Source organism: Gadus morhua, chromosome 8, assembly GCF_902167405.1.
Source record: "Gadus morhua chromosome 8, gadMor3.0, whole genome shotgun sequence".
Taxonomy (NCBI): domain Eukaryota; kingdom Metazoa; phylum Chordata; class Actinopteri; order Gadiformes; family Gadidae; genus Gadus; species Gadus morhua.
Genome location: NC_044055.1, coordinates 29139867 through 29211955, shown reverse-complemented (window position 1 = coordinate 29211955; position 72089 = coordinate 29139867). Strand labels below are relative to the sequence as shown.

General features: G+C 44.9%; 1 protein-coding gene across 1 annotated transcript; it reads left to right on the top strand.

Moving 5' to 3' along the window:
- Positions 1 to 19480: 19480 nt before the first annotated feature.
- ephb3a (eph receptor B3a) lies at positions 19481 to 70259 on the top strand. The gene is made up of 15 exons (XM_030364111.1): positions 19481 to 20047; positions 34448 to 34512; positions 39014 to 39686; positions 43681 to 43836; positions 46255 to 46590; positions 47462 to 47586; positions 48437 to 48593; positions 51158 to 51266; positions 51577 to 51629; positions 54170 to 54292; positions 55165 to 55412; positions 59790 to 60005; positions 61012 to 61161; positions 62966 to 63159; positions 68419 to 70259. Exons 1-15 carry the CDS (start codon positions 19984 to 19986, stop codon positions 68531 to 68533), a joined length of 2784 nt encoding a protein of 927 aa, XP_030219971.1. The 5' UTR covers positions 19481 to 19983; the 3' UTR covers positions 68534 to 70259.
- Positions 70260 to 72089: the final 1830 nt, after the last annotated feature.

Genomic DNA, 72089 nt, shown 5'->3' with positions numbered 1-72089 from the left:
TAGTGATTCTGGTTTTGTTTTGGACACATGTACTCAAGGAGCCAGTAGTGATCATCTATCCATCATCAATCCCTCTTGCTCAACGGATGCTGATAGACTGTGGACATTGAGTTTGAATCCTGACCTGGACTTGGTGATAACATAAATCCTCTTGACGAGATTTGGATCAACAATAGGTTTGGACAACCAATTACTTTCTCTACAACATAGATGGAGGAGCCAGCAGGCCCAAGGTCCTATCAACCCCCTCCTTCTCCATCATGGCCCTTCGGGAGCCCGTGAAATGGGACCCTAGAGTCCCCCCTCTCTCTTTCGTGGGGGGAGAGACGGTTTCCCCCCACGCTGACAGCGGTATGATAGATGGGTGGGATGAAGCTGGCTGGTCCAGGATGAGTCCCGTTTCCCGGTCTGTCTGAGGGCATCGGGGACCAGAGGAGGGCATCCCGCTTGGTGTTTTGGGCGCACATTTCAGGCCCCCAAATCCTCATTGTGAGGGTCTTGATGCTGCAGTGTTGTCGTTTGAGGATGTCATTGATCTCAACATCCACTGGGTCCAGTTTCTTATTGATAAATCCTCCTGAGAATGAGTGATATGTCCTCTCTAGTGTTGGGGCTGTGTGGCTGAAGATTCATCAGGTATTGTATGTTTTCCTTTAGGGGGACTAAGGTGGCCAAACAAAGATGTTATGCCATGTTGCAGTACTCGCTCAAACACAGACATATGGAAGACATGAGGAGGATGAGAAGCTATCACTTAAGTGTAAAGGCGTGTGAAGTTAATTTTAGAGATAACTGTTGCATTCGCTGCCCTCAGATCAGTAGAATACCCATGTTCACACACATGCTCACTTTCACGTTCACACACACACACACACACACACACACACACACACACACACACACACACACACACACACACACACACACACACACACACACACACACACACACACAAAATCTATAAACCACTTGAAGTGTTGGGCCCTACAGAGCGGTTCTGTCTAGGGGATATAACGGTATTTGACGCTATAGGCTTACCACTGAGGCGATAATGAGTAATAAGTCATGTAGTGTATGTGAATGGAGCAGACCTAAAGTGTCATTGTATGCCTCGTCAGCAAGACTAATGTATGTGGCTGATTTCACTTGGGTTAAATAAAAGCCTAATAAAACACCATTTTCTGTGAGGAAGCAAAGATCCTAAACTGCTGTGCGCATGAAAACAAAAGAGAAAGTAGGAAATTAAACTATACCCGGAACAGCTATACAGTGGCTGTCAACATGGGCCTTCCCAACGTTTTTTGCCTCTGATTCATGTCTTTCGTATCACTCCGCAAGTAGTCCGGTAACTTGTCAACCCCAGCGTATTCGGCTGCCAAGCGACGTCAACGTCTTTGGCAAACTATTTCTCTGCTGATTAACACTACAAATGGTAAAGAATAAATTGTAAAAAGACACACCGTGTGGAGTAATTTTTTCGTTTTGGCAAGTAGCCGTGTAATAAACTGGATAATGTATTGAATGCCGGTCATTATCAAAAATAAGCCCCTTCAGTCGGAGCTAATTTTCCCGATAATGACTGGTGTTCTCCACATTATCCCCGACGAAGTGTACAGCACTGACAAACCCAAACGCTGGTTGGTTATCTCATATTCCATTGCTGCTTGTTTACTCGGCATGTCTGCACTGGATAGAAATTCAGTCTTACTCTTGATCTCCTCCCCCCCTCATGAAATCGCTTCCCGCTACAAATCAGTGTGTGGATATAAATACAAAAGATAACACAAACAACAGGTGAATAAAAACAATTCCACATTTCTTAAAAAAAATATAACGGCTGAATTTCTCCTGCTTCTTCCTGCCTGTTATTGCAAAATTGATCCAGCAATCGCGTATAGTATATTTGCATAACCGCGATCTGATTGGCTGACGGATCCGCCGCTGCCTGAAAAGGTGAACAATTCTCAACTTTTTGACCAAGCCACTGAGCCGAATTGACAGACGGACCGACAATGCAATTCACGAGCGCCCCATGCAAAGTCAATTAGATCCGTCGACGGATGGAGGCAGTGTGAACAAGCCCTGAAGGCACATTTACGACTCGTGCCCACTGCCTCCGTCCGTTGACTGATCCCCATTGACTTGAATGGGGACGGACGCGCAATGCATTGTGGATCCGTGCGCTGAAGGCTCCGTCGAAAAGTTGTCAAATTTTTCGGCAGCGACGGATCCGTCATCCAATCAGATCACGTATGCACATTTAAGCACTGTGACACTACTCGGGCTCTGACGACCCTGGAAACCTCCCCCATCCGTCAGCCACGCCTTCTGTGTCCTTTGACTGACGGTGCAGTGTGCACTAGTGGTGGATTTAATGATTCATTTCCGTGACCCAGTTCGCGTGATTCAGTTCGCCAGTTCAGTCGAGTTTCCGGTAGCAATAACTCCACTGAGTCTGACTGACTCAGCTGAGAGCCGTGCAATGGCGTCCATTCCATGATGCGATTTACCGCTACCGGAAACCAGGCTAAACGAACATATGATTCGTGAACGACTCCTTCCAACCGAGTTTCCGGTGAATCGATTCACCGGAAACTCGGTGGAGGAGTCGTTCGCGAATCAGCCTAGTATCCGGTAACGGTGAATCGCATCATGGAATGCATGTCATTGCACGGTTCTCAGCTGAGTCAGTCAGACTCAGTGCTACCGGAAACTCGACTGAACTGGGAGGAGTCGTTCGCGAATCGTTTGTTCATTCAGCCTGGTTTCCAGGAGCGGTAAATCGCATCATGGAATGCACGCCATTGCACGGTTCTCAGCTGAGTCAGTCAGACTCAGTGGAGTTAGTGCTACCGGAAACAAGTTTGTTCGTTCAGTCGGGTTTCCGGTGCATCGAGTGGTGAACAAGACGAACGAACGAACGAGAGAGACGAACCGGTTCGGTTCGTTCGTCCTAAAGACTCGTTCATTCAAACCGGTTCGTGAACGAACGAGCCAACACTAGTGGGCACACTACCTCCGTCCGTCGACGGAGAAAGTAAGAAGAAAATGACATTCAGAAATCAACTGACGGCCTTAAACCCAAGTTAGTCTAAATGCTGGAGCAGTAATGGGAAAGAGAACACACACATACTAGAAGAAATGGCATTCAGGCGGACCCCAATATAATCCCCAGCAGCAGCATACCCCGTTTAATCAAGGCTATAGACACGAGCCCAGTGGAGGAACACAGTCCAAATTGAGCCAGGCTCTGACTCAGCTAAGGGGAGATTAAAAAATACAGAGGGATGAATAATGGAGGAGGGGAAGGGCAGGAAAAATGCCGAATGTGGTGAATCATCAATAACGCCTCGTGCGCGAGTACTTCCCAAGGAAGGAAGTGTTTGGCATAAAAAACCTGCGGACAGATTAACTTGAAATAAGGTTGTTTTTAATTATCTACTGCTTAATATTGGGATCTTCTTTTTACGGAAATGCGAGTTTGGATTCCAGACGGGACCTCCGGATACTCTGCTGTACAGTCCGTCAGGTTTCTGTATTACATACCTTCTGCAGCAACAGATGAAGGCCTATTGTTGAGAGTTAAACTTGACCTCCATTTGGCATTAGGACTGATATGGACAGCTTTATGACTTATGTCAATCCTGGACCGGCTTTTATTGTGACAGATGCTGCAGGGGTTGCAAAAGCCATTCATATTTAATCTATCACTGAGCGTGGCACATTGTTTGTTAAAAGAAATGCATAAAAACCAAAGCTAAGTGTGAAGCGCTCCAACTCCTGCCATCAACTCAACATCACAGTGTGACTTTGAGAAAGACGCACAATTCCAATACACCACATATTATCCAGTGTAATTTTTACTGTAGGCTGCGGCGGTTATGTGGATATGCATTTGGTCCATCTCTAACCTGTTGATGGCCCCCTCACCTCCTCTTCTGTGGTTTGTTAACAGGTCCTCCCATGGCCTGGATAACAGGAAACACCTCTCTCTACCGCTTGCATCTAATTGGGGAATAATAACTGATACTCAAAAACGTTGAAATATTGCCATATGCAACAAATTCTAATTGATAAATAATTGATCCCCTTTATATTGGAACCCTTGATGAATATTCATTTGTTAATAGTGTCAATAGTAACAGCCAGAATAATGAATGCTGGGTGTAATTGAAAAAAAGAAAAAAGAAAAAAGGTTGGATCCATTACTATCCATAGCAATGATGGATCTCTCTGAGGCCCCTGGGCTAGAGAACACTTCAGGGGCCCCCACCAGACTAACACTGTGTGTGTATGTGTGTATTCTTGTGTGTATGTGTGTACAGTATGTGTGTGTGTGTGTGTGTATGTGCGTGTGCCTGTGTGTGTGCCTGTGTGTGTGTGTCTGTGGACCAACTCCATAATTCAGAAGTTAGCTTCCCGGAGGCAGTTTGAGAGTCTGTGGAGAAGCGTTTTGTCCTTCTATCTATTCATCTTTACATCGAAGTCCCAGCGAGATACTTTTTCTTCTTCTTTAGTATCTCTTTTATACATTCCTCCCTCTGTCCGCTCTGTGAAATATTTATTTTACCCCCAGAGGACGGATTTCTCATCTGCCGTTGGAAGGGAAAAGGGACAATCTTATTTTTTATAGTTTCAGTTCAGACTCAGAAACCATTCCAGTCCAGCCTTTGGCGAAGGAGCGGTCTAGTGGTCCACATACTGAAGGCTGTCTCCTAATCAGAAGATACAGCTACGTGCTAACAACGGCATGATGTATAACATTGAAGACCTCTGGCCTCCCAACAGGCGTGGATATCGAACAACAAAGAAATCCACCCAAAAATGTATTGAAAATGACAATCATTTTAAGAATTTTATTTTATCATGCAACGATTGATTCACCCTATGGCATCAATAAGATGTGCTCAATCTATCCCATTAAGGCTGGAAATTGCTTTCTCAAGATATTTTCTATAAAATAGTCTCTAGACTAAAATTTGAAGGTCCCATGGCATGAAAATGTCATGGTCCCCCAGTAGCTAGAAATGGCATGCTACTTTATGGAAGCTTTAATATAGATATTAGTGGACCCCTAACACAGTATTTGAAGACGTTCCCGAAATTCAGCTGTGGTGCAGAATTAAAGCCACTACGAGACATTGAGCTTTCCCCAAACGCACTGTTTTGGTGTCTTTAATGCAAGCTTTAATGCAAATGAGGAGGAGAGAGGCAGGTCAAGGAGGAGGGTGGGGGTGTGGCCCTGAGCAGCTTGCGGCCACGGTACCATGCGCTCTGTTTACAGTGGATTTATCGCAAAGGCAAGGCACACACAGCCTTTGGCCGTGTTCTGTAAATATTATAGAACACTCCGGGTTCTCCGGCGGGAGTCCTGGAGCTCTATATCTAAATAATATCCTATTATACATAGATATCTATATCATGTAATATATATGATCACGGCCAAAAGCTGTGTGCGCCTCCAGACGATATTATGAATCTCAAACGACTTCGTCGGGTTCTCCGACGTCTCTGGTTCTTCCACTCCCACATCAATCTGAAGTAGACTGAACCGCAACATGGAGGAGAAAGAGATTGTTGCCCGCGATTGTCTCCCGCTGGAGCCCCGCTGCCCGCTGCCGAGGCGGTGGTCCTTCGGCAGCGAGCAGCGGGGCTCCGGCGGGTTCAAGTACTTCAGGTGTCAAGGCCAAAGATCCTTTCCCGCAATACTTTCTCAAAACCATGGTTGAGATAACCCCCACTACGAGTCTCGTTGTGGAAATACCGGAGACGTCAGAGAACCCGATGTGCTATGCGCCATAACACTAATGGCAGAACGGTTATCCAAATAGCAAAGAAGTGTACAAAACTTGCACTACAGTGTGTGTATTCACACACACACACTCACATGTGGCGCTCACAAGGTCGTAGCTCATTGGGCAAAGCAGAGAAAGGGGAGGTAACATGTCCCCGTATGACGACGTATGGGGAAAAAAATCCAAATCGGCGCGTCTGAGCTTCGTTTTTTCTAAGGCAGAACAGGATAGCTAGTGCTCGTTTTACCCCTAACGCCATTTCTAGCTACTGGGGGGCCATAGGCAGGCAAGGGAACTCATATTAAAGGTCCCATGACATGCCACTGGGTGTGGTGTGATTAGCCGTTACAAGCCGTTTTGGAAATCTGCCCCTTATGACATCACAGGTGGGCGTGTCCACCTAGATGTGTGACAGATAGATGAGCAATGTTTGGAACAGTCCAATGGGTAGAATGGTAGACTGATCTATCCGGCACACATCTAGGTGGACACACCCAGCTGTGATGTACTAAGGGGCCAATTCCCAAAACGGCTTGTAACGGCTAATCACACCACACCTGGGGTGCGTTCAGAATCGCAAACATAGGCGAACGTTCGCGAACGATTTTAAACATTTTCCGTTAAACGAACATAAGCAAGCAAACACTTACGAACATAGGCAAACTGTCTGAAGAGGTAGTTCTCCACAAACAGATGCTCTCTTCGGCTACGTGACATTCGTTGCCATGGCATTAAACTAAACTATATTGAAATCATTTACTCCTTTCCTACACAGAAAGCAATAGATAAAACGTTTCTTTTGCATCCTAAAATGCGATTTGAACGTTATATCGCAGTAAGTGGGTACAACTTCGGTGACGTAGCCCTCTATTCTTGAATTTTCCGTACTGGTTGTCTGCAGTAGGCTTTCAATGAGGTCGACCACTTGCAAACCCTCTTCTGTAACTCTTCCATTAACATAGAGGCTGCCGCTAATACCATGGCCTTCGTATCAATTTTTTTCATTTACAGTTTGTTTAGAACGGTGTTCAAAAATCGTTCAAAATTAATTGTTTAATGTCAACGCGTTCGTTGCGAACGTTCGCCTATGTTCGCTGAACTTGAATGCACCTCTGGTGATATGTCATGGGACCTTTAAAGGAGCATTTCACCGGTGGAGGCATGAAATTGGGTCCTATATGTAATCGAATAATAAAATAAAATTCGAATTTGGTGCCGTCTTGACCGAGAAAAGGCAGAAAGTGACTTTTTGGCGCTTGTGGATTGAAGACAACAACTCCCACCATGCACCACGATGCACAGCTTCGCTGGCCACTCCCGCTGATCTAGATCTCCGCCTATCGGACACCTCGCTGTTCTATCTACCAAGCTGATACCGCAAGACTGCTTGAAAATAATTTCACACAACATTTCTAGTGAGGGGTATTAGTTGGTGAACTCAGTGAATTACCTTATTTTCCGCACTATAAAGCGCACTGACGGAGTCATTTCGAAACCACATCGAGCTGTAGAAACGCTGCATTAAATATTCAAGGCGCTGGTTCTCCACAGAAAAAAGTGGAGCACATCTAGCCTGCGCGCTGTATACAAACATTCAGTCACGAGGAGATTCAACCTTTTAAATTGAGCAGAAATGCTTTTTAATGTACAGTTAGTAATTACATTTATCAAGGGGCTTTATTTAAAGCAACAAAAAGAATACAAATAAAATAATAAATAAAAAATTCAACGCAACTCTGACGTCCCCCAGCTGGTGGGGAGCCACTGCCATCAAGCGTTTCAGACGTCCACACGAATCCTAACACGAAACCGCATAGGTCCGGATAGATTTGAAACCACCTCCGAGGGTGGTTTCAGAAATGTGCGGTTTCGGGCACCGGATTCGCCGGCTCCGTCTGGACGGTCGGCCGAACGGACAAGACTTATGCGGTTTCACCAAAAAATCGGCTTTGTGTGGACGGGGCCTTAGAAGGCGAACACACGTTCACCAAGACGGGGAGACAGCGCCGTGCGACTTACGCCACTATCTGCCAATGGATCGTGGATGCCTGGGCTGATATAACAGTCTCAACTGTGGTCCAATCTTTCACAAAGGCAGGAATAATCACTGAACTGCCAGGCAACAGCAGCGACACTGACTCGGATAATGACGAGAGGGAGCCGGGCATGTTGGATGCGGTACTCGCCCAACTGTTCAATTCGGATACTGAAGAAGAAGAATTCGAGGGATTCGTGGACGGGGAATGAACTGAAAAAGTGAGCTTTACGTGTTATACGTAACTGAACAAGGCTGGGAGATATTGTTAATATGCACATTAACGTTTGAACATCGTTACCATGGGAGTGAACGGAGTTGTCAGAACGCTTAATAAAGTTTGACTTTATCTGACTGTTTTGTTGACATCTAGTTGATGCATAACGCAACCCCAGTCAAACGTTTGACTGCAGTATCTTCTATTCTATGCGCCTTATAATCCGGTGCGCCCTATATATGAAAACAGTTCTAAAATAGGCCATTCATTGAAGGTGTGCCTTATAATCCGGTGCGCCTTATAGTGCAGAAAATACGGTAGTCCTCGTTTGTATTTCTTTCGAAATGGTGAACTTTTGCATGGTGCCATCTTCTATGTCAGATCCAGTACCCTCCGCCATTGTACTTCAGTTTTATCAACAGCCTCTGTTAGCTTAGCTTCAGACGCTGTGGATGTTAGTTTCTGCTGGTGAAGTCCCACCCACTGGCACTACTCTAATAGGTCTGTAGCGTCAGTGTCATAGCGTCACTCATCCCTTCTTACTGTGTGTTCACACCAAACGCGAAATTTTTCGCCCGATTGCGTTGTCGCCGAAGTTTAGTCGCGCCACACATGATAATCTGTCGCTGTGCAAGTTTTGTCGAATTTGTCGCGCCACAACAAGATAACCACCATTGCATGTCTTTACCTTTTGTGGAAGAGGGAGAGACAGTATATTCATAATATTGTAATGACCACAGAAGAGGCAGTGAATGAAGTATTGAATAGACAGAGATTTATTAGATAGGCCTACCTTATAAACCGTTGGAACACACAAGACCGGAAACATAGCAACGCCGGTAAACAAACCCAGAGAAGCCCAATCCCTACGAGAGTTCCCGGCGCTACGGCCATCCGGGGGCGCACAGAGCTTTTGGCCGTGATATTATATATACAAATATTATATTATATACTATTATATTATATATAGAGCTCCGGAAGTCGCAAGCATGCTGCAGTTCACCCCGGACTGCACTGCACTGAGTTTGACGGTTGAACGCTGATTGGCTGTTACGTTACACATGTGACTCAGTGGCCACGCTGTTGAACGCTGATTGGCTGTCATCACGCGAAATTCGCGTCAAAGTTCAAATATTTCAACTCGAGCAAATTTGTCGCGCCACAAATCCTCGTGAACGCGCTCGCCTGTGCAAAAGAACGGCTAATTTTATTTTATTATTCGACTACATATAGGACCCAATTTCATGCCTCCACCGGTGAAATGCTCCTTTAAAGGTCCCATGACATATCTGTGCGAAAGAGTGGCGCGATAAATCAAAACTTGTCGCCGGTTTTCTCTCGCGTAAAATTCGCCCGATACGCGTCTATACGTTCACTTTGTATGGGATCCTGTCACCCCGTCGCGTTTGGTGTGAACACACAGTTACACTTCCTATTTTCTTGTACGCAAAAATCGTCATATTGCGTCATTGTAAACAGGAAGTGTTGAAGATTGATACGTGCAGTGCAGTGCAGTCCGGGGTGAACTGCAGCATGTTTGCGACTTCCGGAGCTCTCCAGTCTCTCCAGAAAATAAGGGAATGATGTTCGACCATTCAAAAATATAAGTGGGTTTCTAACGATACAAAGCTTAAGTGAAATGGGTGAAGTTGCCCTTTCGCTTCTGACTGTTCAAAGAGAACAGTCAGAACTTCCGAAGCGGGATTACACTGATCTATTGGATACACTGGACAAAATACACATCAACTCATTCATCAGTGGACCCATATCAGCAGTTGACAGGGGAATAAACAGATTCAGTCGTCTACTTGCACTGAATACATGGCTTTCCAGAGTCTGCAATGAAAGAGGAAGGGGCTTTATTGACAATTTCAACTTATTCTGGGGGCGCAAATATCTTTTCAGAGCAGATGGCCTACACCCAAACAGGTTAGGCTCAAAACTGTTGAGGGACAATCTTCTCTTCTCGCTTTACGCACAGGCCACAATCTTGCCATGGTCTGACGCACAGACCACAATCAGAGCACAGGTTGAGAAGAAGCGAGACTACAGCCTCCCCCACACATCTACTCTGCCACTATCTGACACACAGATAGCAGACAGCCCACAGACCTTGAAGAGAGACAACAGCCCGCCCGACGCCATCAACACTGTACCTTCCCCAATCGCTGATGCTGGCTTGACGAGGAACGGCCACCCCCCTCCTCTGCATTACAGACCAAAGACCTTGAAGAGAGACAACAGCCTGCCCGACACCATGGACACCGTGCCTTCCCCCATCGCTGATGCTGGCTTGGCGAGGAACGGCCACCCCCCTCCTCATCTCTCCCATAGCCACAACAACTCCAGCTCCACTGTCTCCTCCCTTTGCGATTTTCCAGCTGAATTTAAGAAACAGGAATATGTAGGCATCAAACTTGCATCTGTGTCAATGATAGCATCGCCAGGTCATTCCCACAGGCTGATAACACCAAAGTGGAGGGAGCCCCAGCCCCCCGCCCCCTGTACTGATAGTAGTCCTGAGTATTACTGAGACAAAAAAGGGTTCAGCCGTAGACAAAGTATAAAGGACGTTTCGCATAATCTGCTGAACCCAAGGTTGCCCATGTCAAAACATGGCAACTTTTGCATTCCTGCTGTAACCACTAAGAGAGTTAACAAAGGGAAACTTAGACACACTGCTAACCTCACAAATCTCATACATATTTCCTCCAAACCAAAAACAACCTTAAAGCCTATCAACAACGCCATCAGGATGGGTTTACTTAATGTTAGGTCTCTTAATAACAAATCATTTTTAGTTAATGATTTTATTTCCACCTCTAAACTGGATTTTATGTTTTTAACTGAAACATGGCTGGAACAAAATAACAGTGCAACCGTTCTGATAGAGACAGCTCCTCCCAACTATAACTTTTTTGATGCATGTAGATCTGGAAAAAGAGGTGGAGGGGTTGCTGTTATATTTAAAAATGTTTTTCAGGGGAAACAGATGTTATTTGGTGATTTTCCATCATTCGAATACCTTTGTGCTGTATTGAAATGCTCCCCCAGAGTTCTCCTATTAATTATTTACAGGCCACCCACATACTCTGCAAATTTTTTCGATGAATTCACAGAATTATTGTCTAGCATCTCCACAGACTTTGACTGTCTAGTTATAGCTGGTGACTTCAATTTTCATACTGATGATTTGAATGACAAGTGTGCAAAAAAACTTTTTACCATTTTGGACACATTTGAACTGTCCCAACATGTGAAAGAGACTACTCATTGTAAGGGCCACACTCTAGACCTGGTTATCACAAAGGGCCTCAATGTTTCTGATCTCTCTGTGACTGATCCTTCCTTGTCTGACCACTTTTGTGTTTTCTTTAATATATCTTTTATTCCCGACATACAGACAAAATCAAATACTGTCAAAAAACGGTATATCAATGAAGAATCTTATGTACTTTTTAGAAAGGCCATCTCCTTACTACCACCTCTCAACCCATGTTCTGCTGATGATCTTGTAGAAAACTAAAAAACAAAACTTCATATTCACCATGATATCTACAAAGAGAGCCTCCGTGCCTACAATTCAGACTTAAAAAGTGCTAGAGAAACATTTTTCTCCAATATCATTAAATCCAATAATAATAAGGCAAAAACCCTATTTGCAACTGTTGAAAGACTGACCAACCCCCCAACACAAATTCCACCTGATCCCCATTCCACGCAGAAATGCAATGAGTTTGCAGCTTTTTATACTGATAAAATTGAAGGCATCAGACGCGCCATCAATATCTCCACGTCAAACAAAAATGTTGGACTACCACCCTGTTCAGGCAAAAGTAACGTGGCAGGGATGGCATGCTTTAATGTTATTGACTCTAAAACTCTTGTGGAAACTGTACACAACTAAAGCCATCCACCTGTTGCCTTGATTCTTTACCTACCAACCTCTTTAAGAATGTTTTTGACTGCCTAGCAATAGACATATTGCAGATAGTTAACAACTCTCTCCAGTCAGGCAACTTCCCAAAAGCCCTGAAAACTGCAGTTATTAAACCCCTTTTAAAAAAGCGGAGCCTAGATACCTCTATTATTAACAACTACAGACCAATATCAAATCTGCCCTTCATAAGTAAAATCATTGAGAAAGTTGTCCTCCAGCAACTTAATCACTTCCTGGCATCAACTGGTTGTTATGACACCTTCCAATCAGGATTTCGACCCCTGCACAGCACTGAGACCGCCCTCATTAAAGTTGTAAACGACATCCGTCTTAACACAGACTCTGGCAAAACCTCAATACTAATGCTACTAGACCTCAGTGCTGCATTTGACACTGTAGACCAAACAATACTTTTGGACAGGTTAGAAAACTGGGTGGGGCTTTCAGGCACAGTCTTAAATGGGTTCAGATCCTACCTACAAAATAGGAACTACTTTGTTTCCATTGGCGACTTTGTATCAGAATCAACCAACGTGATGTGTGGAGTCCCACAAGGTTCGATCTTAGGACCCTCTTTATTCAACATCTACATGCTCCCACTAGTGCAAATCATGCATAATAACAATATTGACCATCATTGCTATGCTGATGACACGCAAATCTATGTATCGCTATCACCAAATGACTATCGGCCCATAGATCTGCTGTGCCAGTGCATTGAGCAAGTGAAAGACTGGATGTGCCGAAATTTCCTTCAGCTAAATGAGGACAAAACAGAGATAATTGTATTTGGTGCTAAAACGGAAAGGCTTAAAGTAACCCAACACCTTCACTCTCTGTCCCTGAAAACCTCAATCAAAGCCAGAAATCTAGGGGTTATCATGGATTCTGATTTACATTTCGAAAGTCACGTCAAATCAGTTACAAAATCTGCATATTATCACCTTAAAAATGTAGCAAGACTTAGAGGGCTCATGTCCACCGAAGACTTACAAAAACTTGTACATGCCTTTATCACTAGTAAGCTTGATTACTGCAATGGTCTCCTTACAGGTCTCCCAAAACAAACTCTAAGGAAGCTTCAGCTTGTTCAGAATGCTGCTGCTAGAGTTTTAACAAAGACCAAAAAATTTGAACATATTACACCAATTCTTAAATCGTTACATTGGCTTCCTGTAGGTCAGAGAATTGATTTTAAAATCATGTTGCTAACCTATAAATCCCTACATGGTTTAAGCCCAAAATATTTAACTGATATGCTTCCACTACATAAGCCTTCTAGAACACTAAGATCTTCTGAGACCAATCTGTTAATTATCCCCAGAGTAAACACGAAACATGGGAAAGCAGGATTTAGTTACTATGCAACAAATAGCTGGAATAAACTCCCTGAGGATTTAAGACGTGCCCCAACTCTGAGCACCTTTAAAACAAGATTGAAGACTTTTATGTTTGCTTTAGCTTTCTGCTAAATCTTAAATACTTTACCTTTATTTTACTAAAATGCCTTTTTAACTTTCCCTTTATTTTCTATTTTTACCAGAAAAATACATGATCTGATACCAGAGAGAAAGGTTGTATAAGGGTTAGAGTCCTGAGTTTGTTTGTATAAGGGTTAGAGTCCTGAGTTTGTATTTGTATAAGGGTTAGAGCCCTGAGTTTGTATTTGTGTAAGGGTTAGAGTCCTGAGTTTGTAAGGGTTAGAGTCCTGAGTTTGTATAAGGGTTAGAGTCCTGAGTTTTGTTAAATAAGGCCTTTGGTCTGGGCTAGAGTCCTAGAAGCTGGGTTAGAGTCCTAGAATATTGTATAAGGGTTAGAGTCCTGAGTTTGTATTTGTATAAGGGTTAGAGTCCTGAGTTTGTTTGTATAAGGGTTAGAGTCCTGAGTTTGTTTGTATAAGGGTTAGAGTCCTGAGTTTGTGTATAAGGGTTAGAGTCCTGAGTTTTGTTGAATAAGGCCTTTGGTCTGGGCTAGAGTCCTAGAAGCTGGGTTAAAGTCCTAGAATATTGTCCTTTAGGTCGGGTTGATGTCCCGACTTGGGTTCCAGAGAGACTGTTGATCTGATCTTAAATACATTGCACTTTCAATTTTACTTACTAAAAAGCCTTTTTAACTTTCAATTTAATTTTCTCTTAAATACATTGCACTTTCTATTTTACTCATTTCTTGCATATGTTTTCTTTTACTTATCTATTATTTTATTTTATTGTATGACAATGTTTATATGTGAAGCACTTTGAGTCTGCCTTGTGTATGAAAAGTGCTGTATAAATAAAGTTGCCCTCCCTTGCCTTGCCTTTAAGTAGGGGTGTGACGATACACTCAGCTCACGAGACGAGACGAGACACGATATTCGGTTCACATGAACGAGACGAGACGAGATTTTAAGAAAACTACAATGACAATAAATATGACTGGACCAACAGACTTTTATTTAACCGAGTTGCACAAGCATTTTGAAATGTTTTATTATAAATCTTTACATGCATGAAATTGAAACTAAAACTAAAATTTATAATAGTTGGAGGAAAATAAATTTAATTAAATAATTCTCTTTTTTTCAAGTGCAAACAATATTATGTGCGAAACCAAATCAAAGTTCTACTCCATCAATACAGAGTGCAAATAGTGCAAACAGAGTCTGACCAAGTATGTCACTGACAACTTGGCAAGTGTCTTATCAGTCACTCTACTGCCATTCATCATTTCCGCCGGGTACCCAAAATGTTGCCAAACAAATGATTGAAAAGTGGCGGGGGCATCTTCGACGGTATTACGGGTATTTTCCGACGTCAATCTGGCTACCTATGGCTGCTTCCCCTGCTTCCCCTCCTTCTCCTCCTCTTCTTCTTTTCCTTCTCCTTCGTTAGGTTCTGGCAGGCTAGACGTAGCAAAGGCGCATTACTGCCCCTACAGGCCACAAATAGAAGTTTGGATAGCTCACAAATCTTGCGAGACCGATTTTTAACGCGACGGATAATATCGTCAAGTTTAATCTCGCGAGATCTCGTGGCACGAGATCTCTTCACACCCCTACCTTTAAGGTTAGAAAACCTCATAAAGTGATTTTCATGCCATGGGTCCTTTAAGGGCCCACTAACAACTATTTATAAGCATCCATAAAGTAGCATGACATGGGACCTTTAAGGCAATGGTAAAAAGCAATTTAAAATTAGAACTAAATCCAAAGGTTGAGCCGTTAATTGAAATGCTAAATGTTGTTGAGACATAGCCCCTCCACCAATCAGTGCCTCAGACGCTTTTACTCCTTTCATTTAATGTGATTGGTTGAGTTTGTACAACCCATTGACACTGAGTTACACTGGCTTTAGTTGAATGCACCATGAATGCCATTGCTTTATTTTTTTGCCTTGGTTTCTACATAGTGGGTGCGGTTAAAGAGAGCCGTCAATCAGAGCTCAATAGCCGAGGATGACCCGACCCTGCTGGGAACTGAACTGTAGTTAATTAGCACACAAAGATACCGGGACAAAGGGTTGGGAGAGGGTGACTCACAATGTCTTGGGATAGGGGGGGAGCTGGGGGATGTTTGGGGTGGGAGATGGAGTGGAGGAGTGGGGTTGGGGAGCTCTGGGGGGTGATGGGAGACGACAAAGGGGGGCGTGTCGTGTGTGTGTGTGTGACGCTTGGTTGCTGAGTGTGTGCGTGTGCAGCCCGCTGATGAATGAGCCTTGTGAAGGGAGGCCTTGTCCGCCACATGAGAGCAGCGTTTGCCGTGTCCTGCCATCGCCATCCACCGCACTCTGCTGGAGCCTGAAGAAGCACAGTAAAGCAATGAAGCAGGGCCTGCTTTCACCGCTATGTGAAAGGTGGCGAGTTGGGTGGGTCCCTGAGAAATTCAATGGGTCCCGAGTCGACTCCCCAGTTTAAAAAATGTGTTCCTTTTTTATTATTATTCTATTTCTTAAATTAAATGAATAGTGTTAAACTCCTTGATGGTGGTATGATATGGTTAGAGCTGGAGTACTCAACCGTTCATGTTTATCACTAGAAACGCCGGGCCATTTTTACTTACTCCTAGCGCCGCAAGAGGGGTCAAATGACCCCTAAGTCATTTTAATGAGGCTGTGCATTTGCACATAATGATCACTAGGTGGCGCCAATGAGCTATTACCGCGCGAGCGCCACATTTGTGTGTGTGTGTGTCACAAGCCTAGTCCTCACGATTTTGTCATAAATGTACATATATTCAATCAGAAGGATTGCAAAAAAATCCTGTTTGATTTGCTCATTCGACACGAATGAGCACAGCATCGAGCAGTGGAAGCGTGGGTTTATTTACTATGAAGTTCGTATTTTTAATTGTTGAAATGAAATCAGCGGTGACGAGCTAGTTGTTTTGGTAGCGGCTAAATTAGCATGTCGCGATACTTTGTACAGGGGATCACGTCTGCGCCAAGTAGATGCGCAGAGGGTTGAAACAGCGCTTGTCCGATCTGCTCACAAGAAGGTTTCTTTGGCCAGTTACTGTGATTAAACACGAGTTGTTTAATGTTCACAATGTATCGTTTTTCATGGGGAAAATGAGATGCGTCCCCGGGACGCATGGATAGTGAGTTTAGTGCGTCCTTTCAGATTTTAATGCGTCAGGGACGCAGGACGCGTACCTAGCAACATCACTGCTAGACATAGACCTACTCGCGCTCACACATGTGCTCGCTGTTGCCTCGTGGTTGCTATGACTACAGCCAGAGCTACAGCACAAAACAGCCAATCACAACTGTCCGACGTACAGCCAATCACAATGTACGCCCATTCAAGCGTACAGCCAATGATATTGTGTAACGTAATCAGCAGACGACGGACCCCGAGCCGATCTGGAAGCCGAGCCGGCTGTTTCCCAATGTCAAGGAAGCATACTCAACGGCCGCCCTTTTAAGGACGCTACGTCATAGAACGCCGACAAGCACTGTTCCAATGTTGAGGACACTCGAAAGCCGCGCCATTTCTGCGTCCTTTGTTTTTGAGAATTCCGAGATTTTTCAAGGATGCATCGCTGCATCCTAGACGAGCCAAAACTACCCACAATCCTCTGCGTTCACTGGGCGGGTTCTTGAAAATGGCAGAGCAGTACACGTTCAAACGAAGTGAAGTTATATTAGTTTTCAGAAATATTTTGTGCCGTATTGCTTTTTATAGATTCATGCAAATAATCAAGCCTAAAGACCTGTGCCACTTTTCAAACGTTTTTGCAACTTAATGATACGTTGCTATATTTTGCATGTGTAACAGAGTTAAAAAAGAAAGTTGGAAATTTGAATTCTCACAAAATTATAATATTAACATGCCAATGTTATTTTACATGTTAATATGTTGTACCGCATTCAATATGTTAATATGAGGCTGCGTGACTGCATGTCTTTTATTTTCACGCTTTTTGGGCGTTAGCGCTACCCGTAGTTCCTTAGAACTAGGGAAACCCTGTTGGCGGTAAGCAGGTTCTACGGAGCGCTCTGTATATAATTTGATATTTCAATAAATTAGCATGTTTTATTTACGCATTTTGATTTAATATGTATATAGCGTTTTTAAGTTAAGTATGGTGTTAACAGGCTTTATGATTTACTTTGTGGTTTTGGCGGCAAACACATGCTGTATGTCTGTGATGGAGAGCATTGTTCTCCTTTGGTTTTTGCTATTCTAGATTCACGCAGTCACATTGGAATTTGTTATATTGTGAATGCAGGTACGTGATAATTTCCTAATGTAAATAGCTTGAGAATGTTGTTGATGTAATGTGTATGTATGTAGGTGAAATGAAATGACTGCGTCATCCAGTGTGTTGACCCGTTCCTTAGAACTAGGGAAACCCTGTTGGCGATTCACGCAGTCACATTGGAATTTGTTATATTGTGAATGCAGGATTAAATGTTACGGAGGAATCCCGGTCTCTGAATCTTTATTCATGGATGCCTGGAAATGAGGGTCGTTACACATGGACGTAGCTGGTGTTAAACACCACTGTCACCAATGTCAATTTACTCGCTCAAAAGATTACATTATTTATGTATACCTATTTATGTTTGTGTTGAATCGTTTTTTTTAGGGTCAGCCCAGCAAACGGAGGCTTTTGTGCGCCTTAGGGTGGCGCACAAACATTTGTTTACCGGTGGAAGGGATAGTGCCACTATCCAATGTTGTCAAATGAATGCACAACCGATGATTTGCAATGTTTGTAATTTTTAATGAACGTATATAATTGTATTTTATATGATATACTTATGTGTTCAAAGCACTGGTAGATTGTAGGCATATATGAATGAATGAATCAGATCAGTTAAATAATATATCCAAATAAATACACGTTTATCATCTCTTTCTTTGTCTTTTTTTCCCCTGCATAATAGTAATCAACCGTACTGTAAATGTGATGCATGAAAGTTCTCAGACAATTTCACTTAGTTTTATAAAAATTGAATGGATTTTCCTTTTAATAAAGACAATTCGATCAACCACAACTTTTGTGACTTCCCCAAAGAAGCTCCATGCGAAGGAGACATGACCGCATTCATAACAGACAAAAGTCAAATAAATATCGATCAGCTTGATTGCTGCCATGTTTTATTCATAAGCGCACATGTGTTTACAAGCGGACACGCAGTATTAAAAAGCGGAAGCGCTTCCACACTACCAAGTCGTTCCCAAAGTCCGACGTTACAAACGCTAGGAAGCACTCGAGCTAGCACTCTAGTCTCATCTCCATAGGACGCGACTAGCAAGGCCGCTTCCTAGCAAGGCTGCAGCCTTCACTTTGGGAAACAGCCACGGTACTTACACCGGGAGCATGTGTTGCAAGCAGCTAGCCTCTAGCCATATAAACGGTGGTCCCCTAAGACATATGCCCAATATTTAAGTCATATTATTGAAGATAAGTGGGATGTGTGTTGATTGGTTCAATGTTTGAAGGAAGGTTAACGGGTATAATAATTGACCAAGTTAGTAAGTCGGAAGTAGTTGAAGTGTCAGAGGATGGGCGCGTACAGCTCCGCCGTCTTCCCATTGATTTCCATTGTACAAAATAATATTATATATGATTATAATATATGTAATAAATTATATATATTATATAATAGATGGCACATATTACATATATTGTAATAATAACCAAAAACCCTTTTCTTAAGCTGTGCTGCCGTTCGCCTATACCAACCCGTCCAAACAAACAGGAGTTATTCTCCCTCCAAAGACTCAGTGGCCGTAGGGGGCGCCAACCCTCCACTGACGGCCTCATGGATCGACAATCAAAGCCACGCAACCGGAGTTCGTTAAAGAACACAAAACGATTATTTCATCTCGAATAATCCCAGTACCTGCATACCTCTGTTTTTACCCGGAACCGTCTACCCTCTCAGCAGGAGGGATGCTACCTTCACATGTTACAGCGACTATACAGGAGGTCTGGCAGCTGCCTCGGGCTACATGTCTGAAGCCTCCCACCCCCTCACCCTCCGACTGCGCACGCCCCCCAGTCCCCCCCACCCCCTCTTTAGGTCCCGGTCCCAGGATTGCCATTCCGACGCACATTCCTTGAGGAGCAACAGCTACGTGTAGTTGGCCCAGTGGATAAAGGAGATCTGTCGCTGCAAGGCTTTCGGTTCTACTGGGCGAGCCTCAGGAACTTGTCGACAGAAACACCGATCCAGAGAGGGAGAGAGACACCGATCCAGAGCGGGAGAGAGACACCGATCCAGAGAGGGAGAGAAGAGGGCGCGTTGTAGTGCATCGCTTCACGCTCCTTCAAATGACGGAATAGGCTACATGTGAATCAAACACGAACAACTAAAAACGCAAAGTGCAGTGCTGAATCCTTGGATGTGATCTGGAGGATGGCGTGGTGATGAGACAAGACGGCTCAGTGAGGACATGATACCCGGGGATGTAACACGGCCGGCGGCTGCGGCAGTTCTTGTTTGAGTCTTCGTTGTCCGAAGGATCCAGTCCGCACACCTTTCTCCATGTTGGAAGGTCTGGTTTCATGACAATGGATTACTGTCTCTGGGTGTGCAGCCTGGTGCTGCCGGTGGTGTTGGCGGTTGAAGGTAGGCTGCGTTGTTGTCATCTTTTATTTTCATTGTCTTACTTTTCTCTAGCCCTTGGGTAGGGGCTGTAGGCTGTTCGTAAAGATAAGATATCACCACGTCTCCGATAGAGTCAATGATTTATCAGATTGGTTTTCTCGCTATAGACAATATCAATTCGAACAATGAATTGCAATTGTCCATTCGTTTACGTATAAATTCAGCCTGAATATTGTGCATTTGGTTCATCTGGGATATTCGAGCCCTCTTTGTAAATTGCCAATTCTGGTCAGCGTCAATTAGCTTTGTGCTCTATGACTGTAATCAAAGCACACATGGATCGTGTGTGTGTGTGTGTGTGTGTGTGTGTGTGTGTGTGTGTGTGTGTGTGTGTGTGTGTGTGTGTGTGTGTTGGTACGTGTCTGTTGGTGTGTGAGTGAGACTGAATGTGTCTGTGTGCGTGTGTGTGTGTTGGTACATGTGTTGGTACATGTGTCTGTTGGTGTGTGTGTGAGACTGAATGTGTCTGTGTGTGTGTTGTTGACACCTCTCTGTTGCTGTTGTAGGATCGCCCTGTTGCTTTTGTCCCTTTCGTTGTCACCCCTCCTCTCGCCGGAGGGTGCCGTCCGAGATTTGACAAATGCTCCCAAGATCCTTCGCTGCTGCTCTAACGTTACTGACACGGTCATGGTGTGCAATATTCCCGAAAAAAGAAAACGCTAGCCGATTTGTAATATAATTCAAACACGTTATTGGGTTAATGTATCACGGAAAATGACGGTTGGTTGCATCCCCAGGCCCAGGGGGAACAGATCGGTCGATATCCGATCATTGGAGCCACGGCGCACATTCAAAACGTGTGTCTCCATAGAAAGGTCATTCTCCCAACGAAGGACTTATGGGCCTGGGTCTTAGCCCGGGAGCCTCGGATCTCCCCGGGGACCTGGCCTATTTGCTACAAGTGCTAGTAGTGTCAGAAACAGACAACCACAGCAAACTACTTCTTTCATTATTACCAACGTTATTACCAGCATCTCCCAAGCTCCTATCAGACGTGTGGTTCAATAGCGTTGTTCTAACATTTCTCAGTATCCAGTCCAATGTCTTCCTCCTCCCCGTCGGTGCAGTCTGCCTCCCCTGGACCGCGTCCAGCTGAAGCCCTCATCCATTCTGCTGTCGGTAGCTAAATCAATGGCGTGGCCCTCCCCGTCCCGCCGGGTCTGCCCATACCCCGGTCATCAGTCCGTTTCCCACCAAACGACTCGCATTCACTCACGGCAGGGAGGTAAACTGGCATTTGTCCTCTGGGACTAAATAGTCCCAACAGATTGTCTCAGTGAATTTGAATGCATAGTGAACGGAAGTCTATCTTGTGATCTATCTTGGCATGTGGCTTCAATTTCACTGCCGAATGGAGGGACTGTTTACACAACACTGACGTGTTTGGGTTATTGTTGAGAGTGGATATTACACTTGGAAATGTCCTGTTTTTGATGTTTAATTTACTCCTGTTTATCTGGAGAGAAAATCTCCCATCAAAAAAGTGAACCCTTTGGTATTGTTGGTTGAAATGCTGAAGCTATAGGTAGCTGCAAGAGCAGCTACCTGTATTCATAGAACCAAAACAATTAGTATCCAACCCAAGTGAGTTTTCTTCTATGCATTATAAGATATAGCTGTAGATGCCTCAACCCTCATCAGTTGCCTTGGTTGTGACGAGCTCACGGTAGGCTACATGATATTGGCTCCACGATTTGATATTGGGAATAGAAGCCCTTCCAGGGCGAGGCAAGACCGGTTCGCCCTGGCTGGGTTTATTCCCGATATGGACCATTCTAAACATTATTATTACATGGCTACTTGCCAAAAGAAAAAAATATCTTCACACGGTTTCTTTTTAGAATTGATTTGATTTTTATTTTGTCAATGTCTCTGGCATCCAAAACTTTGTGCCGCTTTGCTTCATTGCCCTCTTCTATGCTGCTGTCCTATCTTGGTCTTTTCTTCACTGCCGGGTGACAACTCAGCCTTTAACCAAGGTCCAAATTTACCGTGTTTCCCAAAATATCAAGAATATTAAATATTAAATGATCGGAAACTCATCCATAGTGGCCTGGTATAGGCTTTATTTTTTCATAGTGGCTTCGTACGGTGACCGTAAGAATAGCAATTAGGCTTCGCACGGCGCGCCGTAAAAATACTGCATTAGTCTATTTTCACGGCAGGTTAGGGTAAGGGTAACCTGCCGTGCAGGTAAGGGTTAGGGCTAGGGTTAGGGTTATTACTATAATTAATTACTATAATTACGGTCGGCCCGGTTAGGGTTAGGGTTAGCGCCGAGCTAGTCTGGCTGAACGGAAGTGGACAGCGTCTATTGCCTAGCGTCGGATCTGGCCGCGACTCCTCCCCTTCCGTTCCCGTATTGTGCTCCCCCTCAAACTCGGAAACTAGGCAGTATGGCGAGATTTGAAGAGGACTTTGACGGCGCTGTAAAGTTGGCATGTTTGGCTCTTTCCGTCGAAAATTGCAAAGAACTGCAAAAGATTTGCTTACAGCATTTGCTGAGGAAGAAAGATGTTCTATTTTGCATGGACACCGCTGCTGCTTCCCGGGCTTAGCCCCGCCCTAGACGATTGTGATTGGTTTAAAGTAGAGATGTCCGATATTATCGGCCCAACGATATTATCGGCCCGATATTAGCATAAAAATGTAATATCTGTCAATATCGGTATCGGATTTTTTTTGCCTTAAAACCGATTTTTATTTTTATTATTATTATTATTTTTTTTATAGCTCAAATAAATGTTTTCAAAATTGTGCAGTACAGTGCACATTGTAATTGACTCATATTTGTGCATTTATTCAATTAAGGTTATTGAGTTTTAGTTAAAGAAACATACTGCTATGTTGCACATAGTTGTTCAGGTACAATGTTTTATCATTTGTGAAGTCAAGTTTGCCCTATTTGTTGTGGGCATTGTCAAGATTATCTCAAGGAGAGTGTAATCCAAACTGTTGTCTGAGACCATTAAAAAAATAAAAATAAACATGGCACTTTTCCCTTAAATTAAGTTGAAGTATTTTTCTTATTTTGCACAGACAAAGTTAACATTTGGAAAGCCTTGTTGCATTCAAGAATGCATCCAGTGGGGCATCACAATAACATTAAGCATGTTGTGTTAATTCCACAACAGGAGATATGTAATGTTACCTAAATTAGGTTTGAGGAAAAATAACCCAAATATCGACATCGGTATCGGCTGATATCGGAATCGAAAATTTAGAGTTGGACAATATTGCATATCGGATATCGGCAAAAAAGCCAATATCGGACATCCCTAGTTTAAAGAAATAAAAACAGGCACGCCCAGTTTCCCCACGGATAGACGGCTTAAGGTAGAGTGGCTCCAGACCATTCTACTTGCTGTAGTTTGGTCTGGCTTTGCGAGACTAGCGCCGAGCAGACTTACCGTCAAGTGCGGTCACGTGACAAGCTCGGTCGCCGTACGAATCAATAGTATCTGTCTGCGTCCTGCAAGACGGAGGCGTAACTTGTAGGAGGCGTAACTTGTACTAGGAGGCGTAACTTGTTCTTTTCTAAATCGCGGTCAACGCGAGATCTCTCTCCTTTCAGGGGTAAACAAAAAGCGTTGTAAATCACGGTTCACACGAGATCTTCATTGAAGTCGGGTCTTCCGATATTCATGACGGTAAGTCAATTTAAGGCCTAATATTTGAGGTCCGAGTTGCTCTCATTTATGTACCCGCGCACCACTGCTACATACAGATCACTTCCGCGATTTAGAAAAGTACTAGACACGCCTCCGACTACAAGTTACGCCTTCGACTACATGTTACGCCTCCTAGTGCAAGTTACGCCTCCTCTGACTACAAGTTACGCCTCCTACTACAAGTTACGCCTCCGTCTTGCAGGACGCAGACAGACCCAACTCGTACGAATAGCCACTGCCTTATTTTTTTCCGATGGGCTTCATATCAGCTGACCTCGATTATGGCTCGTTTCCACTGATCGCTGTGGTTACGTCCGGTACGATTAGGTGCAGTAGGTGTAGTAAAGTTAAGAGCGGTTAGGTGCGACTCAGTTACAGCTCGCGTTTCCACCGCCGACAGTACCATTATGTATGAAGGTATTATTGTAGCAAAAGTCTTTAGCACCTGTAACTACAAATTTTGAATGCCTACACTAAAGTCACAGTAAATTTGACCTTGTATATATTTATTTTGCATGTGTACTCTAAAGTCACAAATGTGTAACAGTACATTTGAAGTCGTAAATATTCTTTCTACCATTGTAAACACAAAATAGGGTCTTACGAGTACGCAAGTCTGTGTTACAGGTGCACAAATCCTTTTGCTACAATCATTGCAGCGCAGTTGGTGCAAAACACATTTGCATGCCCAAAATGTGTGCATCCGTAAACCAACATTTTGAACTAATGCATCAGAAGTTGAACATCTGTGAAAAATTTCCTCACAAATAAAATGATATAGAACGCTATGATGATTCAGCATTTTAATGAGCGAGCACAAGACCATCGTTACAACTGCTTGAATCTGCTCCTGCAAGTCTCAGCTGTGGGTTTTTTTGCAGGTAGTTTTGCAACACGCCTAGGTGGTACATGTGAAGCAAAAGTGATTTGTGTCCATATGAGGCAGAGCGTCTGTGGGCGGGACAAAATTGCAGCAATAACCAATGAAAGTCGCCGGCAGGGGGTGCATTTTTCTACACTGGGACCATCCAAGCAAACTCTTACTTTCTGGAGCCTTGAAAGTAGACAAGAGGGCATCCTACACGACGGAGTTGGGTATCTTACATTATGTCAAATTAAATTACTTAGTTCAACCGAATTCCCCCCAAATTATTGCATTAACATACCGCAAGTGTCCTTCAATGTATTTTAATGGTCTCACATTTTGGGCATGTTCTCAGATTATGAAACACGGGTGTGCGAATGTGTTTTGCACCAACTGCGCTGCAATAATTGTCGCAAAAGGATTTGTGCACCTGCAGGTACTAAAGACTTTTTCTACAATTATACCTTCATAATTATGGGTGGGCGGAGTTTAAGCAGGAGGGTCGATAGCCGTGGCAGTTACGTAAACATGGTGACATCATAGCAGCCGGACACAGTGTAGCCTGCTAATAAATTCAATGAAAAGAATAACGAGACGCATTAAACAAAAAGCAACAATGGAGGACGTCCAAGAAGGACGGCAATCTTTTGCGCAACATTTTCTTCAATAAACAAAGCTTTCGCCGTTGTCCAGAAATACCTTGCGGGTACTGTGTTTGTTGTTTTTATCCCCCTGTCACACAGAAGCAGGGCTTGAAAACAAAATTATTTTTCAATCGTTCCGCTCCGAACGGAACCGGTATATTTAACGTTTTCGTTCTCCGGTTCGGAACGTAAAATAACGTTTGTTCTTAACGTTCCGGCAGTGTTATTGGCTTATCTATTTTTGTGGTTGATAAAAGGGTGACCAGATGTGTCGCTTTGTGCGGGACAGTCCCGCATTTCCATTACTTTGTACACGTCCCGCAAATTGAGACGTTGTCCCCCATTGTTATTAGGGCTGGCCCGAATTATTTGAATAATTAAATACTCGTTGGGAAAATTAGTATTCAAAGCTTAAATCAGTATTCGGAGCTTCGTTGTTTCACGTATGTGACGTTACCAGAGCGAGGGAGGCAAACTATAAGCGACACCAAGCAGAGAAGCGAGAGAGGTGGAGGAAGAATAGATATCTTGTTTCCCTTTACTTTTAATAACATTAGCGGAATCTGGGAAGGAAAAAAAATGCTTAGGGAAATGCTAACCTTAGCTTAGTTGTTTGTTTACGTTCGCTGTACAGCGCCGCGCCAATCAACTGTGACTGGCTTGCTGCAGAGTGTGAGCGTCTTGCGAATACCCGGTCAATATAATGGATATAATATGGACACATAAGACAATCAATATTCGGTATTTGTTATGGATTTATTGTACAAATCCCCTGAAAAGATGCACGTTCCAGAATGGATTGAAAAGCTCCCGCAAGGGCTGAGACAGCAGAGGACAGCTGATTTGGAACGGAACAACAGCTGTTCGCTTCCACGGGGAAAAACTAAGTAACTCCAACTGACTTAGGCCTACTAATTAACGTTCAAAAGCTATTAAATCTTCAACAAAATATGCAGATACTGTCAAAATCGGTTCCAGGTACTATATAGGGATTATTAATGTTGTTTTTAATGGTGTTGTTTTCTGGAATGAGTATTCGAATATTCGCTCGGAAAAACCAACGAGTATTCGAAGCCTGAAAAATGGCATTCGGGCCAGCCCTAATTGTTATTGACAGTCAGACACTTCCAAGTCGAAAGTTGAAGATCTCCCAGCTTTCTTGCGGCATTTCTCTGAGGCACACCCCCTATTTGTCTTCATCTTTCGGAAATCGGATAGTAGGCCGAGAGCAGTGATGACGCTCTCAAAAAAATGGCTGCGCCTGTGAAGCGATTTTTTTTTTTGTATTTGTACCACGTTGGCCGTTTTAATGTCGATTTTAAATCGTTTTACACACTTGATTACATTGCTAATGTATTCCGGTCACAAATTTATATTTTGCATGGTCTTGCTGTGCATGCAATACAATGTAAAGTTATGTTGTTTGTTTTCGGACTGGTTTGCTAAAGAGGCTAATGTAGCTAACAATAAAGTTGTTAAGTTGATAATTTACCGGACTACTCGTGGAGTGCTACGGAAGACGTGATCAGAGGCAAAAAAATTACTTTCATCGACAGTGGTCAATTATGTTTAACAACGGACAATTATACAAAAATAATTGTCCGTCAAACTTTGGGAAGGCCCAATCAAGTGAATGGAGCATTCTACAGCATTAAGAAGAGCCGTGTCATAAAACTATCATATCACATTTTGTAAAAAACTTGAATGAATGAATCGTATGACAGAATTTCTTTAAATTTTGTTTTTAAGATACAAAATACGCAAAACAACTTAACATCTTATGAGATTGGTAAAATACTTGTTATAGTAACATGGTCCATTAGACACTGATCATTTTGTTATCAATGGCAAACACATTTTTTGCAGGGAGCCGACGAGAGCAAGGTTTTAAAAATCAACATCCCAAAAGCACTCCTCCCTCCCGGAGTTTCTTTGCCAATTGCCATATAGTACTGTGGTTTGGGAAATTAAAATCCCATTAATTTTCATTATAGAGAATTTGATTAAAAGCCTTTATGTTTTAACCATCCAAATTATACGTACCACCTGCCGTTATATTGTGAATCGATGGTATTTGCTCCTGTAGAAGCCACAAGTGAATCAGGGCAACATCAAATTTTTTAGAAAAACAGGTTTTATTCGCGATGTCATTGAACCACTACACTACCCATAAATCCTGAAGAGTGACACAACGTCTTCGATTGGTGGAGCTCGCTGTTACCAGGAAACGTATACTGCACCCGCGAAAGTGAATGACTGCTAATTAGGGGTGTGAATCTTTGGCTTCAGACGATTCGATTCGATTAACTATTCAGTAGTTGGCGATTCGATTCAAGGACAATTTTTTTTTTTTGGAACGATTCGATTAGATTCTGTAAACCACGATTCGATTCAGTAACTTTGAACCAAAATTCTATATCCGTGAAATAAACATGCAATAATGTGACACCCTGTCATGGGTAGATGTGTTGGAGTGTCTTGAACTAGGTGGAAAATCACTCAGGAGCCGACGATAAGTTTGGAAAAAGATGGGATCTTTTATTTTCCAAATTTAAGGCCCATAAGGCAATAAAAATAAAACGAAAATCAACAAAAAGAAAAATACTTTTCACTAAACAAACTGAATGGGCTTGAGAGTCACAAAAACATAAATTCCAACTTAAGCATACTGGACCTTTATATTATTGCTAGATTTTGGCGTAGCCAAAATATACAAAAACTGCAATAAACATAATTACAAAAACTCGGGGTCACTTCCGGTTTACCCGGAAGTTATGACGTTAATTTAAACCCCGTTGACGAGGCACACATTCCCTAATACAAAGTCGAGACGCTGATAAGACGAACATTTACGCTGTGTTAACATGTAACTTTTAAACTAAATAAACAAACCTGGAATTTGACAACGACATACTTGTTTGAATGGTTATTGCAACAGAACAGGTGACGTTAATGGTATTAAACAGAACGTTGTAATGATGTTACTTGCAAGATTGTATTAAACTGCCGTAGCGCGCATGATAAATGACATGGTTGATAAATGATTTTAAAACAGTAGGAAGGTAACGGAATACATAGTCAAACAAGACAAACACAGGCAACATTGACGGAGCGCCCCGTCACACACCCCTTGTCAATTTTACCATTGAAGCCAAAATGCTTCCACACTTTGGATTTCAAGTTTGCTGGTGCATTAACAATCTCGCTGCCGCTCTCTGCCATGTTTGAAATGCACCAGTAGAGGGTGAGGGAGAAAAAAAACTCTTGTGGGACTTCCTTACAAGCTGACTAGCTGATGACAGAGTTACGGATTACCGAGCTGCACTTCACAAAATAAACGTGTAAACTAAGTCTTAAAACATTAATCATAATCGATTCATACGATTTAAAGCATTTATATTGATTATTGGTGAAGCCAAAGCGATTCATTCTATTTATTTATTTTAGCAGATCGATTTAGTTGAATCGGTAGGACTGACAATCGATTCATCGATGCATCGCATGAATGTTACACCCCTACTGCTAATGCTACAAGAAAAAACATGAATCACATTATTACGTACACTCCCCCTGGTGCTAGGGAAACGTATATCGTACGCATGTTTGTTGTGTTATGCTTGGATGTGAAAACTTTGGGTAATCAAACAGAACGGAGCACTCCACAGAGAGCGGCTGCTGTTTGATTTCGTAAAAATATATAATAATTACGGTATATTAGAGTAGCTTACATTATAGTATGCAGGCTAAAACTAGCCTTTATTTTTTGAGACACCGACAACACACACACATTGTGGTCATATTGTGAAGAGTTCATCTGAAGAGATGCTCCTGTAGAGGAGGTGCTGTGGAGAGCACTGGCCCTCTCCTGTTAAGAGAAAGCAACACGAGGAGAGGACTGGTGTGATTATTAAGGACGTATGACCTGATCACAAACCATTTATTAGACTCAAAGGCGCACATCGTCACATGTTTATTAGGGCCCGACCGATATTGATTTTTGAGTGCCGATGCCGATTAATTTCAGAGAAAAATTACGATTACGATTTAATCGGCCGATTAAAAAAAAAAAAAAAAAAAAGCATATAAAACGTAGTTTTTGATACCTTAAATATACTTTAAACACTCTTGACGAATATGTGAATTGAATGCAGAACCTTTGAGTGTTTTAGAATACATTTACAGTAAAAAATGAGTGTAATTTAAACACTAACATAACTAACTCTCAATGTGCTGCGCTCGTGAGCAGTGACTAACACGTGCGTGCTGAGCAGTATGGTCTCACCATTAGAGTCTACAGTATAACAAATTAACATGGCCTGGGACCTAAAGAAAAACAGGCACAACATGCTCAAACAACGCGTCTTGTGTACATTGGTGAGGTGAGCGCGCAGCTGCCTGAGCGAGCGTGCTTTCATGTTGTACGGTAAAATTCAATCTCCTCTTTTTTACTCCAGCTAAAGTTGTTAGTTAGCTAGGCGAGTAGGAGCGCAATCTGCAGGATACTAAGCGCAATAACATTTCTAAAAAAAAAAGAAAATCGGTTGTAATCGGCGTCTTTCTGGCAGATGTCGATTATTTTCAAAAAGGCTATAATCGGCCGATTAAATCGGCAGGCCGATGAATCGGTCGGGCCCTAATGTTTATATGGCGATATTTTCATGCACGATATAAACATGCCCATATTAGAGTTGCATCCCCCCTCCACCTCACACATCCATACATGCAAACAGATAATTTGTCGACCCCCCCCCCCCCACAAATGCTAAACCTAAAAATCCCTGAAGGAGCGGCGAATGAGGTCAGCTTGACTTGTTTGAGATGTGCATATCCAGCGTCTAAATCAGCATAATGAGAAGACTGTTGCACAAAGAGATAAGATGCTTAACTTCACCTCAAGTGGTCTTCGTAATTACGCAACTTATTTTCTTTAATCCTTGCTCCTTTCTCAACTCATTGAGTTTGTCTTAGCCAAAATGTTCATTTTGTATTCCTATTTATAGAGACCTATTTGATCATGCTCCAATCAGCAGAGACGATGTTTGGCGGTTAATATTTAATGCACCCGCTGGTTGGATGTGAGTATCGGAGCTATTGCACCGTGCTCACAAAGTGAATTAAACATTAGCATCTGTTTGTGTGTGCGTGTAAGTGTGGCGGTCTGTGCATGTGTGTTTGTATCAGTTTGTGTTCGTTTTTATGTGTGTGTATGAATGACACTGTGTATGGGTATTTTTGTGTGTGTGTGTGTGTGTGTGTGTGTGTGTGTGTGTGTGTGTGTGTGTGTGTGTGTGTGTGTGTGTGTGTGTGTGTGTGTGTGTGTGTGTGTGTGTGTGTGTGTGTGCGTTTTGGTATTTGTGTGTGTAGGTGTTTTTTGGATGTGTGTGTGTTCTCTCTCCACTGCACACTGAGAATACCAAGTTTGATGGCATTCTGTCTCTGGCGATCAAATGCAAGTAAATGCCACGGGGTAGGCTGGGAAAGGCATACTGCTCATAGGACCAGATCCCAGTGGAAGACCACCCTCCCCCTACGGTGAGTGGAGGGGGAGGCTCGCTTCACCACAGCTGAAGTTTTACGAGGGACGGGTGAGACTGACACAATTTGGTCCTCAAGGCAAAGGAAGCCAAACAGCCATAGGAGAGAGAGAGAGAGAGAGAGAGAGAGAGAGAGAGAGAGAGAGAGAGAGAGAGAGAGAGAGAGAGAGAGAGAGAGAGAGAGAGAGAGAGAGAGAGAGAGAGAGAGAGAGAGAGAGAGAGAGAGAGAGAGTCAATCTGTGTGTGTGTGAGATTGATTGTGAGAGAATACAGTTTCTATATGTGTGTGATGAAGGAAGTATTTGTGTGTGGTAAAGAGAATGAGTATATGGGCCCTATTTTAACGGTCTGAAACGCAAGTGGGAAGCGCAAAGCGCAAGTAGCTTTGTGGGCGGTTCTACGGCGCTATCGCTATTTTACAGGCGGATAAATGACACTTGCGTCGCGGCGCAAGTGTCAAAGGGTTGGTCTGAAGCAGCCTAGTTACCCGTAGGTGTGGTTTGGGCGTAACGTCCGACAAACCAATGAGAGTGCCAGCTCCCATCCCCTTTAAGAGCCATGAGCGCATTTGATTCGGACGAGTTGATATTTTGACAGCGCGTCTGCAGTCTCAGATGAGACAGATGCACATTAATTTCAAACTGCAAATGGCTCAGTTTATTGCCAAATAATATGGCCTAATTCACACATGGAATAAGGGGTTTTCTTCCAGAACTTCAGAAATACTGAGTCCTCAAATAAATTTCGGCAAAGAAAATGTATATGATATAACATATGATATGCGGTAACTGTGGTTTATTTAATGATATACGCAATACATTATAAACATTGTTTCTTATCAGTATTGTATGCTATCCTAATATGCATGTGTCCCCGCGGTAATAGCATTGCCATTGATTGTATTATGCGTTACGTGTTTAGTTTGCGTGTGTTTAAACAGAGCACACACGCGCGCCCGCATTCATTCATTCACACTCACTCGCGGTAAAACAATGTTTTTCACGATCAAATACTCATCAATCCTAACAGTTATGGGAATGTAGGCCTACACAATGTCTCTGTCAAGAAAATATGTGTTTGCTGTACGGTGTTTGCAGATGCATTGATTTAAAAGTACAATTATTACCGCTGCATCAGCTGTTCTTTCCCAAATAATTTACCAAGAATGTGCGGCTAGGTAGATGGGAGAAGCAAAGTGTATGCGCGAGGTGCACAAGCAATCCGTATGCATCGCATGCGCATGTATGCATGCGCCCTTAAAATAGCATCTGAACAACGCGCCACTGACTTTAAACCAGGTATTTCCTGGTCAGTAGCGCAATTGTATTCAGAAACGGCAAAATACCGTTTGCGCCGGAACACGCCTCCTCCTTCCGCCGAACCGCCCCTTGGGGCGCATGATCAATCCCTAATTTACCGGCGAGTGGCGGTGGTGGGAAAGAACGCTCTGCGCCAGTTGTAAACTAGCAACGACACATGCGCCAGTGACTAAGTCACTTGCGCCGGATGCAAGATAGGGACCTATGTGTGTGTGTGCATATGTGTGTGTGTTTCTAAGAGAGAAAGTGCATGGAATTTGAGCTTGTCGTAGATACAGATTTGGTGTGTGTGTGTGTGTGAGCGCAAGTTTTTATGCATATGTATTTGTGTGTGGGTTTGTGAATATACACACACCTCCTAGGAGGAGCCACGGGGGACTTTGGGGGGCAGTGCACTAGACAAGCAGTGCAGTGTTGGGTCTTGAAGAACAGAACCCCCCTGGATCCCACTACCCCGCCAGCCCCTGGACAGCTTGTGTGTGTGTGTCACGATGTGCTGCAGCATGGCCAGATGTGTCCGGTGTAGATGAATGCTTATGGGCCCCTTGAGCAGCTAAGGGGTTTGACCCCGCTTGTCTTCCCCATCGGCCCCGCTGCTAACCGGGCTTGTTGAACACGCTGCATCTTTGCTCTCATACAGCGTCTACCGTATCCGATTCATATTCATTATTCTCCCCATTATTCTTCATATTTACTATCGTAATTATTTATCATATCAATCCTATTCATTATCTTCATCATTCATTAATAGCACTTTTCAAACCTATTAATTTGGCTCTGTTGTCTACGGTGTCACGCTGTGTCTCCGGCGTCATGTCGTGTCTATGCTCCACAATTTATATTCCAGTTGGCATTCGATCATGCAATGCACAGACTGTTTATGAAACACGTTGGCTATGTGTGTTTATCAGTATGGCATTATCAGCCACTTATTAAACAAGCTGAACGGCTGATAAGGGACGGATTCAATGAGAGAATTCATTCTAGCAGCATCACTCATAGAGGACCCGGACAGGCTAAGACCTGTTGGATAAAACCAATAGTTAATTACAAGCAAACAATAAGCTCTGGTGGCATCCGCCCAACAGAAGAATGAAGCCTGGTTCAACATTTTAAACGATTTACAACTGCCGCCCTGGTAGGTCATTAAGAGTGTAGCGCGGTCGCAGGGAGAGCCCCTCCCCGGTGTTTACCCAGCAGATCTCTGTCAAGGTGGAAGACAGGTTTTAAAGGAGACGAACCCTGGTGGTTTAATCACAGCTCACAACCACATGCAAACAGATTGCTCTCCACAGTATCCCCCCCCCCCTGACTACGCACACACACACACACACACACACACACACACACACACACACACACACACACACACACACACACACACACACACACACACACACACACACACACACACACACACACCCACCCAGCCCCTTGCTTAAGGATCATGTCGTGGTTTGGATAGTGACACCTTTAACTACACATTGTGTACAATGGCTACACACGTCAGGGTGTATTGCAGAACACAATGGAAAACAGAGAGAGGTTTGTGTGTGTGTGTGTGTGGGGGGGGGGGGGGGGGAAAGCAACTCTTTTGCAAAGTTGTAATGAACACGTGAGCGCGGAACCGACAACCTCTAACTGAGCCGCTTCCCAACCAAGTCAATTGATCCTGGGCGTTGACTCATGCCTCTGAGGCCATTTGTCCCGTCCCCCCTCCCCCCAACACACACACACGGAGTCCTTAACACCCAGGTGATCAGAACACATCAGGGTCATCTGCAGTTGGGCCAAGTCGGTGACAGTAAGGTTTCTGTGTTTGGATGTGTGTTTGTGTGCGTGCGTGTTTGGATTGGCAACAAAATGATTGGGAAACAAATAAATACAAATTAATTGTATTTATTTGTTCACATTGATGATGTCAGCAGTTTAGTCCAAACAAATATTAAGGGTGACGGTTGGGGTCCTCGTGCAGATAGCAGCCATCATGGCGATGATGAAAAAGCTTTTGTTATTCTCCGTCTTTCTCAAATACTTGAGTGCGAATGTTTTCTGTTATGCTTGACGTCTTAGAAGCGGCTAAGTGTGTTCTACCGTAAACACCCTTTGGTTTAAGGAAGGCTATAATTATTACTGATGGCTAATGTGTCCTGATGGCCATTACACCCAGCCCCCGGGGGAGGGGCTGGCTGACGTTAAGGGGTCGTGAAGAAGAAGAAAAGAATATTACCTGTTGAAAACAGAGAGAGCCCTGACAATGGTGTGTTCGCTGCTGTTGTATAATGGCTGTTGTTTATGTTGACAAGCCCTCCCATTCCTCTGTTCCAGAGACCCTGATGGACAGCCGGTGGGCGACCACAGAGCTGGCATGGACCACCTTCCCAGAGAGCGGGGTAGGTGTGTGTGTGTGTGTGTGTGTGTGTGTGTGTGTGTGTGTGTGTGTGTGTGTGTGTGTGTGTGTGTGTGTGTGTGTGTGTGTGTGTGTGTGTGTGTGTGTGTGTGTGTGTGTGTGTGTGTGCGTGCAACATGTCTGTGGGCTGCTTTGGTTTTGATTTTATTTCTTGTTTACTCCCATTTATATTTCTGTGTGCTCACTACGAATCATCCACGCAAAGTGTTTCAACAATTTATTTGTGTGTGTTTTGTCTCGACTTGTGTTGTGTGCTGGATGAGCCTGTGTCTGCGCCCCCCACCGTTTAATATCTCTGTTTATATAGGGCTGTGTTTGTCTTTGTTTCCCTGGATGCTGGGAGCCAATGGGCAGCGCTTTGTGAGCCAATAAAGTATAGTTTTAGTATTTAAAATAATAAAAACAAGTTGGCGCTACAGTGCCGGCATTGTCCTGAGACATAGCCCGCGAATCCAAAGAGCCCCTAATTACAAACACACCTTGATTTAAAAAAAACATAACAATAAAACCTTGATAAGGGAAGAAAAAAAGAAAGGCGAGTAAAGGAAAGTGGTGTCTGTATCCCCGCGGCCCGCCCACCCTGAAGACCAACTAACCTAAAGCACATGTCTCTCTGGTAGAACCAACAGCCGACAATGCATTACAGGCAGGAGTTAAGGTTTTCACACGCACACACACACACACGCAGGCACACAAAGCCTCATCCACACACATGCACGCACATGCACACAAACACGCATTCACACATGCACACACACACACCTCACCACCAATAGGAATGGTGAGAAAATAAAGCAACATGAATTTGACCCTGGGGCTAACAGCCTGACAGAAGCCCCCCCCCCTCTCCACACTCTCCGGCTGGGGTAATTTGTCTTTGCTACGTGAGCGCAGAGTCAGTCAATGGAAACGGGGTGGGTTGCCATGGAAACGATCTTGTGCAGCCCATCTTCTCCCCCTCTTCCTCTTCCTCTTCCTCTTCTTTTTCGTCTTCCTCTTCTGAATGTCCCGGCATCAGCTTATAACCGTATAACCTCCATCTGACAAGAAGGCGCCATGAACCACTGATACATTCTCCGTTAACATATTTGTCAGGTATCGAATCAATGTGGTCTCACTCCCTCGCTCTCTCACTCTCTCTCTCTCGCTCTCTCTCTGGATAATAAATTGTGCATAAGCTACCAGAACTGCATTGACTTGCATGCATTCTTTTTCTCTGGGTTAAAATAATCAATTGCAAGAAAGCTCCTTCTATATGGAAATAAGGCTTTCAAAGCAAGGGGGAGATTATACATGGCAAATTGATTGACTTCTTGCAAGGCCACATCCACATTGGACCATATTGTTACCTTAACAATTATAATATGTTCATAAATTGAACATGACTATTATTGACAATTTATTTCCATTAATCCTTTTGTCATCGGGTTCATTCTGTTAAATGGATGGGTTTGTTTTGCATGCATATACTTTGTTGTGTTGTATTTATATTCTGGTATTGCCCTGTTGTTCTTGTTTATTTCATCCCTCAGTAATCAAGAGACAGCTTTGAAATAATTGTTCATGATCTCATGATCATTTGATGTGAATGTGATAAAGTTACTCCACAGTTTCTATAAATCATTGAATATGCAAATAAAGAAACAATCAAGATATCAGCTATCTATTATTTCTGATCTTGAATCAACGAGAGACAGACCACCAACTGAGAGATGGCTGAACTATCTATCTATCACTCACAACTGCTCACACTGCTACTCTATAACCATGTGCTACACAACAGATACCCATAGGGTTTAAAGTAATATGTTATATGCCAACTGTACAAGTAGGCACGGAAATAACTATGGCAAAAATTAATCACCATTCTAACTTTCTGGGCATTGTTGGCCCTTAGCCCTCATTAAAAGTGAAACCATCACTCTAGCGCTGGTAGCGCAGTGTGGAAAGCTCTCCAAGAGAGAGACACAGAGTGAGTACAAAGGGTTTCAGAAGCGCTGACATTAAACATTCAGGCATATTTCCTGGCATATTTATTGCATATTGATGCACTGAAGGCAGTCAAGTTCGTCCTTTAGATCTTTTATTTTTCAAAGCTGGAAAGAATCGCAGAGAAAGGCCGCTGCCCTCCAAATCAGCCCAGTTTAGTAAATATACTCAATGCAAACATTCTGAAGCAAAGGGAGCGAGGGCAAGAATTATGTATTCCACTTAAGTTGAAGACTCTCCGAGTGTTGACATGGTGCAATCAGGGGCTGATGACAGCACATACAGAGAAGCCCTTTAATGAATAAACACAAGTGTGCATACAGGGCACGTTGGAAGATAAACTCATTACCCGGACATCTCTCGGTACCGTCAGCCAAGTTATTATTGGGTCAGGTTTGTTTTTCAACTATGCTTATTAGGCACTGGCTGGTAATATGCTTGATGTAAATAGGCCTATGTGTTTTGGGTCATATATATATTTTTTTTAACAATATCTGTAATTGTGCTGATATAGAAGTTTCAACCAAGATATTTTCAGTTTACTCTTTTAGTATACTATTTTCAGTATACTATTTTCAGTATACTCTTTTAGTATACTATTTTCAGTGTACTGTTTTCAGTATACTATTTTAGTATTCTCATATTCACTCTTTTAGTGTACTCTTTTTAGTTTGCTAACTCCAGGATACTCTTTGTGTAAACTTTTTTAGTATCCTCTTTAGTATACTATTTTCAGTATACTCTGAGTTTTCAGTGGATAGGAGAATAGTCCTGGTGCTTTTACAATTTTGTTATTTTGTTTACTAGCCGTTGTGTCCTCTGCATTTTTTCAGCATTTCTACATCAGGAGATTCGTCCCTGAGGGTGATTCAGACTTGATGCTTTATATGTGTACATCGGTGTCAGTAGTATCAGTAGAATCTCCGGCTTGTTTTGGGAGGTGGGCTTACAAGGGGTGGGATATGATGCAGAATAAACGCAGCTGCTGTCACTACTGTGGTTTGACCACAGACAGCATGGAAGCAGAACGGGCAGATCTCATCACGATCATCCTAAATGTTGCTGCAACGATGCATCGTATACTCCGTTGCATCCAAAACATCCAAAGCATAGATGAAAGAATGGAGCATGAGTTAGGGACAAATTATTTATGTTATTATTTATTATTTACATACGACGCATGAAAGAGCCGTCATCAACAATCCCACTCAAGTGATGTGAGATATACAGACTTTCTACTTGTCATTTACACATAATGTAATTTACATTTTCTCCAGAGTAAATACTAACTCAGGGGTGGTATTTTTTCAGGAGAATTTCAGGGTACAAATGTCAGGATATGTTGTTCAGACGTACGGCCCAGCCGGAGAATATCAGGAGAATAGACCAACAGAATATAACATTTAAGATGATCGGGATGAGTTTGGCCCGTTCGGCCTCCATGCCTGCCTCTTGGTAGTACAGCGCAGTTACAGCGGCCACACTTATCCCGCCTCTTGCAAACTTATGGTGTGTTCCAGATGCATTGTACACCACCCGCACGAGTTGCTCTTGTGACGTTATTTCCTGGCTTGTAGCAGTTATAACGTTCCCGTCTTTCTTTGTTTGCATCAATGTACGACAAGTCGGGAAAGAACAGTGAATAGCTAGTTATAGTTATCTACATTAGCCTCTTTAGCAAACCAGCTCGAATACAAACCAGATTAAAGCAGCAATGTTATCAGTGTGTAAGAGCATTTGAAATCGACATTAAAATGACCAACATGGTACATTTTTTTATAATTAAATACATCTCATTATGGGCGTAGCCACCTTTGTTTGCATAGTCATACGGTTAACCTCGCTGAACTCGATGGACTCCCACAATCCAGAAATATTAAGACCAAAATGGGGCATGGCTCGGTGAAATGCCGCAAGTAGAGCTGGGAGATTTTCCAACTTGCAACTCGTGCGGGTGAGTTACGAGCCATCTCAAACACACCATTAGACCCTACGAAATATCCCGCTCCTTGCAAGCCTCCCCCCGAAACCACCCGGAGATTTGACTGATGTCTGAACGACACCGATGTCCGCATCGGTGTCGCATCAAGTTTGAATCACCCTCAGGGTCGAATCTTCGAAAAAAATGCGGAGGACATGTCTGAAAACGGCTTTAATTTGCAGCTAAAACCACCATAGCCTTGTGTGCCTTTGTGCTTGTGTGTCTAGGTTTGCATTAATATGTTGGTGTCTGTTTTTGTAGTTAAAACAGCAGTATTATGTGTTTCTTTCACATTTTATAATTTGTGCATTTCGCCGTGAAATTGAAATTTGGTGGATTGGATTCAACATCTGTATGGACCGAACATCTGGCTCCATTGTTTGAAGACCTACTTTCCCCAACCCACATTCCCAGTATGCACTCCCAGGTAGCATCACCCCTTGCTGTTTCTAACATGTGTTTCAAACACTCTACTTTTATTCAAATGTGCGCTTATTTGCTCCTATTGGCCCAGTGGGAGGAAGTGAGCGGCTACGACGACTCCATGAGCCCCATCAGAACCTACCAGGTGTGCAACGTCCGCCAGCCCAACCAGAACAACTGGCTTCGAACCGACTTCATCCCGCGGCGCTCCGTGCTGCGCGTCTACGTGGAGCTCAAGTTCTCGGTGCGGGACTGCGCCAGCATCCCCAACATCCCGGGCTCCTGCAAGGAGACCTTCAACCTGTTCTACTACGAGGCAGATGGGGACACGGCCACTGACGCCAGCCCCCTGTTCCGAGAGAACCCCTATGTCAAGGTGGACACCATCGCCCCCGACGAGAGCTTCTCCCTGCTGGAGGCGGGCCGCATCAACACCAAGCTACGCAGTTTCGGGCCACTCTCCAAGGCCGGCTTCTACCTGGCCTTCCAGGACCTGGGCGCCTGCATGTCGCTCATCTCCGTGCGCGTCTTCTTCAAGAAGTGCTCCACCACTATCGCCAACTTCGCTGTGTTCCCCGAGACGGCCACGGGCGCGGAGGCCACCTCGCTGGTGATTGCGCCGGGAGCCTGTGTCTCCAGCGCCATGGAGGTGTCCGTGCCGCTCAAACTGTACTGCAATGGGGATGGCGAGTGGATGGTCCCGGTGGGCTCGTGCACCTGCATCGCCGGCTTCGAGCCGTCCGGCGAAAACACACAGTGCCAGGGTGAGTGTGTGTGTGTGTGTGTCTGATTAACTAGACTCCTGCCTGGGTTTTGGTGATTTAGCTAAAGCTCCTTTATATGCTCAGTGTCAAGTCATCTGCTACCCCCCCCCCCCGCCATCCCCACCTCTCTGCGTTTATGGTGTGTTGGCTGAAAAGGATGGGGAGGGAGGGAGGAGGAAGGGAGAGGAGAGTATGAATTGATGAGGTGTTGCAGAGAAGAGCAGCATACAAATATTGTCCCTCCTCCCTCCCTCGAGAGGAGAGGAGCGTGGTTGGGGAAGGAGAGGAGAGATGTGGGGGAGGCTCAAAATGGAGCGCCATTGGTTTGTTGAGAGGAGGCAAGCAGAGTTGTCGTGAAGGAGAGGTTTTCCAAGGCCGAATACACAGAGAGCTGTTTCTAAAAAACTGAGAAGGAAGGGAGAAAATGTGAGCGACAAAGAAAGAGGTGAGAGAGGAAGGAGAGAGAGAGGGGATATCTATCAATACAGAGGGAGAGGAGAGAGAGGAGAGCAGTTAGCGAGGGTTAAAGGGTGTGAATTGCCAACGTGTAGAGAGACAGGCACAGTGCTAGGCACGAGCAGCGGCAGAGAGGGAGAGAGGGGCTACAGGAAAAAAAGGAAAACAATGTCGCCGTCGCACCTAGGCGGCGGTAGCTCAACACGGACCCACAGAGCACGACTGCGGCCGCTTGAGGTTCAAGGTTAAAAGCCTTGGGATTCAGGCTAGGTGGTGGTGCAGCTTGTGTCGGTGTTGTGGTTGCAGAAGTAGTGATGCTGGAGGTGGTGATGCTGGGGTTGATGATGGGGGGGCTGGTGGTGGTGGTGGTGGTAGTGATGGGGGTGGTGGTGGTGGTGGTAGTGATGGGGGTGGTGGTGGTGGTAGTGATGGGGGTGGTGGTGGTGGTGGTGGTAGTGATGGGGGTGGTGGTGGTGGTAGTGGTGGTGGTGGTGGTGGTGGTAGTGATGGGGTTGGTGGTGGTGGTGGAGGTGGCGGCGGTGGGGGATGGTGGTGGAGGTGGCGGCGGTGGGGGGTGGAGGGAGGGATGAGGAGGAAGTGTAATTTCCTCGGCGGCCTAACGTTAGTTAATCTACAGGCAGCCAACACTCATTAACACAACTCACACTGGCCTGAGCCAACATCACTGTGGCAACATTAATCACCCCGACGTTTCATTTGTTACGGTGGCGGTGGCAGCGGTTGCGGCAGCGGCAGCAGAGCTGCTTACGCTTGCACACACACCAGAGAGAGAGAGAGAGAGGGGACGGGGAGCGAGATACATTATAACATCGAGAGAGAGAGAGGAAGATGGAGTAAAAAGTGAGGTAGAGAGAGAATAGGAGCAGGAGGATGGAGGAAGTGGAGAGGAAGATGAATGAGAACCTAAAGGGGATATGAGAGAGAGAGAGAGAGAGAGAGAGAGAGAGAGAGAGAGAGAGAGAGAGAGAGAGAGAGAGAGAGAGAGAGAGAGAGAGGGAGGGAGGGAGGGAGGGAGGGAGAGGGAGGGAGGGAGGGAGGGAGGGAGGGAGGGAGAGAGAGAGAGAGAGAGAGAGAGAGAGAGAGAGAGAGAGAGAGAGAGAGAGAGAGAGAGAGAGAGAGAGAGAGAGAGAGAGAGAGAGAGAGAGAGAGAGAGAGAGAGAGAGAGAGAGGCTTAGGGCGTATTTTGTGATGCAGCAGAGAACAGGAACTCCCCCTGCCCACCATAGAGGTTCATGGACTAAAGCCAGGCAGGGTGGGCATCCTGCACTGTTTAAAAATAGATAAACAAGAAGAGAAACAAACAAACCTGGGAGGAGGAGAGGATGTGGTGTGTGGGAAGGGGGTGTTATTCAGACCACCGAGGGGAGCAGGGTCGCGGGGTCCTGTGAATCTCCACCACCGGCATCATCTTCCTCAGCTCAGATTCTTCACCAGCTGTTTTTAGAAGTACGATTGGGGGCCGTTACCCTCCGAGATCCCCCTGGAAGTGACATCCGAATGGAATGTACGTTCCAACTCAAGAACCACTTAGCTTAACTGGTTAATCTTTCCCCTACCTCAACCCCTATGTTTGTCTCTCTCTTTGAATCTCTCTCTTTTCATCTCCCTCTGTCCCCAGCTGTCTCCTCTTCACTCCTTTCTCCCTCTCAATGTCACTCCCTCTCTCTCTCCCTCCCTCAATCCCCCTTTTTTCTTTATCTCTTTCTTCCTCTCCTCCTCCTCCTCCCTCACTCATCTTTCTCCCTCCCTCTCTCCGCCTCTCTCTATCTATTTCTTCCTCTCCTCTCCTCTCCCCCTCCCTCTCTCTCTCCCTCCCTCAATCTCCATTTTCTCTTTGTCTCATCCTTCGTCTCCTCCTCCCCCCTCCAACTCTCTCCCCTTACTGGTTTTATGAGCCGTCATGCTGGGAGTACAGATGTTCCCAGAGCCACAGTTTTACACAATGAGTCAGGAATGTTGAAGTGTTGGAGGGTCAGTGCTGGGTGGGTCTTCCTCAGGGGGGAGGGGCGTAAGGTTGCGTCTGTCACTCCGACATCCCTAGCGTGCTAGTTTGCTAACCTTCTAACGTGCTAATGTGCTAATGCTAGGGCTCCCTTTCGAGGAGCTTCTGATGGTTCTGTGAACTCGCAGACCTATTGATATATTTGTATTTATGTATTTATTTATTTATTTGTGCTATTCTTTTTTTTGTTCATTTATATTCATAGAAACATACACAGTGTTTCCCCCAGAAAATGTCTTAGTCAAGGTGGTCAAGGTGCGGGGGGTTGGGGGGGTTCTTCGTTGAGGGTTTCAGTTCGCAGTCTGCTTTCTGTCCCTAAGAGAGTTTTGGGCTTTGTTAATGCATAATAATTAAAAAAAAATGATTACGTTTTTTTATATATTTATATATATTTGTAGTATTGTTATTTTATTTTTTATACATTGGTAGTCAAGGTGGGCCCTATTGTTGTTAAGGCGGCCACCTTAACCATACAGTGCTGGGGGAAACACTGATATAATATACAAATAACCTTACCCTTTACATATTTTCGATTATTCTAATCATTTTTTGTTTTATTTAATTTATTTCTAATAAATTATTACTCAAATTGATAATTGCTAAATATTAAACATTATAATTATAATAAATATTTTTTTATTCATGTATATATTCAATGTTTTATGTTTCCATAATATCACCACATCTAATTAAATGGTTTGACGTAACATATATAATGTGAATCGGTTGTGTTTTGGCTGGTTTTTTTATCGTGCTGCTGATAGGGATACAAGCTGAAGCCACGCATATTGAGGGTATATTGGAGGTATATTGCAGGTGTATTGTAGATGCATTCCATGGTGTGTCTGCTGAGGCCTTATGACAGAAGAAACCATGATTTATTGGTCAAATGCATCCTCTCTCTCTCTCTCTCTGTCTCTCTGTCTCTCTGTCTCTCTCTCTGTCTCTCTCTCTGTCTCTGTCTCTCTCTCTCTCTCTCTCTCTCTCTCTCTCTCTCTCTCTCTCTCTCTCTCTCTCTCTCTCTCTCTCTCTCTCTCTCTCTCTCTCTCTCTCTCTCTCTCTCTCTCCCTCCCTCCCTCCCTTGCTCCATTCAGTCCGACAACCACAATCTACTGTCAACAGTCCATCATCGTGATCCTCCTCCTCCCCCTTCTTTCTCTTCTTTCTCACCCTGGAATTTACCTGTCAGTGTAGAACTCCTTTTTTTGGGAAGATTAATGTCATCTGTTCCAGAGAATGAGAAGAGGAGTGGGAGATGGAGAACTATACAGACAGACAGACCACCGATGGACAGATAAAGCCTCTGATTCAGTCGCAGTCTAACTTCTATCACAAAGAGGTTCCTCCAGAACCAGCAGTGATCCAGAGCCCTGTTCTGAAGCAGGCGATGTGTGACGGCCCTCAGCCTTCAGTGTGTCTTGACATACGCTTGACAATAACATTGTATGGTTGGATTTTTGTTTTTCTCCTTCTTCTTTACCTTCCCCTCCCCCCTCCCACCCCATCGGCTCCCAGCCTGCAGTCCCGGGACCTTCAAGTCCAAGTATGGCGAGGGTTCCTGCTCCCCGTGCCCCCCAAACAGCCGGGCTGCCACCCGGGGCGTCAACGTCTGCCCCTGCCTGACGGGCTTCTCCCGGGCCGACAGCGACCCGCCCGACACCGCCTGCACCAGTAAGGCCCCTGCTCCTCCGCTCCGCCCGCTGCGCACTTCATGTGTTCACAGCAGCAGAGATCCAGTAGATTGGATTGATATTTTACACATTTTTAGAAGATGCGTCAGACAGAGAATACAGAGAGAGTGTGTATATGATTTTTGGAAGACATCGGGTCGGTTTAATTAGGGGTTATCATTGGTCTGGCCCTTATAGAAAGTTACCCAGAATGCCATTAGGCAGCATAGCATACAAAAAGGTCTCCGCAATGACTGTTAAACGCCATGTGCTGCGTCAGGCCTGCAGTCTCTCCCCAGGGCTGACACACACACACACACACACACACACACACACAGACACAGACACACACACAGACACACACACACACACACACACACACACACACACACACACACACACACACACACACACACACACACACACACACACACACACACACACACACACGTGACCTGTGACAGCAGTCCACTGTTCACAGGAACACTTTGGACTGTGACATTGACCGGAGTACAGTAAAGCACACACACAAACACTCAAACACGCAATCCCTCTCTCTCTCTCCCTCTCTTTCTCTTTCTCTCTCTCTCTCTCTCTTTCTTTCTTATTTGTCTCATTCGTATTTCTTTCTCTCTTATTTTCTCTCTCTCACTCCCCTATTTAATCTCCATCTTTTTCACACTGTGTCTGTGTCTTTCCCACTCTTGCACACACACAAAGCCTAGTTGCTGCAGCTCTTAGTCCAAGCTTTGTTCTCTATGTACTGCGTGTATTTTTGTGTGTCTTGTCAGCTAGCCTTGTTCGTGTGTCGCTACAACCAGTGAGTTTGTGGAAGAGTGTGTTTTGTGTGTGTTTGTGGTTTTGGTTGGCCCTATTAAGGACCATGCTGGAAATAAGTATTTTACTTGCACATTCTTTGCAAGTCATTCTTTGGATAACTGTTTTAGCATCTTGATCCAGAAATGAATCAAAGTCCCCAGCAGCCTGGGGGTTAGATGACTGGGTCTGCTTCATTAGGAGGAGAGTGTGGGTGTGGCCTCAGGGGAGAGCGTGGGTTTGGCCTCAGTGAGACAGTAGACGTTGTCTTGGGGAGTAGAGGAATGTTGACACCTGTCGACGCCATAGCGGTAGTGTTACTTAGTTACATCCCTTCCTTCTGCACACCATTATCTGGTTAGGAGTGGGAAGGGTCCATCCCGCGGAGCGCTGGGGAACTAACTCGCTCATACGCCGCTGATTGGTTTAAAAAGATGTCATGGTCACTCTCCCCTGAGACCTTGGTCGTCCTCTTCCAGCCTGCCTTTTTTCAGCAACCTGCTCTCCCACAGCGCACATCTGGTCGTCGTGGAGATAAGCTGGCTCCAGAATATGAATTTCTCAGAGGATGCCCAGGACCTCAACCCTGAATAGTGGATAGAGATACTGTGGATAGAGAGACAAAGACTTTGAACCCTTTGTTGCGTCGTTGTTGCGTGGATGCCGGCATCTGTTCTCAGGCCATTAGCAAAACCAAGTCAGGATGACTGTTGTTTATTTAATTCCTAGCATTTAACAAAACAGCAATGTTTTTAGAGGAACACGCCCGCCCTTTCTTCTCCTCCTCCTCCTCCTCCTCCTCCTTTTCCTTCTTCCCTGTTCCAGCGTGACTCCCTGGGGAGCTTGTCAGGGATGTTCAGTTTGGTTCCCTTCATTCCAAAGATGTTGCTCGGCGCCTTGAAGAGCAGCGATGAGCAGAGGGAGTGAATGTAGAGGCTTTAAGGGGTAGGATGATTCCATTGTAGAGAGAATCCTAAGTAGCTGTTTAAACAGGGCTGCGTTGGTGGGGCGTAGACAGGCTGTAGCGCTTGGCACACAGAGACACACTCTGATCAGCCCTGGTCTGATCTCTTCATTTTAACACATTTACATATGCTGTTGTGTGCGCTTAGGTTACTGTGGGTGTCTGTTTAGCGTATTTCTACATTTGTGTCTTTGTCCGTCTGTGTGTGTGTGTGTTGTGTACTGTTTTTTCTGTATGTTTGTTTGTGTGTGTGTTCTTAATCCGTGTGTTATTATTTCTCAATTTGAAAGAGTGTGTGTGTCTGTTTGTGCAAATCGGCATTCATCTGTCTTTTTCTGTATGTGCATGAGCATGTTATTTGTGTGTGCTGTCTATCTTTTTGTGGGAGTATTTCGCAATGTGAGAATTTGTGTGTGTGTGTGTGTGTGTGTGTGTGTGTGTGCACATTTATGTGGGTGTCTTTCTATATGGACAGTGTATGTGTGTATGTGTGTGGTGTATGTGTATGGCTGCATGTCGAGTGTGTGTGTGTGTGTGTGTGTGTGTGTGTGTGTGTGTGTGTGGATTCCTATGTGTAAATCTGTGTTGATATTCATGTGTGTATTAACATCAGTGTGTGTGTGTGTGTGTGTATCCCAGCCATCCCTTCCTCGCCGCAGAACGTCATCTCCAGCGTAAACGAGACGTCCCTCTCCCTGGAGTGGGACGAGCCTGTGGACACGGGGGGGCGCAGCGACCTGGTCTACAACGTGGTCTGCAAGAAGTGCCTGAGCAGGGGGGTCCCATGCACGCGCTGTGACGACAACGTGGACATCGCCCCGCGGCGCCTGGGCCTGCGCCAGAGGAAGGTGGTGGTGCGCAATCTGCTGGCCCACACGCCGTACAGCTTCGAGGTGCAGGCTGTCAACGGTGTCTCGGGGAAGACGGCGTTGGCTCCGCGCTTCTCAACCGTCAACATCACCACCAACCAGGCCGGTGAGTGGCACCCAGGGCCCGACGGGTAGCGGACAGCAGGATATGGCGAGGCGCTTGGCCTCGCCAATCGCTTGGCCTCGCTGTAGCGCCCGGTGAGGTACGGGTGGAGGGGATCAACCAGTTATCAGTGGAGATGCCCATGCTAGGTAGCAAATATCAGTCAGTTTGTGGGGCAGATATTTTACCATATTTATTTAAAATCCTCCAGAACCATAGAGTCTTAATACATTAGATATTACAAAGAAGAAGCGATGAAGGTTTCCTTTAGGATTTGTTACGACCATGAAGAATGGCACTCTGTTGCCACCTCTAACTGAGTTACTGTCAGCACAGATGAAATATGCCATCACACACGCTCAATGTCAGGTTTATTTCCTTTCCATCGACCGTCATCTCCTCCCATTCTTACATTACTTTACACTCTGTCCCATAACTCAGCTCCACTTTCACCAGCCCTTCCTCTTTATGTATGTAAACACACATATATATATGAAATGTTGTAAATATGATATGTTCACACACTACCATTAACACTTAGCACCTTTAGGTGATTGTCATTCCATCCTGCGTCCTCTGTTAAGCCTGGGCTTGCCCCCCCTCCCAACACCGGGTTTATGGACCCTCTGACACTGATTGTCAATTAAGTTCCATTAGAGCCACACACACAGATCAATAGAACCCGGCAGATGGTGAAGGGGAGACCTGCTGGAGATCAGCTGAGCTGCTGCATGACAAAACCACTTATATCCTGTATTTTCCTGGTTTCTGTTACTCAGTGTGGTGTGTGTTTGTGCGTGTGTGTGTGTGTGTGTGTGTGTGTGTGTGTGTCTGTGTGTCTGTGTGTGTGTGTGTGCGTGTTGTCTGACCCCAGCCCCCTCGGCCGTGCCCACCGTCCACCTGATGAAGTCCACGGCGGACACCCTGAGTCTGTCCTGGCTGCCCCCGGAGACGCCCAACGGAGTCATCCTGGACTACGAGATTAAATACTACGAGAGGGTGAGCCACCGTATAGGTCACCGTCTTATCAGGCTTGGAATGTGCATCCTCTGTTTACGGGAGGGGATTTAGCGGGCAAGTTGCTGGAACAAGATTTCCACCAAAAGTTTATGTATTCAAAATGTAAATAACACTTTCAGAGGTCGATGCTGATTATCGGACTCAAGGAGGTCTTGGTTTTCATATCATGTCTTGATCAAACTGTCCCCTGATGCGAGGGATTGGCCGCATGTATTGAAGACGAATGCATATTTGTTTGGAGACTGCGTTTTGCACGATTCTTTCTTCGATTATGGTGTTGGGATGTTGCTTTGACCTCAGTGCTGTATCAGATGAAATATAGATGTGCAGCTTTAGTAATCACAGTAAAAGGCAGAGAAATATCATCGACAATTCTAAATGAGATACTTAGAGGTTCTAAATCCATAGTGAGAATCAAAGTCAGAACCGAGCCACCCATGATAAACAAGCTGCAATTTCAAACATTGCAAACATTGATCAATTTAGAGCGCATGCAAGCTATTCTTTATTGCTTTGATTATCTTTCTATATCAACAAGCCCAGCTCACTATACGCACCCTCCGAAATGGAGCGTGTGCTCTAAATTTAAAATAAATATATATTTGTGCAAACGTTAATTAAAACACGTTAATAAACTAATTTTGACAACTGAGTGGTCTTAAAGCTGGTGTTTGTGGGGGGGGACAGTCTCTTCGTGTCTTTTATTGCTTGTCATCTTTGTTCCACAATGTCAGCAATCAAGCAGCCCCCCGATGATTAGCGTGACCTTCCCTGGCTTATGGAGAACTAGGAGGGGGTTAATGATCGTTGATGACGTACTCTGCTGCAGGGCCAGGGCATGTCCCACACCGTGACCGCCCAGCACAGCTCCGCCAAGGTGGAGGGCCTGAGGGCGGCAACGCCCTACGTGGTGCAGGTCAGGGCGCGCACCGTGGCCGGCTACGGACGCTACAGCAACCCCATGGACTTCAGCACCAGCCTGCACAGTAAGGAGGGTCTCTCTCTCAGCACCAGCCTGCACAGTAAGGAGGGTCTCTCTCTCAGCACCAGCCTGCACAGTAAGGAGGGTCTCTCTCTCAGCACCAGCCTGCACAGTTAATGCTCAGTTATGGTTCCACGTCGATGCAACGCAATGAGAACACAGACGCTTTGACGCAGTCATGAACCTGTTTTGGTTATGCGTCGGGTTTTAGTAAGCGGACCAATCACAGCCCTTGCTGCTGTGTTGCCTGGACGCAAGGTTAGAATTTTTGGGAGGCATCCCTTGCATTGGACGTAAGGAGGATCCGCAAGGACATAATGGGTTCGTAAACCCCCTTGCGTTGCATCGACGTGGAACCATAACTAAGCCTTAAGGAGGTTCTCTCTCTCAGCCAAGCCTGCACAGTAAGGAGGGTCTCTCTCCACAGGAGGCGCATGTACCACTGATACGTTCACAGTTTACATATTAGTCAGTAGGGATGGGTCGGTCGCAAACGATTCGTTCACAACGAACGAATCCCGAAGGTGAACGATGATAACTGATTCCCAAAACAAAACTGATTCTTTGATTCTTTTTTTTTTTTTTTGTTACATAAAACAAAAATATGGTCACGTAAATAAAATATACAAACAAACAGAGCTCCATCTCCCCGCAACCTTATGTAGATTGAGTCTAAAACGTTCTCAAAGATTCAGCCAATGAGAGTACTACAGCAGGTAGCAATCGCGTTGCCATGGCACATGGGTAAACAAATGACAAGGCACCGCCACACAAGTTAACTAACAGTCGCTCTAAGCTTCAATATCATGCAAGCACTTTATACGTTTTCGTTTTATTTTGTTCTACAACACAACTGCATGCTTTAATTAAGTATTATTTTACCTACCATGGAAATGGTCGAACTGCGTCGTATAAGCCAATGCTACAGAAATTTGCTTATTGTGTGTTCCGAAGCGCACCATGACTGAAAACTTTTTTATTCCCCCTCGTTTCCACCGCGCGTGCGGCTCGATTCGGTGTGGCTTGGCGCAGCTCAATTATATTTGGCCTTTCGTCCACCGACAGTACCCTTATGGTAGGGCAGGCTGTGAAAAAGCCTTATTTGGCGGGCGTACCCAATACTTATAAGCAAAGGGGGGGAATGGGGGGGGGTAATAAACGCAATCTGATTTAACGAACGAATCAAACAAACGAATCAAGCGAATGAATCCTGATAGTGAACGGAACTGAAAGAACTGTTTCCCGGAAAAGAATAGTTTTGCCCATCCCTATTAGTCAGGAATTGCATCAATGTGGCCGTGGGTTAATCCAGGGTGGAATAACCCTGATGGTCTTTCTCTCTCTCTCTCTCTCGTATCACCTAAAAGGTGATACAAATCTTTAGAAAGTTCGCAAAAAAGAAATTCGAATTTGGTTTCCATCAAGTGGTTGGAGCGAAAAACTACACACATTCCAGGGCTTGTCGTATCCTTTTGATAACAAGCTCTCTTAGGTCCTGATATATAATGGAATTGCGTTGTTTTCCATCTAAAATAGCTGTAATGTATTTTTCTTCTTCGATGAGAGCAAGGAAAAGTTTTACCTCTTCAGCGGTCCACACGTATATTATTCACATTGGCCATCTGTTCCATGGACGTATTTAAAGGATACATTGTACATATTTATAATTCGAAATTCGTCGCAGCCTTTATAACACCGATACTCCAGGGTCTAGCATATAACCGTGTTTTCTGATTACAGTTTAATGCATTTTACCAACTCTTGTTTTGAAGGCTGAACAGAAAATTTGACTGGATGTTGGTGTCCATGTATCAGGGATTAATGGACACGGTATAATTAAAGGATATGCAAACATAGACATCCTATATATGATATAGGATGTCTATGTATACAAACGCTTAAAAAAATATATACATATATATTGACGCTACATGTTGATGTCGGCAGGGTTGCTATGGCCGGTCGTTATGCCGAAATCGGAAGGATGTTGTCAGTCCTGTGTGGTCAATGTTCGCAACGTCACAGCTGTTTCGAAAAGTGTGTTTCCGTCTCCCATTTTGCACATTTACCCTCTTTCGCATTCCTCAAAAACCACCTCAAGGATAAACTTTTTTGCGAATTAGAGGATTTGTATGCGAATTTTGGTGTTTCCATCACCGTTTACTGATTCGATACTTCGAAATTCGCATAAAATCAGGGTGATGGAAACGCAGCTACTGTTATACTGTAATGTAACACTGCACCTCTACCACTAATACTAAATGTAGCTGACAGGACTTTGTCTTGTTCACTCTGCTATTGGATGTCACGTTGCAGACGCGATATTTGTCCTTCAATTTCAAAGATGTTGTTTCAATGAATATGTTAATGTTGGGATGTTTACGTTCTCTGCATTACTTGGCAGCAGTACACTATCGTGCATCATAAACCACCGTGACAAAAGTCCCTACAAAGCACATGAAGCAGGTCCCCATAAAGCACAACAGACAGGCTGTGGATGAGAGGCAGGCCTTGGTGTCTCACGTGGGTTTATGGGAGGGTAATTCATAGCCGAATGTGTCCTCACAGGTGACCCCCAGAGGTCGGTGCAGGATCAGCTGCCTCTCATCGTGGGCTCTGCCACCGCCGGACTGGTGGTCATCGTGGCCTTGGTGGTCATGGCGGTGGTCTGCCTTAAGTAAGTCTTTGTGTTTGTGTGTGTGTGTGTATGTGGTGTGTGTTTGTGTGATCGTACCGCTTGCACGTTGAATTGAGTGCTGGACTTCATTAGAGAAAGCTAATGAAATCAAACACTTTTTGAAGGGACACAATATCAAGTACTATTGGTTACAGTGTTTGCATTAGCCCTGCATTGGGTCTTGTGACCACACCGTTTCAAATAAGTGACCTCATCATGCATAACGATGACCTCAGATTTCCTGTCCTTTGAAGGGTATCAAGCTAAATAGATTAAACCTTTGATCTGATCTTGTTTCCTCTCCCCCCAGGAAACAGCACAGCGGCTCAGAGCTGGAGTACACGGAGAAGCTGCAGCAGTACAGTACGTTCTGTTATCATCTGAACGGGTTGTGCGTGACTTTGTACATGCGTGTGGACATTTGATCCATGAGAGCAGCACACCACTAGCTTTGATCGGCCGGCGGTCACCTGACTGGGGCATTTGTCCGACAGAAGTCACAGGCTCAGTCTATGTGGAATAAAAACAACATCACCCGGCCAACTCACACACATGACAACACACTCATACAGAAACACCAAGGTGTCAACACAATGTCAGGTGATACATTTGGGTCAAAGCACAGTGGAGAACAGTGCGATGGAAGCAGATTTACTGCCATGTAAAGCTGCTTTAAATTCTTAAAACTCTAATTTCAAATGTCTATATATGTTTACTAAATATCAAATGAAATAAAAAAAATGCTGTAATGTTAAGTTTCTGAGGTTTCACTTTATGAGGATTTCTGACCTTAATATGAGTAGTCTCTCATTGGCCCATCAGTAGCTTGAAATTTCGTAAGGTGTAAAACGAGAACTAGCTATCCTGCTCTACAAAGCTCAGACACGCCGTTTTGGAATTTTTCCCTGTATGTCGTCATACAGGGAAATGTTACCTCCCCTTTCCCTACTTTGCCCAATGAGCTAAGACCGTGCGAACGCAAGTGCTGTACTCTTCTGTTTTTATTTGGATAACCGTTCTGCTGTTGGTGTTGGTGGCGCATAACACGTCGGGTTCTCTGACATTTCTGGTATTTCCGCAACGAGACTGTAGTGGGGGTATTCTCAGCAATGGTTTGGCTTTGACTCCCTGAAGTACATGAACCGCGGTTCATGTACTTCAGGGAGTCAAAGCCAAAGTTCCTTTCCCCCAATTCATTCTCAACCATGGCTGAGATAACCTCCACTACGAGTCTCGGAAATACCAGAGATGAGCGTCCGACGTGTTATGCGCCATAACACCAACAACAGAACGGTTGTCCAAATAACAAGGATGTGTACAACACTTGCGTTACAGTCCTGGAGCTCTATATCTTAATAATATCATATAATACATAGATATCTATCATATAATACATATTATCACGGCCAAAAGCTGTGTGCGCCTCCAGACAATATTATGAATCACAAACGACTTTGTCGGGTTCTCCAACGCTTATGGTTCTTCCACTTCCACATCAATCTGAAGTAGCCTGAACTGCGCGCTGCCTGCTGCCGGCTGCCCGCTGCCGGGCGGTAGTGCTTCGCGGCGGTGGTGCCTCGCAGAAACCGGCGGCAGGCAGCATGTCGCAGTTCATGTACTTCAGGGAGTCAAAGCCAAAGTTCTTTTCCCCCAATTCCTTCTCAACCATGGCTGAGATAACCCAAACTACAGTCTCATTGTGGAAATACAAGAGACGTCAAAGAACCAACGTGTTATGCGCCATAACACCAACAGAAAACACTTGCGTTACAGTGTGTGTAATCACACACACACACATTTGGCGCTCACACGGTCGTTTCTCATTGGCGGGCCAAATTCTCTGGGCTGGCAAGGCAGAGAAAGGGGAGGAGCTTAGATCCTTTGTGACGACATATGTGACCACATTCCAAATCAGCGCGCTTGAACCACCTAGTGCTCGTTTTACACCCAACGCAAGTTTTAGCCACTGGGGGACCATAGGCAGGCTGGGGGAACTCATATTTATGTTAGAAAACCGCATAAAGTGAGATTTTCATGCCATGGGACCTTTAAGTACATGAACCACGACATGGAGGAGAAAGGGATGTTGCCCGCGATTGTCTCCCACTGCCTGCTGCCTGCTTTCTGCTGCCCGCTGCCTGCTACTCGCTGCCTGCTGCCCGCTGCTTGATGCCCGCTGCCGCAAGGCACCAAGGCGGTGGTGCCTAAGCGCTGCCTGCTGGCTGTTGCCCGTTGCCGAGGCGGTAGTTCCTCGGCAGCGGGGCTCCGGTGGGAGGCAAACGCGGTCAAGAATCGCGGGCAACAATCCCTCCCTCCTCCATTTCGCGGTTCAGTCTACTTCAGATTGATGTGGAAGTGGAAGAACCAGAGACGTCGGAGAACCCGACGCAGTCGTTTGAGATTCATAATATCGTCTGGAGCTGCACACAGCTTTTGGCCGTGATAATATGTATTATATGATTTATATATCTATGTATAATATGAAATTATTTAGATATAGAGTTCCAGGACTCCCACCGGAGCACCCGGAGTGTTCTAGAATATTTACAGAACACGGCCCAAGCTATGTCCGCCTCGCCATTGCGATGCATCCACTGTAAACAGCGCATGGTACTTTGGCCGCCAGCTGCTCAGGGCCACACCCCCCACCCTCCTCCTCTCTCCTCCTCATTTGCATTAAAGCTACAGACACCGAAACGGCGCGTTTGGGAAAAGCTCAATGTGCGACTGGCTTGTAGTGGCTGTAATTCTGCACCACGGCTGTATTTGGGGAACGTCTTCAAATACTGTGTTAGGGGCCCAATATATCTATATTAAAGCATCCATAAAGAAGCATGCCATGGGACCTTTAAATGAAATTATTACATTAAAAAAATCCATCTTATGGTTATTGTGTTCCCTAGTTTCTCCGGGGATGAAAGTGTACATCGACCCGTTTACCTACGAGGACCCCAACGAGGCTGTCCACGAGTTTGCCAAAGAAATCGACATTTCCTGTGTGAAGATTGAGGAGGTGATCGGAGCAGGTAAGACCTCCTGGTTCTTAAAGAAGAAATCCCGCTTTGTTTGTGTCTCCGTTCCAATGCTCTGGTAATGCTGCGTGTTTACAGGGAGGGATCTTCAAAACCAATCTCTTCTTTATGAAAAGGGTGAGGTCTATCTGTGAGAGAGAGAGAGGGTTATACGTTTTAGATTAAAGGGGGAGGGGGAGTGAAGAAAGAAGCAGGGAGTGGAAGCTATACCTGGTAGTGGTGTCTGCCCCCGCAGCCTTGAGACGGCTGTCTCTGCTTTAAGAGCATGTCGGGTCCTGACTTCACCTCAAGTGACAAACTGTTCCTGCTCATCCACCCCACCTTTTTCTCTACTGTCATCTGCTTCTGTCCTTTACCAAACCTCCCTCTCTTTCTCTCTCTGTCCCTCGCTTGTTTCCTTTCTCTATTTCGATGTCTCTCCCCCTCTCTCCCTTCCACTAACACTCTCACACACTCTCTTAGGCACACTACGCGAAAACCCCAAGTTCCTCACCCGCCCCCTCTCGCCCTCCACCACCCCCCGGCTGCATGCTCGCTCCAGACCCCCCTCCCCCTTCCCCTCCTTCTCCCCTAGCGACCTTGACCCCTGACCTCCTTCTCTTCCACTTCTCCTCCTCAATCCCTCCTCTCTCTGGGTGAACCCCTGACTGTTCTCCCGCGCTCTGGACTCCTGTCTCTTCTCCTTCGAGCAAACCAGTAATGTCCCACCTCCCTCCTCTCCCCCACTCTCTCCCCCTCCTCTCCTCCAACCGTCTCTCCCTCCACCCTCCCCACCCCCCTTTCCCGATTCATCCTCCCACTCCCCCCCCCCCGACCTCTCGCAACCCCCCCGCCCTCTCTCCACCCCCGCCCTCTCTCCACCCCAGGGGAGTTTGGGGAGGTGTGTCGCGGGAGGCTGAAGCAGGCGAGCCGCAGGGAGGCGGTGGTGGCCATCAAGACCCTGAAGGCGGGATACACTGAGCGCCAGAGGCGGGACTTCCTGGCGGAGGCGTCGATTATGGGCCAGTTCGACCACCCCAACGTGATCCGCCTGGAGGGGGTGCTGACCCGCAGCTGCCCCGTCCTCATCATCACCGAGTTCATGGAGAACGGAGCTCTGGACTCCTTCCTTAGGGTGAGACACTGACACTTACTGAAATTAGAAGAAGAAGAAGAAAAGGAAAAAATGGTTGAATTATTTTCTTATTTTATAAAACTAAACAATTTATATTCAATAAAATATGGTATTTCAGATAACATTTGACAATCATAACAATTAATTGAATTCAGCCATTTCTATTCACTTATTAGTTATAAATGTGACAGGTTTTATCAGCATGACGAAAGAAGGATGGATGGAACAATGTGTAGAGCAGAAGGGAAGGCCTGTTGATCTACCTCTATAGTAAGGAGACAATAAAATCGATTTGTATTAATCCCAGCTGGGACATTCAGCTGTCACAGCAAATATACTGGACAGTAACGGGAATGAATCAAACAAATAAAAGGTTTCAAATACGGATAAACATACAAATACAGCAGCGACGAGCCTGGCAACTCACACAGCTCTACAGGGCTGGGATTCCCTCGGTGACAAAAGCTTCAGGGTATATGTGCAGCAAAACACACACAGACACACACACACTCCTGCATGAGCTCAATACCCAGGCACCGAGGGGGGGGGGGTCTGCTACCCCGGCCTTCGTGTGTGTGACAACCCGCAGGCTTTCATCCGCTGACTTTGAGAGATGAAATGTGCAGTTTGGCGCCAGGAGGGCCGCTCTGCTCCTCACTCTGACACCCTGATAGCGATAGTGACTGCAGACTCCCCTCAGCCCTGTGTTGTCCTCAGTGGAGCCTCCAGCCTACTTACTGACTGACTTGCTGTATTTTTTTTTTTTACTGTGAAAGTGTCGTGCTGATGAACACTAATGTGGAAGAGGGGGAGAAAGGGAGAGGCTTGAGAAGGTTGGCTGGTTTCTCTGTGGTCTCTCTGGAGCGTTCTCTTCCTCAAGTAGCCATTTACAAACAGAAACTCAAACTGAACAGCTCTTAACCCAAACCATACGACTACTGATAGAGGTGGTGGTGAGGGTTAGTGATCTGGTGGTGCCGGGCTGCTACACATCTCTACTGTCTACACAAGCGCTAGGCTTGTGGTCAGTGGCACTCTAGAGGCTGTGCTGTCTAAAATGTGTGTCCCCATGCCCCCTCATGCTCCCCCCACGCCCTCCTCAGTCAGGGCTTATGCTCTCTGAAACACACACACACACGCACACACGCACACGCACACAAACACACAGACACACACGCACACAGGCACACACACAGACACAGACACACACACACACACACACACACACACACACAAACACACACACACACACACACACACACACACACACACACACACACACACACACACACACACACACAAATAGATATATATCCAAGAACAGTGCGCAGCACCACCAGCAAGCTGTGGGGAAGCTGCTATAAATCATGGCTTACATCCAGCCATCCCAGCGTATGTGTTCTTCGGCTTTAATGTTGTTGGTGAAACGTGAATGTTTATGGTTTTAATGACATAAACAATTGTTCTCTCTCTCTCTCTCTCTCTCTCTCACTCTCACTCTCTCTATTTCGTAAAGAAACTCCAATTGATTAAATCTGAGCAGTTTCTCCTGACTTCCTGGTAAATACAGTTAGTGGAGATAAAAACGAAAAAAGCACAGCTAAAACCCCGCAGCTGAGACAGCTAGAAAACATGTGCTTGAAACAGAGAAAATGAAGGACATTGTTCACTGGCAGCTTATTAATTGTGGAGTTCCATCCAAATGAGTCGTATTCAGTTGGCCAACTGTCATCCGTTCAAAGTTAGCTTGCCTGTCTGTTTTTTTACTCACAATCACGCACAAACTCCTCCTGTGCAAGATAAAAAGCCCATGTAGTCTCAGCGTTTATATTGGATTCTGTTTGGTTGATTCATCAACTTGATTGTCAAGTACTTTTAAATGTAAAATAGGCTTTGACCTTCCCTCTTGATTCATATCGAAAAAAGAAATTTCGCTGACAGCCCTTGTTCTTGTGGTAAAATCTCGATCTCTTAAAATAGAAACGCTTAAGACACATACGCTTAAGAAAAAAGGGAAAGAAATCAACTTTTGGCAGATGTTAACATCACAGCGAGCTTCTTAATCAACATCGCCATTTCAAGGGTTGATGACAAAAAAGAAAAGCACTAAATGACCATCTAGTTCTACTCACTGAACATTATTGGGTGGTGATGTGTAACTGTTGTGTTTATTGCTGGGGATTAGAGGCTCATTATCTGAGCAGCCATCCAAAGGTCAGCTGTCACGCCACTGACTTGACCGGCACGAGACGCAGTAACACAAGGGATGTTGGGGCTACTGCCGGCATGTGTCAGGGCGGCAGTAGCTCAGGAGGTAGAGAGGGTCTGCTGGTAACCTGAAGGTTGCTGGTTCGATCCACGGCACCTCGGGGATAGACTAACTGCTCCCGACGAGCTGGCTGTCGCCTCGCATGGCTGACTCCGCCGTCGGTGTGTGAATGTGTGCATGGATGGGTGAATGTGAGGCAAGATTCAAGATAATTTATTGTCATTTCAGCCATATACACAGTATACAGTGAAATGAAATAGCGTTTCCCAAGAACATAAGGTGCAACATAGAGCGACAATAATAACAAAACAACAACAACAACAACAACATGCTACATATAACTGCAAACCAGTAAAGTGACTGTGTGGAATTTGTAGTGCGGGAATATAAATATAAATATGACTATGTGTCTGAGTAGTGCGGGAATATAAATATGAATATAATAAATATGAATATAAAGCAAAAGTGCAATAGTGCATAAACCACAGGTAACAGAGATGATCAGGGCCCCGTTTCCCGATAACGATGGATCTTCGCTCGTACGATCATTCTCCCGATGGATCTTGCGATCCATCGATAATTTCTTTGTCGCGTTTCCCGAAACTCCTCTTAACGTGAACGCGCATTCGCTGCACTCACGACGTCGTAGGATTGTAACTGCCTACTGACACGGTGCTGAAATGGGCTCCGTAGGAGGGGGAGACGCAGGAATGTCGCAGGAAAATTGTGTTAAAAAGGGTAAATATATTCCCATCAAGGACAACAGCAGAGTAGCCTACGAAAAAAATAGACTGCAATTATATGAATGCTAAAGACATTAAAACACAATTGATTAGGCTTAAACCGACATATATCAGTCCTAATCCTGAATGCACTGTGCGTTTCACGGCATTTTCCCCCCTTAAATAATTCCTCTTCACACCTGTGAATAACCCGGGAGACGTCCATGATGAGGAATCCACGAAGCCCACCGTCTGGCCCGGTGCATCGTTGAGCGCACGATCGGGAGGTGGAAGTTGCGCTTTAGATGCCTTCACAAGTCCAGCGGAGGGCTCCAGTTTTCGCCGGCCAAGTCATGCGCCGTGATATGTGTGACGGCTATGTTGAACAACATTGCAGCTAAGGCTGGGGTGGCATTGCTTGAACCGGAGGAGGCTGAGGACGATGACGACGAGGAAGATCGGTGTGAGGACGGCCTCCCTCATAACTACGCGGCTGGTTTTCATGCGCGTCGAAGAGTGATTGAGACTTTTTTTTAACCCCCTCCACCCTCCCACATGTCACTAAACATTCCCGTCAACGTGACCAATCCCCACCATATCCCAGCCTTTTGCCTGCTCCTTTGCTTGTTTTTTATAATTTATTTTATTTCTTTATTTTTAATTTTTTTAATTTTTTTTTATCTTTTTTTTTTTTTTACATTATTTTATGCTACGTTTTATGAGTAGCCTACGTCAGTCTGCACAAATCCCCCCACTTTCTCTAACACATTTTGAGTGCCCTGCCTGCGCAAACATTTTCTGATGGACTTGGTGGTGATGGACTTGGTGACAGTGATGTCATCAGTGCACTTACTGGTAACCAGTCACTGATGCTGTGTACTCCTCCAGGTCAATGAAGCCGTCGATGGTTGCTGCTTCCCTAAACATATGCCAGTCGGTGCACATTGTAAAGCACTTTGGGTGGCCAATGGCTAGAAAAGCGCTATACAAAATGCAGTCCATTACCATGTTGAGGTGTCTGGCTGTGTATGTTCCTCGTGTCTTTTTCCTGTAACTGACTTTATCCTCTGGCATATTCTAGCCATTGCTCCCTCATTCACATTCTCATCTATCGCTTCCCCTCTCGTTTACATTTACATTCAGGGCATTTAGCATACTCTTTTATCCAGAATGACTTACAATTAGTACATTTGTCTGAAGAAGTAGATAGAATATTCCGCTCTCTGTACAATAAGGATGTTCATAGAACCAAGTGCCAAGCACTAAACATTCACTAGGTTAACCCATTCCCCGTACACAACAAAGATAGATAGGATAAGGCGCTGCCCAGCGGTTTCTTCTAATGTCTCTCTTCTCTCTCTTGTCTTCGCTATCTCTCCCTCCCAGCTGAACGACGGCCGCTTCAACATGACCCAGCTGGTGGGCATGCTGCGCGGCATTGCGGCGGGCATGAAGTACCTGGCCGACATGAACTACGTGCACCGCGACCTGGCCGCCCGCAACATCCTGGTCAACAGCAACCTGGTGTGCAAGGTTTCCGACTTCGGCCTGTCCCGCTTCCTGGACGACACCTCCGCCGACCCCACCTACACCAGCTCCCTGGTCCGTGTGTGTGTGCGTGTGTGTGTGTGTGTGTGGTTGTGCTTCATCCTTTATATCTGACCGTATTTGAACATTGTGTGTGTGTATCTGTGTCTGTGTCTCTCTGTTTATGCCCGTTTAATTGAGTGCGTTCCTATGATCTCCTTTGCCAGTGTAAAATATGAAGCAGAATGTGTGTGACTGTTATAGCGGCTATTTGTGTAAACGTGCCGAGGCATCTGTGAAACGTCTGCAATTTGTTTGTATGTGTGTTTGTTTGTGTATGTGCTTGCCCACGCTTTAGGGGGATAGGCGAGTTTGTGTCCACAAGACTGTGAGAGTGAGTGAAAGTGTGTATGAATGTGAGTCTGTTTATGCATGTGTATGGGCACATGTGTGTTTCTGTGTGTGCGCGAAAGTGTGTATGTGTGTATCTTTGTGCATGCAAGTGACTTTGTGTGTGTGTGTGTGTGCATCTGACTTTGAGTGTGTGGGTATGTATGTGTATGTACGTTTGAGTGAAAGTCTGATTGTTTGTGTGTGTGTGTGTGTATGTGTGTGTGACTGTCAATGTTTGTGTGTAGACATCTGTTTGTGTGTGTGTGTGTGTGTGTGTGTGTGTGTGTGTGTGTGTGTGTGTGTGTGTGTGTGTGTGTGTGTGTGTGTGTGTGTACCTGCAAGTGTGACTATGGTAATAGTAATACGCATATACCTGTGTGTGTGTGTGTGTGTACGTGTATGTGTATGTGACTGTCAATGTTTGTGTGTGTGTGTGTGTGTGTGTGTGTGTGTGTGTGTGTGTGTGTGTGTGTGTGTGTGTGTGTGTGTGTGTGTGTGTGTGTATGTGTGCGTGCGTGCGTGCGTGCGTGCGTGCGTGCGTGCGGAAGCCATATGTCTGTGCCTATTACGAGTGTCTCCCACGCTGGGTGCTTGTAGTTATAATGAGCCAGGAGCTCACCACCACATCCTCCCTCTGCTGTCTCCCTCTCCCCCTGCCTCTCTCCCCCTGTCTCTCTCCCCCTCTCAGGGCGGTAAGATCCCCATCCGGTGGACCGCCCCAGAGGCCATTGCCTTCAGGAAGTTCACCACGGCGAGCGACGTGTGGAGCTACGGAATCGTCATGTGGGAGGTGGTGTCGTACGGAGAGAGGCCCTACTGGGACATGAGCAACCAGGACGTATGTGGGGTCCAGTCCACCTCCCAACCCCTCCACACACACACACACGCACGCACGCACGCACGCACGCACGCGCGCGCGCAAACATGTACGCACGCACACACACACGCACATACATATGCATATACACACGCACGCAGGCAGGCATAGACAGATGCATTCACGCACACACACACACACACACACACACACACACACACACACACACACACACACACACACACACACACACACACACACACACACACACACACACACACACACACACACACACACAGCTGGCCAGAATTTCCACTCTGCAGGTTCACGGTGCAGTAGGATTCTTGTACGCAGCACTATTTTACTCTTCACTGCTTTATTCAACACACACTTCACACTGCTGCTCCCATCTCCAACATCCCACTGCCTCGCAGACACACATACCAGCCAGCAGACACACACACATACACACACACACTAGCTGACACATGCAAGCAGAAACACACACGCACATGCACAGGCGAGCTTACACACACGTAAGCAGACACACACACACATACAAACCCCAACACACCCACATACACGCATAAGCTGACAGACAGACAGACACACTCGCACAAGCTGACATGCACAGGAAGCAAACAAACAGAGACGCACAGGAACAGACTCACAGACACACAAACTCATAGACCAGAGTGTTGTGTTATCCTCTCATGCCTCATGGATTGCTGTGTTGTCGGGCTATCTCAGCTTCACAGACAGACAGAACAACAACAGTCCAGAGACACACGCTCACACCTGCCTCCACACACTCAGCGGAGGACCGGCTCTGCATCGGGCTCCCAGGAGCCACGCGCTGATAGCAATAAAGCTAGGAGAAAATAAATAAAGTAGATGAATAAATAAACACATAAAAATACAGCCTAGTATATACGGTCGCAGAGACCCCAGGGCTCTGAGGTGGAGGAAGTTCCAGGGAAAAACAGGAACACATCAGAGTAGAATACTTTCATTGGTCTTAACGCGCATTTCCATGTTAGCGGCCCTCGATAAGGAACAGAGTCAACAGACAGGGGAGTTAGATGGTACAACTACCAAAAGGGGAAGGCAGGGATAGTCTCTGGCTGTATGTTATAGTGTTTCCACACAGCTGCTGCCCATACCTATATCTATAGCCGAATAACCAGGCTCAATGCATTAGCTGTTTCATCAACTAATGCCACTTCAATTAGTGAGCTGACACACACCAAAGAGGGTTATTTGACTTTGTACTTTAGTAGACACCTCTGCCAACTGTGTCTCCTGTGTCTGAACTCAATATTAAAGACAGTCCAAGTTAAGGTGCATCCATGTCATCCTTAGTGTATTGGGAACAAAATGTGAAACAGATATGATGAAGTGCGGTATTGATGTTGAGTAAGATTTGGTGATAGGAGTGCAAGCCCATGGAATCAGTATCTCTGGGGGTATATACCCCCTCTTATAAAGACAGAAATACCCAACATTGTGCAACCATTTCTCAAATGGTTGATCCTTGTCATTCACTTGGACATCCCGTGTTATTTTAGTGCCAATTCTAGGGAATAAATACTAATCACCTATATTTCTTATATACTATGTATTTAGTTTAAGTATGCATATTCTGTTGATTTAATTAATTCATTGTGTTTATTTACAAATGTTCTTACTACTCACGTTGTATGTTATATTGTTCTTAAAAAAATAAGCTTATTTAATGCAGTTCTATAAACATTACAAAGAACCTTCACTATAAGAAAACCCTCCTCATCCATCAGCTTCTGTATAATAATGTAATGACCACCAGGTGATGACGGCGGTGGAGCAGGACTACCGGCTACCCCCGCCCATGGACTGTCCCATGGTGCTGCACCAGCTGATGCTGGAGTGCTGGGTGAAGGAGCGCAACCTGAGGCCCAAGTTTTGCCGCATCGTGGGCACACTGGACAAGCTGCTGCGTAACGCCGCAAGCCTCAAGGTGGTCACCAGCAACCAGTGCGGGTGAGGCGTTCATGTAGAACACTTCCTGGTTTTATTATGTATCTGATATAGGGAGGCGTTCATATACTACTAGCTTCTACCACTTCCTGGTTTTGTTACCTTGAGATATAGGGAGGCGTTCATGTACTGCTAGCTTCTACCACCTCCTGGTTTTGTTACCTTGAGATATAGGGAGGCGTTCATATACTACTAGCTTCTACCACTTCCTGGTTTTGTTACCTTGAGATATAGGGAGGCGTTCATGTACTGCTAGCTTCTACCACCTCTTGGTTTTGTTACCTTGAGATATAGGGAGGCGTTCATATACTACTAGCTTCTACCACTTCCTGGTTTTGTTACCTTGAGATATAGGGAGGCGTTCATGTACTGCTAGCTTCTACCACCTCTTGGTTTTGTTACCTTGAGATATAGGGAGGTGCTGCATTCTTCAAGGAAAAGGGTTCCAATCCGGTATAGCTTTTAAGAGACTTTATTTTTTATAAAGTATTTCGGTATGGTAAACTAATACTATGGAGCAAAAGGAGAGGAAGCGTGTTGAACACGTGTGAGAGATATAACTTTAGCTACTTCGAGCCACGGGCAAAGGCCCATGTCTTTCTGCGGGTGTGGGTGAAATCTCTGGCCTGTTTCCTTCGAATCACCCGCTAGAGGACGTCAAGTGGGCGTGACCTATGTAGTTGGCGTGGCCGGGGTGCCATAATGGCTTCGGCTTCTTCACCTAACTAAAGGTGATGCCTTCTGTGGTGGAGCAGCCTTCAATAAGGTCTTGCTCCCCTTGTGGCTATGTATAGTATTTACGGCTTATATGTTTGGTCCTGCTTCCTAGTGGTTAAGTGAGGGTAATACAGCTTGTGTGTTTGAATCTGCTTCCTAGAGGCTATGTGGAGGCAGCTCAGGTTCTTAAAATACGTAACAGAGGCGTTCATATACTACTAGCTTCTACCACTTCCTGGTTTTGTTACCTTGAGATATAGGGAGGCGTTCATATACTACTAGCTTCTACCACTTCCTGGTTTTGTTACCGTCTTTGTTATCGTCTGTTCATGTGCTACAACTACTGACACTTCTTGGTTGTATTATCTATTAATTTCACCTACTTCTACTACTACTACTAATACCACTTCCTGGTTTATATCCATTCATGTAATACTGCTGCTACTACTGCTGCTACTACTGCTGCTACTACTACTACTACTACTACTACTACTGCTGCTGCTGCTACTGCTGCTGCTGCTACTACTACTACTGCTGCTACTACTACTGCTGCTACTACTACTGCTGCTGCTACTACTACTACTGCTTCTACTACTACTACTACTACTACTGCTACTACTGCTACTACTACTACTACTGCTGCTACTACTACTGCTTCTACTACTACTACTACTTATATTACTGCTACTGCTACTACTACTAGTAGTAGTACTACTACTGCTACTACTACTAATGCTACTACTACTACTGCTACTACTACTTCTTCTACTTATTTTACTACTACTACTACTACTTATATTACTACTGCTAATACTACTACTGCTACTAATACTACTACTGCTACTACTACTTCTTCTACTACTACTGCTACTATACTACTGCTACTACTTCTACTACTACTATTACTACTGCTACTACGGCTACTACTACTACTACTACTTCCACTGCAAATACTACTAATACTAGTACTGCTATTGCTGCTACTACTACTACTATTACTATGACTAATTCAGCTATTGCTACTACTACTGCTACTCCAACTACCACTATTTAATCAACTTTAGTATATATTCATGTGCTACTAAACTACCACCACTTCCTAGTTTTGTGGAGGATTCTTTTTGTTATCTATTATTGTGATGAAATGTGATAGTGGGTCTGTTTCTTCCTGCTTTTTAGCATGTTTTTGATATCTATGTACGGGACTTTAGTCTTTCACTGACAGATGGTTGGATGGTTGGGTGGATTGATGGACCTAGCATTAATGTTTTCTATTGATGTCTTAATAAGAACACAACAAAAGAATGATAGATTGGCACATAGATTCAGCTGCTGCTTACATGTTGGTTGTTGTGTTTTTTAGCAATTGCTGAGTATGAGTTCAGTTGAGTTCAACTGTTGACAGCGAACAACAATAACAGATACATTGAAGTAGGCCTACAGTGTCTGCCCGAAAGGTATTATGTTTAGCACCAGTTATTTCAACTATTCATAGGCTATTTTCTGTCACTGACAGTGCTTTTAACTTCTTAATGCGTTCAACTGAGATGTCTATTGCTGTAATAGGGCTTGGCCCTCGTCTTGTTCCTACTCTATTTTGAGAAAGGTAGATTGATGGTTTACTTGTTTGGCTGCTTTAGATGTGATGCTTGAAAATATATAATGATCCAAGCCTTTTCCTCCATCTTATGCTCATGTTTGTTCTTAATTTCTTGGTACCTCGCAACAGAAGCCTTGGATTAGAATTACAGGATGTAGGTCCATCTCTTTGCTGATGTATAATTCATCAAATCAGCAAGCACCCCACATTCCCGGTGTACGATAATGTCCAATTTGCCAGGGACGGCAGAAAGAGCAGAATTCAAACACACTGCATCTCCGCCGCCCAAGCCTTGGCCCAAAGTATCACTTCATTACAGAGGACCGATACGAACACACACACACACGCACACGCACACATACACATACACTCACACAAATACAGGCAAGCACACATACACGCGCATACCCCAAGGCTGATCCCCTTGCCAGGATCCAGGGGCTCACCAGAGCTAATTGCATTCGGAAATGTAGAAGCTGACCCGGGTTTAATCCCCCGTCCACTCTTGATGCTGGATGCTGGATGTTAGGACCGACAGCATCCAGATGAGCGGATGTAGGAGAGGAGGAGGTGAGGAAGTGTGAGTAATAGGAGAGTGACGAGGAGCTAAAGGAGAGGAATGTGTTTAATTAGCTTGCTAATGAGCTTTCTAATGCATCAGTGAAGACGCGCCCAGTGCTGCTATTATGGGGCGGAGGGGACGGGGGGGGTGAGTGCGTGCGTGTATTTCTGCGTGCATGTAGGTGCATGCACGTTTATGCGTGTGCCCAAGTGTGTGTGGTTTTTCTGCAAGCGAACACCTGCAAATGATAGGGTGTGTGTGTGTGTGCATGCGTTAGAGGTTGTCAGAGAGTGTTTACATGGCAATGATTAATTCATTGCCTCATTGGGATGTGAATGTGGAAGTAAATCTGTGCCATCGGATTTCGAAAATATAAAGCAATTGAATTCAATGCACTGAATATTTATGCATTCAAATAACGTATCTCAATTTCACAATTCAAATTCAAACGTCCCCAAATTCAACATACCAAAGTCACCTGCAAACATTCTATGTATGAAATTCAGTGTTTTCATCCGGGTCCCAAGCAAGGAGAGCGGGAATCAGAGCGTCACTCGCTGGTTCTTTCTTTCTTGATACCAACGTTAATTCCAAACAGCATTTTAGTCAGTAGCCTATAATAGGAAATGCTCAAAGGTAAATCAACGTCATTAAACACTGACTATAGCTTTTTATGGAGAGAGAAGCAACGTTGGTAGACCTTACTAAACGCCCAACCAGCATTGTATTGGTCGCTAAAATGCTAATAAAATAAACTATTTAATAACCAAATTTAATAACAAGGGGGGGGATCTTATGTTTTATTTATTTCTTTGTTATAATGCACACCTGTCTTTAGTTTACTGCAGTATGAAATAAACAATGAACTAATGCCTGTAGCCTATGTGAAGCGTGTGTGTGTGTTTGCAATGACTGGGCTGGATTTACATGCAGCGTAAGGGTAATTAGAGGGTTAAAGGGGACCTATTATGCTTTTTCGACTTTTATGACCTATAAACGTTGTTATAATGATTGATAGTCATTTTTAACCATATACAAAAAACGATGTAGATTTTCGGGAAACTCTTCCTCATCTCGGCGCTTTCAGCATTCTCTGTCAACGCTCGGTTTCGTCCTTCCCCGCCCCCTCGCCCCCCTCCTGCCAACCCAACTCCGTTGTGATTGGTTACCTTCCTTGAAGCGTGCTCGCGGGCAGATTTGAACAGGCATATGGGGGCGTGGCAGGAGTGCCTCTTCCTTGGGTCCCCCGATGTAAACGCTGAATTTCATACATTGAATTTTGCAGTTGACTTTGGCATGTCGAATTTGGGGACGTTGAAGATATTTTTCTTTAATTATTTACCGTTATATTTCATTCTGAATTTTTTAACATTGAAAAATAAAGCTGAAAATTATGTACTGAAAATCTAAAGAGTTAAATTCAGAGGCAAAAATCCAGATACGTTATTTCAATGCATAAATATTCAGTGCTTAGTGTTCAATGGATTTTTATTTTCAAAATCCGATGGCACAGATTTACTTCCATATGTGAAGGTAGGAGATAAAGTGAGATGGAGAGAGAGAGAGAGAGAGAGAGAGAGAGAGAGGGGGGGGGGGGGCATCATTGTCATGATAGCATGATGAAGAGTGTTTCGTCTGAAGGTGCGTGTTAGTGATTGTGAGCCTGCAGTCGTGTGTGTGTGTGTGTGTGTGTGTGTGTGTGTGTGTGTGTGTGTGTGTGTGTGTGTGTGTGTGTGTGTGTGTGTGTGTGTGCGCGTGCTTGTGTACATCTGTGTGCGTCACTTGTTCCTCAAGTGGGCTGGATGCTCAGTGATTGTGAGGCTGATAGGGCCAGGCCAGAGCTGGAGGAGGCTGGGCGGATATGACACACCATCCCTTTAAAGTGTATTCAGCGTGCGACAGTCTTAAAGACAAGGACACAGGCTCCTGGAACAGAGGACACTCAGACGCTGTCCAGATAGCTGAGGATATACACAACCGTTGCTTTCATTAGGAGCCCTCTGAATGAGGAATTAGGTTTGGCGCCTGGGTTCAGTGGATTCTGAAAAACTAGGATTTCTTGCTATTGCATGGACTGCCGCCTGGTCAAATCAGATATTTTCCCCCTTTTATCTACTTGTGATCTCAGTTTTTTTTGCCCTTTTATTTTAAGCTAGTTAATGCGAAAATAGCATTTTGTTAGGGAAAATTACCCCGGAACTGGTATGTGGGTGTTGTTTAATTTGCTCCGGCTAAAAATATGTGTGTGTGTGTGTGTGTGTGTGTGTGTGTGTGTGTGTGTGTGTGTGTGTGTGTGTGTGTGTGTGTGTGTGTGTGTGTGTGTGTGTGTGTGTGTGTGTGTGTGTGATCCATGTGTGTGACCCCCCCTGTGTGTGTTTTGCAGGGACCTGTTGCAGGTGGGGGGGACTCTGCCCGGCCACCACAGGAAGAGTCCAGATGAAGGCAGTCAGGAGATCGTCCGTCAGCAGATGAGCCAGACGCTCCCCATCAGAGTGTGAGACGCCTGGCCGGAGGAGCCAGGACGCTCTGAGGATCCACCATGCGGCCTCCAGAAGAACATGAAACCTGAAAAATACCAAGAAACTCTTTTACGTCAAGAGCTGGGTGTGTACAAAATAAATAGAAAAAAAAGTACTGGAAAAAAATGAGGATCGGAAAGGAAGAAACTTATCGATAGAGGAAGGAACCGTTTTGAATGTTTTTTTAGGCGACCTCGTAGAACTGATTCGCGAACGTCCGCCAAATGACTTCCGACAAAGGTAAACTTTGCAGTAACGTGTTCATTATTTGACACTTGTGGATTAGTGAAAATGTCCGTTGAGTGAAGGCCAGCTCTCTTGCGCCCCCTTCTTCCTCCTCAGGTTATGTTTGCATGTCTTGCATGGTTTTATTTTTCGCCGTTTATTTCAGACTTTCCAGTTGGAAATATAGTCTCATATCTGTGACCTGCCTGTGTGGTCACCATGGAGGTGACGACCGGCCGGAAGGCAGACCTAAATGTACAGAATGTTATAACAGTGCCAAGCTGAAGAACTGTTACTTCACTGTAACAGAGCGAGAGACAGAGCAAGAGAGAGAGCTTGACCTCTGATCCAGATCAAGCTCTGCCCTTTCCTACGCTGTGAAGCCCTTCTTTTTTTCTCAGTAATTTTTTTAATCATCTGCACTCTCTTAAATGTCGTCTTCCATGTCGATTGGAGGACTTTGAAATGTGCTCTGTAAAAAAGAAAAAGTATCTAAAGTCTTCTACAGATGATCCTAGTCCTTATACGCTGTAAAACAGGTCCAGTGACCAAGAGACGGAACACGTCATTGAACCGGAACAAAATGGATGCCTTCCCTGGGAAAAAAAAGTGTAAAGATTTTTTTTCTTTACCTTAACAGTTTCTTTGATGCCGTTCCCTATAAGGGATTTAATACCGATCATTTCCAAGTCTTATTTTATTCATATATGCATTGTTTTGAATGCTAGGTTATTACCACAGCAAGGCAGTATTCAGTATTTTTATAAAGGTAGGGGGGGCTTATCTTTTTTTATGCTTGTTTTAATTTTCACACATGGACAAACAACACATTCATAAATAAAAGACATAATCGAGTATTCTGCCCTTGCAGGAAAAAAAAGTCTAGAGTCCCGACCCGGGACTTTAGTTCCCGGTGGATTGGTGTGTTGTGCGTCACTGTGGCCAACACACTGCGGACATGGGGAGTATTGATGTTAAATATCCAGATGAGGACAGCTGCGTGACCTTAATAGTGACCTGCCCTACATGTCGTCATAATCGTAGACTGAGCAGCATTCCTCTTGGCATGTTCCTCCTTGTTTTAAAGCACGCCAGCTCTCAACGCGATTCCAAAGGAACAGGTTGTTTATAATATGCATTCACTATATTTGTATTAGGTCTGTCAACTAGGGGCTCAGAATTATGTAAAACCGGACTGTTCCGCCTCTCAAGACAACATGACGGTTTTAATGTTACGAAGCAAACTCATGAAAAATAAAAAACTGCATTTCAAATTTAGAATATTACGTAGTTTGGAATAAAGAAACAAGACATTGAAAGTACCTCTGTGTCTAATAGGACAGACATTTACCCAATCCAGTGCAATTAAATGGTGTATGAGGGTTGTACAATTAAAGGAAAGGAAGAACGAGACAAAAATGCGCATTTCTCTTTCAGTATTTTTACGATAATCATATGCAAATAAATTATTAAACTCTGATCTTGGATTCCCTTTGATTTCACTTCGGGTTTACTGGACCGGGTTCCAGGTCTTCTGAGGTCACTGTGGGTGGGGGGGCGGGAGTGTGTGTTATGTCCTCACAGAGAACAGCAGCAGCTTTGGATGGTCGTCATTAAGTTATATAAAATTGATCATAGAGCCGTTCACAAACATGTACCCACACTCCTACACACAAACATGTACACATGTGCACACGCACACACACTTACGCGCACACACAAACACACAAGCCAACACACACACTTCATGCCAATTAGCATGAGGATAAAACTCTTTCTGGGATCTGTGCCGTGTAGAAGACGCTTGGAAACGGGGGGGGGGGGGGGGGGGCCGTTTCCAAGCGTTTCCAAGGGGGGAGTTACAACAAATGGCATTTTGTTTGGCTCAAATGTACGAACAGCGAACCAAACACAAATCACCATCGACACCGTACCATCCTTGCCTGAATGGTTTATTTATAATTTGCTGAAGTAAATCGTGCCGCCTTTTAGCTTACACCAAGTTTAGGCTCCTCATCTGGTCTTTGAACCCCAAACCGCCTAATACGCTACAGCAGGGCAGAGATGGCAGGGGAGAGATTGGTGGAGGCCTGCTGACGGGTGGAGGCCTTCTGGTGGGTGGAGGCCTGCTGACGGGTGGAGGCCTGCTGACGGGTGGAGGACTGGGGCCCAAGCTCTCCTGTCGTCTTGGAGTTGAGGTGACTTCTGAATGATGTCCCTGCTTAAAGACCGAGAGGGCAGGGATGTAAGCATGTGTTTTAGGATAGTTTGGGACAAATCCACCAACCAAATCCACTTCATACGGTAGGATTTATTGATTGAGATCTGGTTAATATCTAGGGGAATCTCTGGCTCAGCGTACAGCAAGGACAAAGATAACTGTGGGCTTCCATTTCCCGCCCCGATCCCGGGCCACAACCTCCCAGAGAGATCCTTCTTTTCCCGTCTACTTATCAGAATGAAAGATGGCAGCAGACCTCTAGGAAAATATTTCCTTTTCACCACGGAGACCATTTAGTAATGAGAAATAAAGCGATATGGTTCTGGCGTGGAATAATGAGCACGCCTGACAGGGAAGGGAGAAGAAAAAAGCCAAAACGTGGACGATTTTTCATGCGAGACTGAGCGTTAATGTTGGGCTTTATTTTGCTGTGTTAGCTAGTAGCTTAGCGCCGGTTACACGACCCAGAGTTTATCGTTGAATCCTGACGTCGCCATGATGATCCTAGAGATTAGGGCGAGATTAACAACCAGCCAGCCCTTAGATGTATATTAACATACGCACCAGCAAACAAGACGAAATGCACCAATACACACACAGAGATACACTCACAGGCACATATGACTATTGCCACAAGCGCACGCTGGCAGATTGGCAGTGATTTGTCAGATTTAGCTGTATCTGCTTGTGAACCCCCCCAGCCTAAATGCAGCAGCCACATCCCTTACAAGCTCAAAGCACTCATTTGCCATCCTGGCCAGAGTGAGTTTAATGCCTCCAATTACAGCGGCTCTGCAAGCAGGCAGATTGGGGCTTGGAGGCTTGGCAGGAGAGGTTGCTACGCATCAGGGCCTTTTAACAGAGTAGTGATTTGCTACCGGTGTAGCGGTGTAGCAGCCTGCGCATGCTGCTGCGCTCTTCAATGGAAAAATACCCACTTCATGGCGGTGAAGAGGCAAGCGGCACAGGCGCTCTGCTGAAGCCGGCAGCAGGAGACAGAACACCGGGTTTTGAGCTGCTTAGCGGGATTCCTTTTTCATGCTGTGCACAGAGACTGAATACACGGCAGCCTTTTCTGGCATCACCATA

Excerpts from the sequence above, each read along its gene's own strand:
- ephb3a (XM_030364111.1), top strand. The coding sequence starts at position 19,984 with ATGACAATGGATTACTGTCTCTGGGTGTGCAGCCTGGTGCTGCCGGTG. Across the intron at positions 20,048-34,447 it reads GGTGGTGTTGGCGGTTGAAG|AGACCCTGATGGACAGCCGG; the intron begins GTAGGCTGCGTT and ends CCTCTGTTCCAG. Across the intron at positions 43,837-46,254 it reads GCCCGACACCGCCTGCACCA|CCATCCCTTCCTCGCCGCAG; the intron begins GTAAGGCCCCTG and ends TGTGTATCCCAG.